At 33.2% G+C, this 60,515-nt stretch overlaps 6 protein-coding genes and 1 non-coding gene across 12 annotated transcripts in view; 3 read left to right on the top strand and 4 right to left on the bottom strand.

The window, feature by feature from the left end:
• Nucleotides 1–1,125: 1,125 nt before the first annotated feature.
• TRNAT-UGU (transfer RNA threonine (anticodon UGU)) lies at nt 1,126–1,197 on the bottom strand. Its single transcript has one exon. It is a non-coding gene; the product is annotated as a tRNA-Thr (tRNA).
• Nucleotides 1,198–2,604: 1,407 nt separating this feature from the next.
• Nucleotides 2,605–16,520, bottom strand: GCN2 (protein kinase family protein). 3 transcript variants are annotated; one of them, XR_015907051.1, is made up of 29 exons: nt 16,200–16,520; nt 15,999–16,067; nt 15,606–15,665; nt 15,341–15,446; nt 14,520–14,624; nt 13,792–14,181; nt 13,526–13,654; nt 13,363–13,446; nt 13,170–13,256; nt 12,972–13,080; nt 11,914–12,025; nt 11,578–11,632; nt 11,150–11,325; nt 10,179–10,363; nt 8,637–8,785; nt 8,267–8,516; nt 7,197–7,476; nt 6,988–7,081; nt 6,529–6,609; nt 6,211–6,267; nt 5,761–5,892; nt 5,600–5,683; nt 5,373–5,481; nt 5,147–5,266; nt 4,529–4,636; nt 3,954–4,039; nt 3,720–3,822; nt 3,512–3,634; nt 2,605–3,138 (listed from the first exon to the last, which is right to left on the bottom strand). XR_015907051.1 is itself a non-coding variant. In XM_016331645.3 (29 exons), exons 1-29 carry the CDS (start codon nt 16,337–16,339, stop codon nt 3,028–3,030), a joined length of 3,711 nt encoding a protein of 1,236 aa, XP_016187131.1. In that variant the 5' UTR covers nt 16,340–16,520; the 3' UTR covers nt 2,605–3,027. The 3 variants fall into 3 exon arrangements, 2 of the variants coding, with proteins under 2 accessions (XP_016187131.1, XP_020973578.1); XM_016331645.3 differs by having other exon boundaries at nt 5,147–5,283; XM_021117919.2 differs by lacking the exons at nt 15,341–15,446; nt 15,606–15,665; nt 15,999–16,067; nt 16,200–16,520 and adding an exon at nt 15,080–15,239 and having other exon boundaries at nt 5,147–5,283.
• Nucleotides 16,521–22,873: 6,353 nt separating this feature from the next.
• On the top strand, nt 22,874–23,970 carry GUN4 (protein GENOMES UNCOUPLED 4). Its single transcript, XM_021117917.2, has one exon. It carries the CDS (start codon nt 23,034–23,036, stop codon nt 23,835–23,837), a length of 804 nt encoding a protein of 267 aa, XP_020973576.2. The 5' UTR covers nt 22,874–23,033; the 3' UTR covers nt 23,838–23,970.
• A 557-nt stretch (nt 23,971–24,527) lies between these two features.
• LOC107628989 (glycosyltransferase family protein) lies at nt 24,528–28,133 on the bottom strand. Its single transcript, XM_016331647.2, has 11 exons — nt 27,884–28,133; nt 27,503–27,578; nt 27,327–27,399; nt 27,196–27,247; nt 26,912–26,973; nt 26,467–26,530; nt 26,038–26,098; nt 25,864–25,950; nt 25,448–25,541; nt 25,086–25,195; nt 24,528–24,939 (listed from the first exon to the last, which is right to left on the bottom strand). The coding sequence occupies exons 1-10, from the start codon at nt 28,101–28,103 to the stop codon at nt 25,103–25,105; spliced, it is 882 nt and encodes a 293-aa protein (XP_016187133.1). The 5' UTR covers nt 28,104–28,133; the 3' UTR covers nt 24,528–24,939; nt 25,086–25,102.
• Nucleotides 28,134–41,010: 12,877 nt separating this feature from the next.
• LOC107628990 (protein SEMI-ROLLED LEAF 2) lies at nt 41,011–48,900 on the top strand. The gene is made up of 20 exons (XM_088508314.1): nt 41,011–41,365; nt 41,631–41,823; nt 42,186–42,260; nt 42,492–42,607; nt 42,848–42,962; nt 43,223–43,351; nt 43,711–43,758; nt 44,012–44,109; nt 44,202–44,398; nt 44,519–44,811; nt 44,882–45,031; nt 45,120–45,443; nt 45,676–45,825; nt 45,940–46,015; nt 46,567–46,694; nt 46,836–47,030; nt 47,382–47,522; nt 47,606–47,734; nt 47,836–48,042; nt 48,498–48,900. Exons 2-20 carry the CDS (start codon nt 41,686–41,688, stop codon nt 48,642–48,644), a joined length of 2,856 nt encoding a protein of 951 aa, XP_088364440.1. The 5' UTR covers nt 41,011–41,365; nt 41,631–41,685; the 3' UTR covers nt 48,645–48,900.
• Nucleotides 48,901–51,631: 2,731 nt separating this feature from the next.
• On the top strand, nt 51,632–58,727 carry LOC107628991 (cell division cycle protein 48-related / CDC48-like protein). 4 transcript variants are annotated; one of them, XM_088508899.1, is made up of 11 exons: nt 51,632–51,889; nt 52,802–53,032; nt 53,873–53,977; nt 54,062–55,915; nt 56,003–56,191; nt 56,333–56,475; nt 56,916–57,161; nt 57,266–57,452; nt 57,609–57,674; nt 57,821–58,070; nt 58,245–58,727. In XM_088508899.1, exons 2-11 carry the CDS (start codon nt 52,814–52,816, stop codon nt 58,619–58,621), a joined length of 3,636 nt encoding a protein of 1,211 aa, XP_088365025.1. In that variant the 5' UTR covers nt 51,632–51,889; nt 52,802–52,813; the 3' UTR covers nt 58,622–58,727. The 4 variants fall into 4 exon arrangements, with proteins under 4 accessions (XP_088365025.1, XP_088365023.1, XP_088365027.1 ...); XM_088508897.1 differs by having other exon boundaries at nt 51,671–51,889; nt 52,728–53,032; XM_088508898.1 differs by having other exon boundaries at nt 51,700–51,889; nt 52,806–53,032.
• Nucleotides 58,728–59,774: 1,047 nt separating this feature from the next.
• LOC107628992 (uncharacterized) overlaps nt 59,775–60,515 on the bottom strand; it is a 5,635-nt gene continuing 4,894 nt past the window's right edge. The window contains exons 11-12 of the mRNA XM_016331652.3: nt 60,385–60,451; nt 59,775–60,222 (exon numbers count right to left, since the gene is read on the bottom strand). Of these exons, the coding sequence (XP_016187138.1) occupies nt 60,077–60,222; nt 60,385–60,451 (213 nt within the window). The 3' untranslated portion in view covers nt 59,775–60,076. The remainder of the gene's footprint in view (nt 60,223–60,384; nt 60,452–60,515) is intronic.

Raw genomic sequence — 60,515 nt, 5'->3', positions numbered from 1 at the left:
TTTATATTATTTATAATATTTATGTAGTATCCATATCATAATTTATTTTAAAAAAATATAATATTAATTAAATTTTATTTACTGTTTTGAATTTTAATTTTTTATTTTTAAATTTGGATTAGATTGCTGAGTTCAATTAGGTTAATAAAGAAATTGTTATATATTTGACAAAATATGGTTGAATTTAAATAACAATTACAGAACAATCAATAAAAAAATTATTGATGAATTGTAAAAATCAATAGCAAATTAAATAGTTAAAACATTAAATAAATTGATAAAAATATTTTTTAATGGCAAATTTATTATTTAAATTATATTATTTTACAAGTGTGAAAGGCTTAAAGCACTTGTCATGCACAAAAACATTTGAATTTACATTAATGTTATTTATAATTTTTGTTAAAAAAATATATGCATAAAAAAATAAAACCAATTAAGTGTGTTATATATCTTATTAATTTGTTTAAAAAAACTAATAAAAAATAGAAGAATTAGTATTTTTTTTCACACGGTACATCTCTTTGTCATGACAAAGTTTCACAAAATTTATATTTTAAATATTTGATGTATTTATATTTATATACTCATATGTATGACAAAGTAGATTAAATTAAATAATCTATATTTTATAACTGGAATCTGTATGTGTATGTATGTATATATATGTCATATTTTATTATTGACCAAAATTCAAACCAAATAAAAAATAAAGTCAAATTACTTTTGTCATATCTCAATGATATTATAGTTGTTCTTTTAAAAGGAAAAAAAAATTTAATAAAACAAATTAATATAAAAAATATTGATATAATTTTTTTAATAACAAATTTTTTATTAAAATAGGTTACTTTACTATATTTAAAATATAATATTTAAAAGAACATTTAGAAAATATTGATATAATTATTTCAATAACAAATTTTTTATTAAAATAGGTTACTTTACTATATTTAAAAGAACATTTAGAATTTATTATTTTGCATTAATAATATTATTAAAAATATATTATTATTTTTTCCTTACAATAACATTTTATTTGGTTCATCAAATAAATAAATATGATATTCATTTATTTATATATAGCTTGTATATCTTTTTTTCATAATATATAATTAAGAAAAATGCCATCACGCAGGATCGAACTACGGACCTTCAGTTTACAAGACTGACGCTCTACCACTGAGCTATAAGGGCTTGTTGATATTCAAATCTTTATTTATTATGTGTATAGAAAATCTAAAAGATTTTTGATGCAGAAATAAGTTTGCTAGAACTTCAGACTCCTCAACTATTATATGAACAGATCCAGTATTCTTTTGTGAAAAAGCATTAAAGAGCTCGCTAGACAATGTTATTGGATGGAAGTTAATTCATCAGTAACCACTAACTAGTAGGGAGATAAATGGTTCATTTTTCAAGAATTTTTCAGTTGAACTTGAAGTTTTACGTATGTCATTTAAGTAAACCAACTTGTCTTTTTCCTTCAGGTGTTTTTCCGGAATGAATTTTACATAGCTTTATGTCATGACCAACTAAAGAAGACACAATAATAATTATAAACAATGTGAACAATAGAGTAAAAAAGAAAATAAAATTAAAATTATAAATCAGATTATTAATTAATTATTTTTAATTTTAAATTATAAAATTTAAAAAATAAGAATTAACAATTAAACCAAATCATAATTGATATTAGCGAAGCATCTCTTCGTCCTGCTTGCGCTCCGTAGTAAGTAGCAACCTCAAATCGCGCCGCAGCCCCGTGCATCCTCCTTCCCGTTGCCCTGCCACTGGCCGTGCAGACCCCACCGCAGCCCCACCTTCATCGTTGCAGCTCACGACCACCGTCGACAACAACGACCACCTCCACGCCAACTCATTGTTCAAAGCCATGCATAATCTCTACTCCGTTCTCTTGCCTCCCACGACCAACTCATTGTTCAAAGCCATGCATAATCTCCACTCCGTTCTCTTGCCTCCCACGACCTCGACTGCTTCTTCCTTCCCTCTTTCCACCATTTCCGCCATCAACCTCAACGCCGCAAAGCATGAATTTTTATATACGCATGTGGATGTTTATTTTTCATACAAATGAGATATTTATTCTTAATACAAATGGAATGTTTATTCTTCTTGTAAATGGGATGCTTATACTCAATACAGCACTCAAGATTGGTGACGACAGGCAATAGCGGCACTAGGGAGGGGGTTTGGATTAGAAGGGAGTATAACCAGGATTAAAAGAAATTTTTTTTAACTTGAATTGAGGTGTTTTTTTTTTTAATCCTAAGTAGACTTTAGCCAATTATTCACATTGTTCAGATTTCTCATTGTTTACCCAGCAGAATTGAAAAAAAGATTTATGTACTAGAAACTGTGACTTTCATTATCTCTTCAATCTTCACCTTTGTCAATTTACCATCCAATCCATGACTATAAATCAATCTTCTCACTATCTAATCCAAGTTCTTTGTGTTTTCTTTTTCAAAATTATATACACTAGTCGTTGAGCTTTAATTCTAGGAATCTCACTATAATGTAATTTTTATAGCTCGCTCATCCAAATGGGTTAAAAATTAAGACGACAAAACAAAAGAAAAGAGGAGAAGCTATAATGATTAGACGTTTAATACTTGCGTCATGTTCCAAGATAAACACACAGGAAATAGCTCCTTAATGGCTACACTATCCAGCTCTATGAATTAAAACCATCCATATACTATTTACACATTTACAAAATCACAACTATGCACAGAAAAGCCTAAAACAAAACTTTCTTAGGCCAAATTTTTTTTTTTTAAAAATAGAAGAAAAAAAGAAAGTAAAAGAAGAAAGATGACAATCAGATAAACCTGCAAAACCGGTATATGTACGAATTCCTCAACATTTGTGTGAAAAAAAAGAAGGCATCCGCTGATAATCTTGTCAGAGTCTACTGTGTTATGTTGGAACTTGGAAAGGCCATCGAATCTATCATCTATTTATGTATGAAGGAGATGTTGTTGAGCTTCTAAAAACGTCATATTAAAACCAAATGGAAGGGTTTCTGAATTGTGTTGCCATAGCATCTGACAGAAACTTGACTAGATTTTCTCTCTCAACATTTTTCTCCCTCTTATATTCAAGGTGTCGAACCTGGAGGCAATTGAAATCCCTTAATAACAGTATCGTATAATCACATTTCAGTAAGATTCTCAAGTTCATGAGCAATAAACTTGGGACAAGATTGCTTTCCTTATCCCAAGATTGTTCCTCATGAACCCTAGCGACTACAAATAAACAATCCAATCATTGCTAAACTTATAATTGCTTAAAGAAAATTTTGGAACAGAGATTCTAAGAAAAAACCACAAGTGATAACCAGCTGAACTAACAAGTAACACCTAGAAAATGCTTGGATTTTATATTTGCGCGGATTTATTTGCGGGAATGTGATATAAATGTAGATCCTTATCTGGGTGAGTTTATACCAAAACTCGGAATGGGATTGGAGAACATTACAAATTACCTTAACAGAACCTGTCTGTGAGACACCTGCATCGGTTATGATGACGAGACATTTGATATCATGCTCATTAGCATACTCATACTGCTCTGTAAGACTTGGATCGGGGATGGGAACAAATCCAGCCTGAAAACATGAAGAGCAAGTGAGCAGAGGCTTGAGTTATAACACTAAATTATATGGATATCAAAATCATTTAAAAAATCTCAACCTTAAAATTCTCTTCCCATAATTCAGCAACTAGTTCCATCCGCTCCATCAAAAGACCACCTCCTCCTCTTGAACAGACAAGAACACTGGTGCTGGCTTCATTTCTGAAACAGTCGAGAAGATTTGCAAAAACAAAATGCCTAACTGAGAAGACAATAACTTAGTGCTGGAGGCAAGGACTGTATCAAAAGTTAAAATAATAATTAAAAAAAAAAAGTATGAGTAGGACACCAACCTAAGGGGCTTAAAATCCACCGGACAATTCTGAATTATTGTCTCTAATGCAAGGCTACTCCCTACACCACTGGGGGGATTTCCTTTCTGACCAACAAAGACGACAAGCAATTAGTAACAGTATACAATCTAGTACCTCAGAGAAAAAGAAGCATTATGTTTGTCTAGGACAGCAATAAGGAGGAAACAAAAACCACTGTAACAGGTATATATATACAATTGAAACATGTAAGATAATCAATGTGGACAGTTAATCATTACTCACGGAAAAGATTAGCATCACAGCGAACCTGACTTATCAAGATTAAGGTAAGAGAGAGCAATAGAAAAAAGATTTGTGTGTATTCAAATTGTATAGAATGATACAATATAAAAGAGTATTTATAGGTGCTAAGAGAATCGAAATAATAAAAACATAATATCCTATAATAAATATTCAAATATGCTAAATAATTCTAATAAAAGTTAATTGATCTTAATATGTTCTAACATATATAAAGTCAGAGACAAAGAAGTATGCAGATACATTCCATGAAAATGGTAATAAGAAGAAATAAATGTGTATGCATAACCTACATAGTTGTGACTGCATAACTGCTGAAGCAAATAGTCATAACGACCACCAACAGCTAGCAAGGCACCATCAGAGAGTGATCCAGGATTGTTCTCCTTCCTTAAGTACACCTGCCAGGAATAAGTTAACTTCATGAGAATGAACAACATACACTTCTAGCTTGTATCAATGTATGTGTGTTTGATATGCAATTCCAAGAAATCATCACCCTGACACTTTTTATCACAAAAACTCATGCACGAAATTTCCAGTAAGCACCAAGCAGGGGCACATATATAGTTGGTGACCGAAAAAATATGTTTAGTAAACTGGTATACTCTAGTTCAATCAATCTTATTTCACATAAAGCAATGAATAGATAATCTCTTTAAACCTTTTAATCAGCAGCCAAACAAGTTTAACTCAATAACTTGTTATTAGTGTCAGAATTAATTCTCTTGTATGTTGAAGTGAAGCTTTATAGAATTGTTCATTCCAAAAGTATTGGGAAAACTAGACAGAACAGAATGGAAGAGTAAAAGATGAATAAACAGAGAAAGAAAGACAATGAAAGGCTTTGTAGGATTTAAATAAACCCAATGTGAGATTAATATGTCTATAAAAAAACAACTCTAGGTTACCTGAAAAAATAAATCTCTATGATAACTTTCAGTTGGTGGCATCAATGCATCAATATAGACGTTTTGGTCAATCTTCCAAATTCTCAAGAGACTGAAGAGTTCAGACAATTCATCAAGTGCCTTGCATGTGCGTTTATCTGCATTAGTTTATTATTTTCTAATAACCACGACGTTCCTTCTATTATGCGTAGACATATATTCTGATACAACTGTAAGAATAGTATACCAGATCGAAGAGCTCCTCTTAATCTAGGAAGTGCCTGATTTGCAGAATCACAGAACCTTAAACCAACTGTCTGCAGTCTGTTTACAGTAGCTTCTGCTAATTTTAGTTCCTGTAAAAGCATTTGATGATACTAATAAATCTATCTGATGAATCTTTTCCTTATGCACTACTATGACCACAACAATAACTATTACAGACAAACAACATTTCTAAATAAATTTTCTCACCTGCAAAAGCTGCCGCCTTATGACTCCCCATTTTGATTTCCTTTTTGAAGATTGTGGGCGCAAAGAACCCATCATGGAAAGAATCTTCAGAAAATTAAAACTGTCATACTAGATATTATGCACTTAATAATGCCAATGTCATGATTGTGCAACCAACATACCTCTGCAACTTTAAGCCTGTGTTCTACTTTGACTCCAACCCACGACCAAATTGCATCCAGTAACTCACCATGGTTTAGATGAATGTCACATGAATCTGCATGGAAAAAGCAAGTGACTATGTCCCTTGTCACCTGTAATAAAATTGGTAAAACTGGCAAATTAAATACCGATTAATTATCACCTTCATAAGACACAATTCCAAAAGATTTAAGAGACACAGAATGAAATAAATCATAGGTTGAGTAGTGAAGATTTTATCCCTCCATATTGCATTTTAAGAACAATACTTTTACTTATGTACCATGCTAATAAAGTCAATGACTTGTCCTTCTATTGCCAGAACCAGTCCGTGTCATGTATAACTCTAACTACCAGCTGTTATAAAGCCAGATCCCAGATAACTATTCATAGCAAAATTCAGAACTTAATGCTAAGGTAGAAAACATCACCTTTATGACCTCTGCCTCTGTCAATGCTGAGGTACCACCAATAATGTCAAAATCTCCCTGCGAGAAATGATTTCATAATGAAGGGTCTTAAGATGCATTGAAATGATAGAGTAGACTTTCAAGAAAAGCATTGCAGAAGCTCCAAACAGATTATTCAATGAATACAGGGTAAAAATTCTCAAGACCATTTACATTTTTCTCCCACCAAATACCAGCTATGGATAATTTTATTTATCATTCATATTGTTCTTTGTTCCTTCGGATCAATTCAAAGACAAGAAAGAATAAAAGCACTGGAAAAATTCACTAGAATAGTACCTGAAGGTAGCGATTTGGTGACGAATGTCCAACTGCTCTTCTGTATACACTTGATATCTCGTATCTTTTGAATGAAGATTTCTACACACAATGTAGAATTATGTATCAAATTTTATCCTCATGGCTTGCTGCACTGACAAAGTCATACCATCTACTAAGAATAGTTCAGAATATCTTTTTTCATCAAAGAGAATTGAAGGATCATGCGGTAGTGTTTTTTTTTTTTTTCAAATGTTCTATTTGAAGAGCATCATTTATACATTCCAAGGCACAAAGAAGTTAAAGACTATACATCCATATGTATAAAATATTAAAATCATAACTAAACCTAGAATTCTGTTTTTCAATGAAACCATTATTATAATAACCATTTTATATACAATTGATGTCAAATATTAACATGATGAATATAATTGAAGAATAAAGAAATAAATAAAATCAAGCTGATATATGCAATACCTGATTTGATATGATCCAATTCACAAAAGGCAAGCGCAGCTCATGGCAAAGTTCGAGCATGTCTCCTCCATGGGTCAGAAGTTTAACTGCATTTCTACTCCAAAAAACAAAACAAAACCAGAAATCTTTCGTCTAGTTTGTCAAGGTCATGAAGCATTATGTCAAAAATATGTAAACAAAAGCAAAGAATTTGAGTTTCAAATACTGACCTGTTAAACTGTGGACAATCATCCAACAATCGCATTGTTAATACTTCTAGATGCTTTGCACAATGCTGTCTGAAAATTTCCCTGCTCACATCTACAACATAATCTCGAACCTCAGTTTCAAGATCTGTGTACTGAATAGATGAAGAACTATCTCCAACTGTCCCCAAGCTTCCAGCTTGATGAATATGTTTTGAAGTTAACATCTCTTGGTCAAAGATGGCATTTACAACTTTGTCATATATGCTTGTATCCTCTGATTTCTTCATTGTTCGGAGGATATCTGAAAAAGACAATTATCACTTATCCAAGATACCCATGGCATTTAGATTCTCATTACTACCGCTAGTCATCAAGGCTGATTGTTCCTGAATTTATACTCCTTGTCAGTCTGACAAAAAAGTTTTATCTTCACAAAACATATAGTATACCCATCAAGACAGTGAATACCTTGCTGAGATATCTTTAAAAACAATAGTCACTAGACTAGGAAGACTTCATACATATTTTTGTATCTAGCACTTCCTCATGCGAAAGCCTATTGTTTTCCCCAAGGCTCTGACAGGATGTTATAGTCTAGCTTTTCTAAAAGTTCAAGCCATTAGATGAAGAGTCATGAATAGTTTTATATCTAACATATTACATATCATACACTAGTGCTGATGAAAACATGTAAATATGTTATACTGTGACAACAATATTTTACAAACAAGTTCTCACCAAATTGGAATTCAACACCTTCCAATAATTATGATTATAATCAAAAATTGCTAGATGCATGTGATTTTTAAGTTATTAACTTCCCTAAGAAAAGTTTTGAACCACTTGTGGACTTCTGAAACACATTAAGTTCATGAGTTACACAATGTGGGGGAAAAATTACAGTTCACATGTGTTTCATGAGTTGTGATTAATCAATTTTTCAGTGGTTCTTCTGATAGCCATATTTGTGCAAATAATTAACCTCAGATAAGTTGATAAGATAATGCTTCCTTTAAATGGATAATACAAGTACTATGTAGGTGCAATTCAACAACACAATATCAGAATGCAAAAAGGTCTTAATCACTTACCATCCAACAATTCAGATTCCATTCTCGGGGGAAAGGCATTATGTAGAAGCTCTGTGGCAGAAGGCCGATCAGAAGGACCTGGAGACATCAACTTTCGTACTATGGATTCCTGTTCTGGAAACTGAGCAACCCATGCCGGAGGAAGTTCTCCCTTCTGTTTCAGATCAGACAACACAATATGTCTCTCCATGGCTGTCCCAAATGGGTGCCAAAGCTCAAAGAAAACAACACCTAAGCTGTACATATCCGCCTGCAGCACAAGTAAACCCGAGAATTACATAAAATGGTTTCAAACAGATTATATGCAACAGATGTTATGAAAAAGTATAAAATAAATGGTCGGAATCATATAATGGTGAATCTTGTACACCTTCTCATCAATCTTAGGCCATCCTTGTTCAATTTCAGGAGCCGTATAGAAATAAGTCCCCACTTGTCCAGTGCCATCTGTAGAAACTCCAGGTGGATCAACAGGAAGGCTAAGATCATGATCAAGCTTGTCCAACTTCAAGAACTTGGCTGGGAAAGATTAGAGATTAAAATAATTAGTTTTATCAAAAATAAGTTAAAAAATTAAATTAGCAATATAAAATTTGATACTGCATCCACAAATAACCATTTCCTTGGTAATATGAAAAGAACAAGCACTAACATCACTCAATCAGAATGCTTATATTATACTCCCTCCTCAAATTAACTGTAAAACCTATTTTTGGGTTCACTGAAAAATTGATATATTTGGACAAACTTTTATCTAAATACATGAAGTTTTCAATTAATAAAAAAAGTGAAATAGAAATTTAATTTGAAAAAGAGGTAGTAATTTTACTAATATCATCAGTATCTGGCTTAAACTCTAACAAGGAAACCACACTAAGATCTTAATGTTACTGAGCAGGCACATGGAACAAGCAAAATGCACATCCATTTGCAGGCATCCCAAACAAGATAAAAATAACTAAATATTTTATACTCATGCTCACAGTGAAGATCAAGAAAGTGAGAGAGTGGAAACAATTCTGTTAAGGTAAAACAGGAAAGTAGAGGGAATATTAACATAGCAAAAAACAAAACAGAGGAGACAAAAACCATTTGAATACGCAAAAACAATAAAGCCTGCCAATTTGCTCAAAGGACAATAATTGAGAACCAAGTTTGACAAACCCCCTTTACTACACAAATGGAAGCCTACTTTTTGTCTCTTTAAGGGGAAATAACTACCATCAAAGTATCAAACTATTATCAGTGAAGTTGAGCTAATGGGCATCCTTAACCCTTTTTACCATTGACCTCAAATGAAAATATAAATGCAATACACTGATGGACAAACTTTGAACAAGCAAAACAAATCACAAATACAACCAGAACACTTGGCAGCCAATAGATTGATAAGCTTTATCACATCCTCTGATAAATAGTTAAATACAACAGAACCTTTCATATCTAGTAAGCTATCTACTGAGTCAACAAGCTAGACGGGGTTGAATTATTATACAAAGAGAAAGTGTGAATAAAATGAAAGGGTAAAGTATTATTTGGTTCCCAACATTTGGGCCAAATTCTAATTCAGTCTCTAAAGTTTCGAAAGTCCTATCTTAGTCCTAAAAAGTTTCAAACAGGTTCAATGTTGTGCCACAGTTAAATTTGACATGAACAATTAGCATATTTAAAAGCCAACGTTCGATTTCAGTATGTAAGTAAAATCGACCTACGAATGATCACTAATGTAAAAGTTTCCGTTAATTATTCGAGTCAAATTTAATGGTGGGACAACATTGAATCTGTTTGAAACTTTTTGGGGTTAAAATAGGAGGTTTGAAACGTTAGAGATAAAATTAGGATTAGGCTCAAACGTTGGGAACCAAAATAGTACTTTACCCAAAATGAAAAGTTAATGGAATCAGGATCTTACCAAGACCAAAATCACCAATTTTAATATCATTGCGAGCATCAAAGAATATGTTATTTGGTGTCAAATCCCGATGAATTATTCCTTGTCCATGTATATGTGCCAAACCTTCCACTATTTGACGAAACAAATGCCATGCCAGCTCTTTGTCGAAATGATTATATGATTCAAACACCTGGTGAAGAGTCCTTTAAATCCGAGAACCCAACCCCCAAACAAGAAAAAAACAGATGAATGACATATGGCGAATATAAATATGGGACAATTGGCTGTGTTTGTGCACATGTGCCTGCATGCATATACAGTATCCAAGGAGTTTCATCCACAATATTGATTGTTGATAGTAGTTTTCGAATTCAAATAAATGAATAATTACAGAACAATATCAAAAGAAAATAAATAAAGAAAATTATGTGGATAAAGTTATCCAGAGAGGAATCCATTAATCTAAACAGAGTCAGGCAAGGCCAGAATTCAACTAATATTTTATTCATTTTCCTTGTTGAAAGATTGGATTGCTATACTTCATAGATAGCTTTTTTCTTCTGATTGCCTTTTTGCTCTTACAAAGAGGATCTCTTATCCTCCGTTTTTCTTACATTATCACTCTCATCCTTAATGATACTGCTATTCTTCTTTTACATATATATAAAACCAAATCATATTTACCATGTTCATGGTAGCTATACATTCTATATGCCTGATCACAAGTAAATGCACCAAGTCTTGAAGACAAGAAGATAATTATAGAGAATTTGGAAGATAAGGTATCTGCAAAAATATAAATTGGGAAAAAAAAAATAAACAGCAAAGAAGAAGGAGAGAGAGAGAGAGAGAAGCTAAAGCTAGACATTTTCAAATTATCTCTATTTAAAAGACATACACTACAATAGTAAAGTCCATGTTATTAAGCATTGTCCCATAAGTAAGTCTGCAGTCTGATCATAAAGAATACAAATAACTGAAAATCTTACCTGGGACAGTACTCCATTTGTATATAAAGGTACGTTGATTCAAGCTGATTTTCATGCACAAGGGCATTATTGGAGCTTGCAGCTTTATAGGTATAGCTGAAAGAAGGGCTCAGTGTAGTCCTTGAACTCCAAGCCGCATCATTTTCAGAGTTTGCGATTCCGGTTTCAAACCATGCCTGGGAGTTTTGCATTGATCAGAATCATCATATGAGGACATAAATCTTATTTATTTATTTATTTATTTATTTATTTATTTTGCATATCTACTCATGTACTCTTCGAGAAACTCTGTCCCTCTTCAATGCAAACAAAGAAGAACAAGGCATCCAGGATGGTCAATACAATAGAATACACAGTTAATGCAGAAGCAAAATGAGAAAGTTTCAGTAACCAAAAAATGGTGCATAGAAAAATAAGATGGCTTATACCTGATAATACCTAACAACATGTTGATGCTGCAAACGAGAAAGTGTGGCTACTTCTCTGGTTTTCTCGCATTACATTGATGGATAAACAAGTAAGAAGTGGTAAAAATAAAATAAAGTAAAAAGAGAGTATACAAGGAAACAGAAAGAAATGATAAGGACCACAACAAGAACAATAAAGCCTTATAACTCCATACTGAAATCAATTTGCTCCAACAAAAAAATAAATCGAGAACAAAGTGAATGGTTTCTTATTTATTCACCAAACTATAGACATTAATTACATAATTGCACACTAAAAAGTGATAGTTCGTTTCGCAAAGGTAACAACAAAATTACCTTAATATTCTTTCAGGCATGGTTTTGTCCTTAAGGCGAATCTTCTTTACAGCATACTGCCTTCCATCAAGCTTATTTTTGCACAGCACAACATGGCCAAAACCACCATGTCCTGTTTCAAATGCCAAGTAAAAACTCTTACACTCACTGAAATACTTCATCAAATACTTCTCAATACTGATGTATTATTTCAAAAGAAACAGCTAAACCGTAACTAACTGAAATTTTGTTTACATTAAAATTAAAACAGGGAGAGGAGGGGGGGGGAGTAAATATATAAAAAAGAAGAAAAAAAAAGTGCTACTTACACATTACTAAGAAAGTTGCAACCCAAATTTCAAATCACCCAAAAAAAAAAAGGAAAGAACAGCAAACAGGAATTAAGCAGGTAATGAAGAAATATAGAATCTGGCCTTCAACAATTTCCTAGTGTCTTCAGAGAAAGAAGGTCACGCAAAGTTGGATGAAGGTTCCATCATATTTGAAAGCATAATTTCCAAAACAAACAAAATAAACAGGTGTTTGCCATTCCTTACATAAAGGAGCACAAATCCATATTACTAATAAACCTCCAGAGGTGGGATTATCAATAGGCAGAGCAAAGATTGACCTGAGGTTTCTCTTCTATATCACTAGCTAAATGGAAGTTCATGGTGAGATCCAGTTCCATGGGCTTTCTATGAGGATTTTAGCACAACAAGGAATGAATGATTAGCAAACAAACAGCAAATGAGAATTAGTGACAAAAACAACCTGCCTAATACCTATTCTGTTAAAAAAATTGATGGCATCAAAATGTAACAGAGTGGAAAGATCACATCCAATACAAATTCTATATAGCAAAAAAGATAAAATTAGGAATGCTTCCAATATTTTCCAATTACCAAAATATCAATAACACAAAGGAGAAGAAATCAAAATCATCAACTAAAAATGAAATTATAGTACTTCAATATCATCATGGTATACACCTTAAAGAAAGACATTATAGAATTACAGAATCATATATCATATATATTCATATAAAATGCAAAAAGAAACTCATGAAACTCCTTTACCAAGAGGCCGTAGCTCCTCAAAATCATTCAGATATCGAGAACTATGGGGAATCGTATTTGAACCACCAAGATCAGAAGGTTTCCAAAACTGAGATATTCTGGTTGAAGCCTGGACAAAAACAAGCAAATAAATGGATAATTAACAAGTTTAGTGGTGAGAAAGAGATGATCTAATCCACCCAGAAAGAGATTACTAACCACATGTTTCTGAAAAACATTATCAAATGTTTTGTTAAAAAGGGAGGGAGGTTTAGATGCCATATCACGAGCCCAATCAGAAAATATCTGGGAAGGTAACACGAAAAATTAGGATCCCTTTGAAACGGACATCAGTTGAAAATTAAAATTAGTCTTTTCTATTTCGGTGAAGTGGCAATCTATATTTTGATACCCCAAAATTGTATAGCTCTTCTGCTACTTGTGGCAAAGAGTCAACCAGTGTTCCTTTAGAAGCACATAGACGAAGCAGGTGAACCTACTCAAAAGGAGTGAAGCTTAATCATTGCTTAGCAATTGTCTCGTGATTAAATGATAATGATAAACTTGACCTTTACCATTATAAGATCCTTTTCAACTGTTTGGGATGTTTGATGTTGAGAAGTGGCGGAAGAAAAAGATTCTGAAGACACACTTTCATACATCTGTTCGTCATCTTGTGGTGCATACTCAGCAAAGACAAAATCCTGAATATGCATCAATAGAAGATAAGCGGGTTAACATAATTAAATATCTTAAACAGATATAAGACAATAAAATACACAAAAAGCAAACAAACAATACATAGATACTTAAAAGAAGCAAAATATATCATTTATATTACCTCTTTCTCACCTTCAATGTCATTCCCCACAAGATCGTCCACCAGATTTCCACTTGAACTAGTCGAGGATGTATTCTTATTGCCATCTTCACTAACTTCTCCAACTGTATCTAATTTAGCAGGGAGCTCTTGCTTTATTAATGGTTTTTCCTTACTGTCAGATTTCTTTTCGCGGGCCTCAGAATCATATTTTGAGGTGTCTAACTTAGAGGGAGGAAGAGAAGAACTTTTTCCGGCAGTTTCATCCATTCCAATTTCCCAATTCCAAGACTCTTCATAACCACTGAAAAGGTCTATGAAACCATAAACAAAAGATATATTTTTGTTTGACGGTGCCATATCCTTGAGAAACAATTCTTCATTGCTTTCCTTAGTCGAGTGCAAAGGCTTCTACAGAAGGAGAACAAAAATATACGAACATCAGCTTAAGAAGCATAATAACTTGCCCTTTGAAATAGATTATTAAAAACTACATGAAAGCATCAGCGAAATACCATCAACGATAAAAGATAATCAAGCATTTAGCAGTAATGAAGTAATGCTCCAATAAATATTCAAATAAAGGAAAATCATCATCAACAACAACAGCAGCATTGCCAATCTTATTGTTCTAATATCTAACAATGTTCTTTTTATGACAATTTTTTTTATGCATTACAAGAAATGAATGAATAAAGATACTGAATAGTTATTATAGAGTAATACAAAATACAGAATGAAAAGCTCACAGATTCAGTTGGTTTAGCAATTGGCTCAATTCCAGACAGAAATTCTTGAGCAGCCTCAACCAAATTAAAGATCATTACTCGGCCCTCCCTAGCATTTAAAGTAGCCTGAAAAGGACAGTAACAAAATACAAAGCAAAACATAAATACATTTACTTCATCCAATGTAAACAACTTAGAGGCTCCAAGGGATGAATAGTAGTTCTCACAAAAATTATAATATCTTTATAAAGAGAGTGAGAAATGGACTCAACATAAAAAAGAAGCCATAAATATAACACAGAATTGTATCCAATTAGACTAAGAAAGCAAATGACAAGATGCCTGAAACATGTCTAGTAAACTCCTGGGTACCAAGAAAGATCAGTAATTACATTCAAAGAATTAAAAGAAAGAGGAACACATGGAGAATTCAAAATAAGATCACATAGAAATATGCTTGGTTTAGTAACTTGTTCTTGCCATTCAGGTCTCAACTACCTCAATATTGAATCCTACCTCAATTTTCTTTAGATAATGTACAAATCATGTTTTTCAGAATCTTTTAATTCAATAATACATACTTGATACTTCTTCCACCTTGTGGCTCCCTTTCTACCAACTTGGGCATCATAACACATGCTTGCTCTCAATTGCTCTCAGCATTGACACCAAGAAACCAAAAACATCAAAGCATTCTATTGCTAACCAATATTTCATCCTAGCCATAAATATTAACACAACACTACCTACAACACAATAAATGCACCAACGGTTAACAATTCAACAACAACATTGAAGTGTACGAGTAGAGACATATACTGAGGTATAAATTTGGATCATACCTGATCATGGAGGAGTGACAATAGTTTATCAGTGTCACTCTCTAATAAGCCATTCTCAGGAGTAATCTGCAGCTTGGGACACTTGAAGGGATACCCAGGTAAGCATCTATAAAGAGAAAGACACAGAAGGGCCAATTCAATATCAATTCACAATTAAAAAAATTAAAAAATAAACAAAAGCTATCTTAAATCCTGTTGAATGTCAAACCATTAACATCTACATATGAATTGACAACAAAGGTGCAAAAGAGTCAGAGTTTGATACCTGACGTGAAGAAGAGCAGAAACATCCAAGTCCTCATAACCCATGTCCTTAGAGTAAGGCCTAGTCAATTCCAAGCACAAACCAAACAACACATTCAATAACTTACTTCACGTTCAAAACAGCTTAAAAATATTAAAATGCAATATTTCAATGAACACACGCTGCTAGTTACGAAACACGGCCCTCATCATCCAAATTCATAACCAAAGAAACGACATAAATTAGAATTTAACTTTCATGCATGCACCGAGTGTAAAAGAGTTTACAATCGTATATTGACATATCAACATATCAGCTAAAAATTAAACTAGTTAAAAAATCTAAACGCATGAATCTGATTAGATTAGATGACGGCGTGTTTACACTGTCAGCGTCAAAATTAAACTCTATTACCTGAGCTTAATAAGTATTTGAGGAGGTGAGCCAGGAAGAACCTTGCAATCTTCTTGGAAAATCGCACATCTAAAACAAAACAACAAACACCAATGCACCATAATAATAAGAATAGTCATATAGAAACGTAAAACAAAAACCGCAATAATCAACAACGAATGCAGAAATTCCAAAATGAAGAGTTAGCATATGATTCATTACAGAGCAGTGATCTCTTCGGAGAGTTCAATATCATCGTTGGCGGATTGAGAAGTGTGATCTTTGGAAGGGGCTCTTCCCTTGCTCCTGCCGCCACCGCCGCCTCCGCCGCCGCGCTTCTTCTTCTTCGAGCTGTGTCCCATTCAATTCATTCAACTCACTCTGATTCTCTTTGAAGTTTGAAATTGATGCAGCAACTATAAGAATTAAGAAACACTCAGCGGAGCTAAACGCACCGTTTTAGAAAATCTAGCTAACCTCAGCTAAAAAATCAAATGAAAATGAAGTAAACTGAAAAGGATGCAAATGGCAGCACGTAATGAGACAAAAAGCACTATTTAATGTGGGCAATTTTATTTTGCGTTAATTTATTAATTAATTATTTAATGTAATTTTACTTAAAAATGTATTGAAAATTTATTTATCTATGTATTTATAATATATTAAAATAGAATTTAAAATAAGTAAGTTGGGTTGGTCTAATATTAAATACACCAACCTTTAAATAAAATTTTGATTTGTGATGGATTAATCTTTTGTCTGTCAAAAAAAATTTTAAGATAATCTTCTAATTGATTGACATAATTTATTTACTATTTATGTAATTGAATTAATTTTTAATATTTTTTTTTTGATTGAATTACTTTTGAATTCTTTTGGAAAAAAATAAATGTAATTCAAACAATAAAAAGTAGTTGTTATCATTCTCATAATTTATCAATTGTAATATTAATTTTCAAAGACAATTAACAACAACATAATTGTCTATTGTGTATCCAATGATTATAACCAATTACAAACAAATAATATAGATTTTAAATGCAATTAAAACTAAGAGATTTATTACATATATAAGTCTTTTTGGTATATAAATTTATACAAATTGGCTGAAATCCAACAAAAACGACTTTTAGTTTAGATTGCGAATAAATAAACTACTCTTGAACAACACAAACGGTTCTTTTCCCTCAATCAAAACTGCAATACTCAAAATTTAAATAAAGATCAAAATCTCTCAAAAATATCTGAAAATCGTCGTGAAAAGTGAAGGAAGTTGCGAAGATAAATTCGAAAAGAATTATGATAAACAAAATAAGAAGATGAAGAAGAAGTAGCAGAAGATGAGGAGGAATGAGATGAAGAATTTTGAATTATGCAGAACTTATCAGCGCACATACACCAAAAATTCTTAAACAATACACTCAAATATCTTCATGTTACATCCAAATTTGGACTAAATCCCCATAGTGGTCCCCCAGATTCAGCTCGTGCACCAATTTAGCTCTTGAGATTCCAATTGCACTATTATAGTTCTCGAGATTATGCTCCGGGCTACATATTGGCCCTTCACTCGAATTCCGGTGTGAGTCAGCAATCGGCTTGCTGGTGTGGCACAACCATTGCCACCTAGGATCTACAAAACAACATCGTTTCATGGTTGAAACGTTTTGAAACTAAAATGTCGTCGTTTTGCTCCTAGTAGAATGAAATAGTTGCTTGGGTGAAGGGTTGGTCATTCGTTACATCTTCTTCACAGTTTCTCAATGACATCAATGCTTAGTCTCCTCCTCCATAGCTAGAGACAATGGCGATAGATTAGGACAGTGCTACTTGGTGGCTGATTTCTTCCAGTCGTTGCGCTAAAGTTGGAGAAAGTTTCGTGAAAAGCTATTGAAGCAAATGGTAGGAAACCGTTTAAGCTATCTTGAAGGTCAGTTTTCTTTTTTCCAAATTTTTTTTTTGGTACATTTTTCATTCTTCCGATGAGAGGCTGTTTAAGTTACTCTTTTCGTTTATATTTAGATTTTGTTGGAAATGATAGGTTGTTAGAATTTTTGTTGTTGATATGTTCGAACTGCTACTGGATGCTCTGTTGCTTTTGAATAGAACAAGGGCTATCTCTGATTGTGCAGTGTGTGTTTGTTATTTATTCTTTTTGGGTTGCATGCATTTTAAATTTTTTTTCTTCTTTTGTTATGTTGCAGATGGACGCCGAAGTGTTAGATATAATATTTCATCATGGGAGAAATGTTGAAAAGGGTAAAGATAGAAGATGGACAAATTATCCTGACAATAAGCACCATTTGGGTGAAGTTGATGTTGATAGGTTGGATGTATTCTACCTGAGAAACTACTTCAAAGAGTTAGGATATGAGAAAATGAAGAAAGTTTGGTGGCATGTGCCACAAAGGAGCCTGGAAGTGGGGTTGAGGCGTTTAAACTCTGATAATGAGTTGAGGGAGATGTGTTTTTATGGTGAAAAAAACAATGGTATTATTGATGTGTACATTGAACATGAAATTTCAGAACCTGAGATACTACAAGGGCAGGATGTTATTGTGCACCTAGATGACCAATGTCCTAAACTCTTTCCCTAAAATTACTACCGAGAAGCCACCTCCGTTGAGTTTGAGCATAAAGCTAAAAAAATAATACCAAGGAAGATCAATTTTAATTTGAAATTGAAGCCTAAGTCTAAGACAGTATCCAAATGCACACCCACACAAAACAAAGTGACCAAGATCAGGAGATACTGTTAGAAATTTTCCACCCCAAGACTTTAGAAAAAGATTTTTCAAAAACAAAGGTAGATGGAGGTGACGATGTAGTGTTGTCCTCTAATTCAAACTCTCATGACAGCTACGAAAGTATTGAGGACGAGGCGTACAAGCCCGTATCGCTGGAAGATAGTTCAGGTAAATTAGGCATTGGAGACAAAATTTCTTCATCCAAGAAGAAAGTAAGAAAATACAATGTGAGAAAGAAGGTTCATGAGGAGAGTGGAAAGGAAAAAGGGAAGGATAAGATTTGTGTTGATGATGATACATTTGTGGAGGACGTTTCCGATGAAGGAGTTGATATTGGATTTGTTGGGGGTGTCAGGGCTAATATACAAATTAATGTGACAACCACAAAAAATTTAAATTACAAAGAAGTTACCTTCATTCACATTATAATTGGGACAATCAAAGAAGGGCTTGTTAGGATGTGTCTCCATCGCTAACCACATAAGCACAGGGCGGCAACCACAGTCGCATCACTCCGGAACCTGCCCATGCCTCCTTCGTGTTGTGCTTCTTGTCCAGTTCTCCATTGATGATGACCGGTTTGATCTTCCAGCAACGTGGCTCCCAATTCCTATCATGGAGGACCACTATTGATGTAGACAAGAGATAAAGAACGAGACGTCAATGGAAAGAACCAGAATGAGAGGAAGCAGAAGAAGCTTTAGGGTTTATAAAAGGGATAGGGACTAAATTGAAAAATTGCAAAACAATATCCATGTCATCTATCTGTTATGTAGATCTTAGGTGGCAGTGGTTGTGCCACATCAGCAAGCCAGTTGCTGACTCATGCCGGAATTCGAGTGAAGGGCCAGTATGTAGTCTGGAGCACAATCTCGAGGAGCATAACAGTGCAATTGAAATCTTAGGGGCTAAATTGGTGCACGAGCCAAATCTGGAGGACCACTATGGAGATTTAGTTCCCAAATTTGCTGCAAATACAGAGAAATGTTTCCTCTAATGCTGCATTTTTTCTTCTTCTTTTTTTATTTCGTATTTCTTTCTTTCTTTTAGTTGAATGAATGTAAGTTCATCCTCTTCCAAATAATTTTGTACTATTATGTGTTTCTTCTTCTTCTTTGTTTGATTTTTTTTGTTTTTATTCTCGTTAAGAGAGTAAAACAAGAAGAAACTTGAGAAGATAAAACAAGAAAAAAAAAGATGAATAAGAAAAAAAAGAAAATGATGATGATGATGAAAAAGAAGAAGCAGCAGAAAAAGATAAGGAGGAGGGAGAAGAGTTTTGGAATTATGCAGAGCTTATCGACACACATACACCAAAAATTCTTAAACAATATACTTAAATATCTTTGTGTTACACCTAAATATCTTGGTGTTACACCCGAATTTGCTGCAAATACAGAAAAATGTTTATTCTAATGGTGCATTTTTTTCTTCTTCTTTTCTTTCTTTCTTTTAGTTAAATGAATGTAAGTTCATTCTATTCCAAGTAGTTTTGTACCATTATGTGTTTCTTCTTCTTCTTTGTTTTATTTTTTTTGCTTTTATTCTTGTTAAGAGAGTAAAACAAGAAGAAACTTGAGAAGATAAAATAAGAAAAAAAAAGATGAACAAGAAAAAAAGATGATGATAATGATGATGATGATGATGATGATGATGAAAAAGAAGAAGAAAAAGCAGCAAAAGATGAGGAGGAGGGAAAAAAATAGTTTTGAATAATGCAGAACTTATCAGAACACATACACTGAAAATTCTTAAACAATACACTCAAATATCTTCGTGTTACATTGAAATTTGCTGAAAATATAGAAAAATATATTCTTTAATGCAGAACTTTTACATTACATTCAATTCAAACCATCAACGATGAACAACAATTTTCACAAACAAAAACAACATTATTCACCTACAGAATCATAAATTACTAACGAAAACATTAACTAGAATCGAACCACACCTCAGCCACTTGATTGGATTCAAAACAATAATCAATTTCGTTCTGATTCAATTGACAATCTGAACTTAAATTATTCATTATCTTCAACAACGAGATAACTGTTCAAAATTAATTTTAGAGCTTGATTTCAGAAACGTAGAGAACGAACGAAGAGAAACGCAGAGAATGCAGAGATGGAAGAGAACGTAGATAAAAAACATTGAGAAAATTTGAAAATAAAAATGAAATCCTTTTGTAAAAGGCAGTTATATATACCAGTTAGATTAAGAAGCGCATGAGATGAATTAGGATAAAATGACTTGTATAAAAAAATAACTTATATGTAGAGAATAATTATAAAATCAACATAATTGTCTATTATGTAATATTGTAATGAATGACTATAACGGTTATAAATAATATAACACATACTTTTTATCTAAAGTGGCATAGTCTTGGTACGTGCAAGACGACATTTAAATTTTAAACTCTGATACTTTTTTTTTTGTTATCCAATATATTTTTGAATCCGGCAGACTAAGGACTAATCTGCCGCGGATTTGAACTTTATTTAAGGGTCTGTTGTTGGCCAATAGATTGCTTCATGCATAAGGTAGAATTCAAACCCCCGGCACTTTTTTAAGCAAACGAGTGAGTTGACTGCTCGACTAACACAAGTTGGTTAACCCCGACACTTTTTAAATTGACTAAATGAATATCAATCCAAATTTTTTTCTGTTTAAATTTTTTACATGGACTATCCACATTTTTTTTACTGCCAGTCTGCCACTACATTAATTTTTAATTTTTAAAAAGTTCATGTCTTATAAGCCCAATACCGTGCAAGCAATGCTGAACCGCATGCATTAATTCCAGAAAAACAATGGTCTCGGCCCACTTATATTGGGTATGTCATGTTTTCTCGTTAGAAAGAGAATTGGAGATATCCATGAAACATTTAGACGAAAAAATATAAAAGTCAACTGCTCAGGTACCTTCTGAAAACTAGGAGGAAATTACCCTCTTTCATGAACTATTTTTTATTTTATTTGAATATATTTAAATTAAATTATAGATAATTAACTTATTACATTGTTTCTATTTTATAGAATATAAAACTTGAAAAATATATACATAATTTATAATATATTTAATGCATGTTCTAATATTTCATATGTTAAAAGTGATCAAAATAGACTTATTATGTAATAATACACGAGAAGAATAATTCATTCCATAATTTTCAGAAATATCGGAACAATTGCCCAAAAAATGAAAAAATGTGACCCCGTAAACTACTAGTTTATCTCAATTTTTTCGCGCCTACTAGTTCATCTCAATTAATATATAGAAAATATGTATACCTTTTAATTTATTATCATGCTAGAAAGATAATAATGTAAAATTATTTTATTTAATTTAACATCAATAATTTTATATATATAACATCTAAAATTATATATTTGTTACATCTAATATTATGTATTCATTTCAGAGATAATTAATGAATATAAAATAAGACAATTTTTAACTAAGTTCAGCTGATTTTTATTGTTTCTCAAACATTTTCGTTATTTTTTGGTTTTTTTAATCGTTTAGAATATGCTTAGAAGTTAGAAGAGCATACATAAAATCCAAGAAGAAACTTTGCCACCACATAAAACCATTAAAAGACTACAAAATACAAATTGTTGTGTGTCCTTTGTTCAGGGATATGTAAATTGTACAATCAATATCTTCCTATAAGAACGGCAGTTTTTGTGCATAAAATCAGATAAAAATGATAACTCTATGGTGTAGGTTCTAGAAGTGATAAAAAATGGGAGGCAATGTTTTTCTTCATATTTTAAGAGGGCTGCTGAACATTTAAAAAAAATATATCTTATTTACATCCTGTCACTAATGTATATCTAATGATGTCCAAGAATAATGTTAAATTTATAATCTATATATATATAAAGTCATCTACCTTGGTTACTAAAATTGTAAAACTGCAGCCAAGAAAATTCCAGAAATGTTACACCTTACACAGCATACTAGCACATTTAATTTTCGTTACTAAGAAAAATAACAAGTCAATTTCATGGGGGTAAAGAAATTAATTGTGCTGAGAAAGAGAGAGAAAGAGAAAGAGGTAGTGTTATCTTAGCCATACCCAAACCAACCAATCACAAACTAGTATTGTATTCCTTTTGAGATGAGCCTATTCAGTGTTCAACTCTCTCCCCACATATTCCTTATCTTTCACCACACAAATAACAACATTAACACCACATTGTCTCATATCATATCAAACCTTCAAGACTCAAAATCTTAGAAGAAAAACAAAATATAGTGTCATTACATTCATTCATTTTGATTCAAAGAAAACAAAAAATGGCCACAAACTCTCTTCACTGTTCAATTCAACAACACCATAACCATCATTTCCATATCAAATTCCAACCTCCAACTACTATTTCTGCTTCACAACTCTTCCTTAAACCCTCTAACATTACCAACAACATCACTCTTTCACATTCTTCTTCTGGTTCTTCTTCATTTTCATGTGTTACATTCTCACTCTCACAAGCTACTTCCACCACCCCATCATCAACCTCACAAGAATCAGTTTCCTTTGAAGTCTTAAAGCAGCATCTCACAGCAGAAGAGTATCAAAAAGCTGATGAAGAAACAAGGAGGCTCCTCATAGTTCTAGCTGGTGAAGCTGCTCAGAAACGTGGATATGTCTTCTTCTCTGAGGTTCAGTTCATATCAGAATCTGACCTCAAAACCATTGATGAACTCTGGAGGGTCCACAGTGACAACAAGTTTGGATACAGTGTTCAGAAGAAGATATTTGAGAAATCCAATGAAGACTTCACCAAGTTCTTCATCAAAGTTGGTTGGATGAAGAAGCTTGACACTGAAATGGAACAGTATAACTATAGATCTTTCCCTACTGAGTTCACTTGGGAGCTCAATGGTGACACCCCAGAAGGCCATTTGCCTCTCACAAATGCTCTCAGAGGGACACAGCTGCTATACAACATCTTTAACCATCCAGCATTTGATGAAGAACAAGAACAAGAACAAGAAGAGGGTGATGATGTTGTTGCTGCTGTTGAGGACAAGGGGTTGAAGGAAAAGGATGATAGTTCATTGGCTAAGAGGGTCTTCAAACCAAATTATAGCTTCTGAGTTCTACCAAAAAAAAAAAAAAAAATTACTACTACCACAGACAAGTTTAGTGAACAGATAATGTAATTTGGGTTTTGAATTTTGAATTTACCTATATATATAATATGGTAATCACAAATTAATTATTATGAAAGTGGTAGCTTCTGTTTGTTTTTTTTTTTTTTCTCAATTTGCAAATGTAATTTTACATCATCTTTAAGGCTTAAGTGCATTTGTCAAAACCCATAGAGTGAAAAGGTAAAAATGTTATGTAAATCAATCAGTGTGCATATGAAATTATGAAAAGGACAAAATAACAGTGAAGCCTACCTTTGTTGTTTTTCTTGTTTGCTTATTCAGTTGCAACTTGCAGAAGAAATCTATTGCATAACAAAAAATGACTGCTACAACTTGTGTATTGTATATAACTATATTGCTCAATTTCATTTTTGGATTTTTTCACCAATGTAACTTTATTGCTCCAACTTCAGCCATTGAAGACACAGATGTAGTCGGTGCATAATGTGTTTCTTTTTTTGGCTTATTACACTGGAAATTTGAAGATACAATAACCCAAGAAATTGTTTGAAAGAAAATTAATAGATCTATTACACGAGCAATTGAAATATATAAACTATTTCAAAATTAAACTTTTATGTTAAGATATCAGGTTGATTCATACGCACTTCAATGTAAAACTCTTCCACACACTTTAAGCAAATGTTATTATATAGACAAAAGTAATTAACTTCTACATCAACAATATAAAAAAGAAATCAATTGTATGTACGAAACAACAATATAGATGCCAGTGCATAGAAATATATCTAGGTATTTCCTCATGTCTTTCTATTTCCATCCATTCTCTCTAGCTTTCAAATATGACCTAAGCAAGCTTAACTCTTAACAAATTTTAGAAAGAAACAGCAATGAGGGGGGAAAAAGAAAATTTACAACATAGAATGATATTAGCATTTCCAAAGGTTGATGATTTACAAGAGTTGCCTCCACTGATACCATCTCTACTAGTGCTACAAAATCTAGTACAGCAGTGTAACAGAAAGCAAAGTTTGTATTGTAACACAACTAGATGCTTTCCACCTTCTACAATAGTCACAGAACTCTGCATCACAAAGGAAAATGTTCTGCAATTGCTTTAGTTCCACATAATTCTTTTTTTGTTCCTTCATTAACTGATAAAGAAAGCTATTTCTAATTCTTGGCATTGTGTTGAGCAAATCCAACATTGTTAAGGGGACCAATACTTACCAGGCAGGAAAAAACCCCTAAGCACAGGGGCACAATCTTCTTGTATGCTGATGTGAACCATCACAAGAAAGCATAGACTGTGTCTGAGTGTATAAACATGATCCTGGATTCTGAAAACAACCAAAAACAAAGAAAGATTATTATCATTTATCCTTCATATAAGTTTCATCTGTCTAGCAGAAATTCAAACTATTTAAATATTTAAGTCACACACAGATCCCAGATACTTTAATTTCCGTTGACTATCAACAAATGATTTCGATGGGAAAAGTACAATATTAGTAAACCACTGTTCATCAGTTTCTGGAATGTAACATATTTCTTGTGTTAGTAAAACAACACAAAACATAGCCAATTATTACCATATGCTTGGGGGCATCATCAACAACTTCAGCAGGTTGATCTGTTCCTACACTTGAAAAGCAAGCTCCTTTGCAGCTCATATATTTCTGAATACTGCTCAAACAATTAAAGAACACTTGATAAGAACAGTACATTAAAAGAAAAGAAACAAATATCTGTAGTCATATATGATCTTCCTTTCTTTCTCAATAATGCTTTTTGAGTCAAGAAATTATACATCTATGGCATGCATGTTAGAATTAACCATCAATTCTAGATTATTTATCTAAAGGGGAAACGAAAAAAGGGGCTCTAGATGAATATAATTACTCCTTGGGTAGATCATAACCACGAGTTAATCAAATTATACGTTTCATGCCCAATGTTTATAAACTAAACAAAATAAGAGCACCAAAAACTCCAATGCACCACTTACATATCACAATGATTAAGAACCAAAAGTTTATTTGGTACGCATAATTTCCCTCTTAACTTGCAAACTGAATTACATGATTCACCTTGCCTGTCAAAATGGCCAGAAGTTAAACTGCAAAGATAAAGCAAGGAACAGCAAGACTTAATGAAAAGAAACAATTTCAGTATAATTCACCTGCCAACAACAACATTGATGCCATTCAGTCTTGCTTCAAGGAGTGTACTATTTGTCCCCGCTTCAATGGACAAAAAACAAACAGGTTTTAATGAAATAGCCATAAACAACAGAATCAGAACATAATTGTAAATAAGACATACATACAAACCCTTCCATAACAAGGATATGCTAGTAATATATATATAAAGATCTTTTAGACTGCAAAGTACAACGTGTTTTGAAATAGATTATGGATGCTAGTCTACTGCCAACAACTGCTAAGTATATTTAACAATTTCTGTCTAGACAAAATCCATATCTGCAACAAAATTGATGTCTGATGGGATTTCAGAACCCACACCTTCGTAGTTAAAAAAATTAGAATTTAGAGACTTAACTCAGTCACTGGGCACTGACTAATACAATTAGTTCCCTCATCACACTTACCAGAAGAATTAGATGGGAGAGAAAAGCAGTGGTGGAAATCACTAACATAAGCGTTTTCATGAACCTGAAACATTATAACTCATTGTAAATATTAAACAGCTACAAAAATATAAAGAAGTTAAAAGAAAAATATGTTCATTTATCCTTATTAGAGACATATTATACAGTAAGCAAAAGAGTCCGTGGTGGTATGTATGATTCATAGTTCATAAACCTTCAAAAAAAAAAAATAACAACCACGAGAGCTCCTATTAGATAGGAGACATGGGAAGAAAGGGCAGGACCTTTTAAAAGCATGTTGTAAGTGCAATTGTGTAAAGGAATTAGTTCCGTAATTAAGGGATTTGCTAATATCAAGTGTAAAAGGTGTAAGAATAAATGGCTGAGTTGAGGGGATACAACTTCAAGAACAAGAAGAAAGCAGGAAGGCATAAAGAATGCTCACCACACTCTCAGAACTATGACGGCATCTCCCAGCACAGTAGTCAAAAACACTTGTATAAGTCCCTAACAAAATATAAAAGGATGCATGTGTTGGAATTAATTAATCTTACACAGGAGACCTGTGGTACATAAGAACCAATCACCAGCCATACGACCTAATAAAAATTGGGATAGGGAAAAAAATTGCATTTCTTAATTCCTATGTCTATCAAGGCATTCCTTAATTACAAATAAATCCATGGCCAAGGCAAATATCCATGCAAAGTAACGAGGCAGAAACTTTACTTGCAGTAGCTGGTTTCGCAACCTTCACCTTCAGAATTTGTTCCTTACTTGTCTGTTCAATTAAACCCATAAACGCTTACTTAGATCCTTCTTCAACTGGATAAATATCATGCAAGAGATTTTACATTTACCTGCACAGGGTTTAGGCAGCACGAAACACAATATTCGTAAGAGTTGCAACACTGTGAAAGAACATTGCATCCTCTGCGTACCAAACATAAATTCACAGCATGAGATGGCTGAGTCAATGTCTTATGGAATCAAAACAAAGCAGTTTCCATGTAAACAAAACGAAGGGAGAACTCACTGACAAGAGAATTTCTCCCCAGTTTCGGGGCAGCACCGAGTCTGCGGATCCACGGACATAGCATTGCACACATAACCTACCAAATTCAAAATCCATTTATAGAAAAGCAACAGCAGTAAGTTCATAAATTCTTAGGTGCTCTTGGAGTAAGAACAGAAAACCTGCTATAATTTACACCACAATAGCTGAGTTGCTGAACTATATGAATGAACCATAGAACAATTTTCATTTTCTTAGCTCACTTAAGAATCTAATCTAATCCAATCCAAGTTCATGAGAGATACAAAATTAAAGCATATAAGCAAAGGTATCTGACAAAAAGAATTAAGAAATGAAATGAAATGAATATAGTAATTGGAACCCTAGAAAAGAATGAGAGACCGTTATCATCTGTGAGAAAGTATCTTCCTTGAACGGTGGTGTTGCAGGGACGATGGGAAGGTTCAAACCCAATGTCTTTTCTGATAGCGGTGATTGTTGTGGGTGAAAAGTAGAAAATGTGTATCAGAAGCAGCATCAGAGTGTTCGTTTTCCCCATCGTGTGCAATGCTTCCATTGATTCCCACCTTCCATTGCACCTTCTTGCTTTTCTCATTCCCATGTCGATCTGGCAAAATGCGAAGAAATATAAAATTTTATTTATTTGGTATTTGTTATAGGCCTACTAAGATTTGTTTAACAAAAAGGAAAAGGACAAATTAATGGGTTAATTTTTTTGGATATTGGATAAAAATGGGTGTAATCCTTTGGCTGATTTTTTTAGATATGATTTGGGGGTGTGAGTTATGCTGGGATATGATGATTAAGGGTGATTTACACTGTTATGACGGTGTTGCTTTTTTGGAATTTTGGGGGAAGAAATCGGGGGCACCGATTTGAAGCTGCGAGGAATCGGTCCCACCGATTTGTGGGAGGGAGAGGTTGATGGATGTGAAATCGGTGCCACCGATTTGTGCAAGGTAGAGGCTAATGGGTATTAAATCGGTGCCACCGATTTGAGGGTGCTGGAAGACATGAGCAAAGAGTGCAGTAATCGGTCTCGCAGAGAATTTTATTTTAGTCGGGGCGCACCAATCGAACCCACCGATTTGGGGTGCAGCGGTCGGTCCCTCCGATTTGCCGTTTGTCCATACAAAAAGCGGACGGTGGTATCACAGAAGCCCCATTTCTTCCTCGTCAGCTAATGTTCATCCTCTTCTCCTCTCTTCTCTTATCTGATTCTTCTCCCTTATTTCTGTAAAAAAAATTCCTGTGAGGTTGAGAATAGTTAGTGTTATGGATGATAGAGTTGTATTAAAGATTTATTATTACGGACATATCTTATTACAAACATATGAGGGAGTTCAATTTGTGTGTGAAAATCCGGTTGATGTTGTTATTCCGTTTACGTTGTCATTTGAGGAGTTAAAAGGTGTGATTTGTGAGAAGATAGATTCTCGAAGATATAGAGAATATCGTGTATTTTGTACAGGTATCCTTTACCTGTGTTTGGTGGGTTTGTTCAATTTCAGACCAAGTATGTGATGGACGAAGCGAGTATGCAGGAAATATTTTCAGTGTACATGGAAAATCGCAACCGAATGTCGTGCATCGAGTTATATATTGAGTTTGAGCAATCTGAAGCGGACCGTAACATTGAATTGGAAGATTATAATAGTGAAAGCGAAGATGAATTTGAAAGTAACTATGAGATCGTCGGTCCAGGTGAGGACGAAGAAGAAGCTGGCGGCGCCATGAACGCAGATGTGGCGGAAGTTGCAAATGCACTAGCAAACCCGCATCCGTTTCAGGAGCCTTCTTTCATGCGGTCATTGGATTTGGAGGCTATGCACGCACCGGAGTTTCCGCAATATATGAATCCAGGTGCGTAAACCTAGGTGGCTATGTGAATCTCTGAAGTAGCAGATCGATAAGTCAGATGAGTAATGTATGTGATATGTGACCAGGCATTTGTGACCATAGCGTTTGATTTTTTTATTAATTAATAGTTCTCTGTTGTGAATGATATTTAGTTGTTGTTTATGTAGATGGAATAGCGAGAAATAAGACTATAACGATCTTACATAGTAAAGTGTGTTTATTAATTGAGTTGTAATAAAAGATTTGTTACTGAGTACATAATGAAGCATTTATTACTTTTGCTGTATGCAGCCCCTCCTGTTGTGGCGGATGGTGAGTTCACAGTGGGGATGGAATTCAGTTCAAGGGAGGCAGTAATCAAGGCAATTAAAGATTACACCATCCGGATAGGTGTGGACTATTGGGTATATGAGTCGGAATCGACGACATTCTATGCAAAATGTACAGAATATGGGATGGTTGTGACTGGTTGATCAGGGTAACTAAAATGCAGAAGAAGTACTGTTGAGAGATAAGGAGGTACAATGGAAGTCATACTTGTACCAGGTCTACTATTTTTCAAGACCATTCGAAGCTGGATTCCAAGACAGTTGCAGAAGCAATAAAGCCGTTGGTAGAGGTTGACCCGTCTATAAAGGTGAAATCAGTAATTGCTGATATCCAGTCAAAGTTTAACTACACCGTCAGCTATCGCAAGGCTTGGTTAGCAAAGCAGCAAGCGGTCGAATCAATTTTCGAAAGTTGGGAAGTATCGTATGAATCCATTTGTTAACTTATCTTACCATAAACAGAATACAATTTATATGAATTCTTTCAATGCATACTTTAATCAAAATTACCTATTTGCAATTGGAAACACTCGGGGGTTGCCGGGAATCGACGCTAGAAATGGTAGCCGGATCCAAGCCCAACTGACCAACAGTGTTAGTGGACCGTCCATCTCCTTGCAGTCGACACGAGTTGCCCTACACAATGATCTATACAAGTGTGCCAAGCATGCTGAACCCCAACTAAACTGTATGATCCCACCGAAGTTGCGGAGCAAAGGTAAAAATTTCCAGTATACCGCTGCACCCGACTTATCTGCAAACAGAATTTTCCCAAATAACAACATTATGTGACACTTTACATACATCTGCATGTGCACATCATCATTCAACACTATACGATCTCTCACACTCCTAAACCACGTTAATTTTATAAAGCTCCCTCTACAGTCATTCTTGCTGGTTGCAATTCCAAATTGGTGCAAGCACTCGGCTTCCAATGCCTCAAAGCTACTCATGGTCGGACCTGTAACCGGAAGACCATTTGTTGGCAGACCGAGAATTACCGCCACATCCTCCAAGGTCACGGTACACTCACCAACCGGAAAATGAAAAGTATGAGTCTCGGGCCGCCATCTCTCAATCAGAGCATTAATCATTGCTGACTGGCCTTTAATAACTCCAACTTGGGATACATAATAAAATCCACTCTCGCGTAACTGTGCCTCAACAATTTGGTTATATGGATCCGGCGGGTGTAAATGATCGCACATCAACATCCTTGAAGCCTACAATATCACATTTTCCAGTATGAGAACAAGTATAATATAACTATATTATTCAAAAACACAATTATGCTTAACATGTCCATTATAACTAATTCCTAGCATAATTGCAATTCAAACATACACATTAAATCTGTTATACAAAAATCCTTCAATCATATGCATTACTTTATAACATAAATTAATTAACCTTACACAGTAAATCAGCCTCTATTATTATTATTATTATTATTATTATTATTATTATTATTATTATTATTGTTATTATTATTATAATTCATATAAAAAAACAGCATACTAATTTATTATTATTATTATTATTATTATTATTATTATTTATATAAACTAAACAACATACTAATTTCTTATTATTATTATTATTCAAACAGCATAGATACTAATTTTATTATTATTATCATTGTTGTTATTATTATTACTATTATTCATACAAAAACCAGCGTACTAATTTTTTTTACTATTATTATTATTATTATTATTATTATTATTATTATCCAAACAGTCTACATACTAATTTTTCTATTATTATTATTATTATTATTATTATTATTATAAACTAAACAACATACTAATTTCTTATTATTATTATTATTATTATTATTCAAACAGCATAGGTACTAATTTTATTATTATTATTGTTGTTATTATTATTATTATTATTCATACAAAAACCAGCGTACTAATTTATTATTATTATTATTATTATTATTATTATTATTATTATTATCCAAACAGCCTATATACTAATTTTATTATTATTATTATTCAAACAACATACATACTAATTTTATTATTATTATTATTATTGTTATTATTATTATTATTCATATATACCAGGTTTACTAATTTATTATTATTATTATTATTATTATTATTATTAGTAGTAGTAGGTAACACAGTACAAAATCTAATTTTAGTTATTATTAATATATTGTGTAATTTTGACTGAATTAAAATTCAATTGTTAATAATCATAAATAAAATAATTAATAAAATTTTTATTACTAATCATAATAATTAATTAAATTCAATTACTAATACTGATAATAACAACAACAATATATTAATATCTTCCTATTCTAATCTAATATATACAGATCTCATTTTTTTTCCTTTATTCATTATTTTTTACAAACATTTATTTTTTCTTTTCTTTTTAAATAATATACATAAAAAAAAATCCAGTTCAGTTCATGAGCACCGGTTCACACATGAGGATCTCCATACATATATACATACAAAGTTTATTCCTATTTTTATTTCTATTTCTAACCACCTAATAATAAAATTATACATACATGTTTAATTTCTAATTTCTACCTAGTGCCATTATAATATATACTGTTAATAAAATCTAAAATTATCACTATTATTATCATTAAATAACATTATTAAAAAATAAAAACTTACATAATTTGGATCTCCAAGATAATTAACAATGTGAAGCTCCGGTTGATTTACTTTCTTGGTTTTTCTTTTTTTGGCATTTTTCTTCAATTTTTTCAAGGAGGTAATGGTGGTCCAACAATGATGAAATGGTGGGGTTGAGTGGGGTTGAGAGTAAGCAGAAAGGGAAAGTTGTTGTTGAGAGTGAAAAAGAGAGAGTGTGAGAGGATGAAAGAGATAGGGGTATCCGGTTTTGAGAGGGTAAAAATGCATAGGGAGTCACGGGCCAGCTGCATGCGCGACGCGTGGCAAGGGGGTCACCAATCGGTGCCACCGATTTGCGCACCTGCCCCTCCCTGAAATCGGTCCCACCGATTTCCGTCTCCCCCGTCGGTGCCACCGATTTCTTCTACAACGCCGTCACATCTCCGTCAAACACCCCAAAACCCCATAACGCTGCTAAACACCACCTTCTCTCCCATATCAAAATTAAAAAACTCGTAATCCTTTAATATTGGAAGTTAAGGTGTTTTACAAAATTTTGGGGGCTATAGAATTCGCAGAGTGCGAATTGCCAAATCAATTTATTTTTAATTTATAAAGACAATACACAGACTGCGTATTGTATTATTTTAATATTAAATTACAATACGCAGATTACGTATTGTATTATTTTAATATTAAATTACAATACGCAGTCTGCGTATTGTAAATACACAGTTTGCGTATTGTCATTACAATACGTGTTCTGCGTATTGTGTTTGTCCAGAACAGCGCCCCGATAACACTGTAAAACTCTATTTTTTATCATTAACGTAAAACTCATTTTCCTCTTCCATATTAAAATAAAAAATCCAAATTAATGTCTGTGCCACTCGATCCTCTCAATTTTTTAATTTTTTTAACATTTGAAAGAATAAGATGTGATCTTTTATCTTTAATTTTATAAGTAAGACTAAAAATAAATATGAGAGAGAACAATAAAAAATTAAATTAAACAATTGACACCATCCAACTTTTTTTTCACTAGAAAAAATTTGCTCCCATGCCACTCCATAAACATCTAAATTTTCGAAAATTTAAAAATATATTTAAGTTTTGACTTTTTTACAAATTGGAGTCACGTCCACGAACATTTAAGTAACGTTTAGTTGATATCCATATCTCATTACACATTCTACTCTTTAGTTTGGTGAGACATATATTTTTAAAAGACACAAATAGACACGGAGATATTAAATTTGTATACCTCCAATTTAGTGAAATACCGAAACATAATTTGTGAGACACTAATTTTTTACTCTTTTACCCTTATTTAATTTTTAAATTTTATCTTCTTATCTCTCCAAATCTTTCTTTTTCTTCTATCTCTTTTAGATGCTATAACCAAATTGACCTTCTTGTTTTTTTTAAGAAAAAATTGTACATTTAATTTTTTATTTATTTGAATTTTGATTAATCTTTGATAAATTTTTGTCTTTGGTTTTTTTATTTTTTTATAAAAAAATTCTATTTTAATATTTGAATGATAATTTAAGATGATATTAGAAGAAATAAAAAATACTGAAAGAAATAAAATTCAATGGTAATGACATGTAGTGTTTGGAGTGATGGATGTGAAGCGGTTGTGGTTGAATGAGCAGTAATTTAATCTTTTTCAAATATTTGTGTGTCTGGTTCATTATTTTTGTCCAACACAATATATAAACATAAATATTATATATATATATTTATATATATATTTTTTTTAATGTCTGTATCTTTGTGTCTATATCTCATTCTATACATAAACCAAACGAAGCCTTAAGTCTTGAAGATTTAAAAATATATTTAAATCCTTGACTTTTTCAAAATTTGCACACATTGATTTATGGGTCTAATTTGTCTTATTTTAAAAACTCTCTCACGTGTGTATCTGTATTAATCAAGTCAGTACAACAGGAATCACGTTTGATTTTATCGTTAGATCTAACAGATCTAAGTGAATATGAGGAATCAATATATCCAAATTTAAAAAAATTAGGAACTTAAATATATTTTTAAATCTTCAAAAATTTAAATGTCTGTAAATCAAAAAGTCAAAAATTTATTTGTTCTTTTTTCTACAAAAAATATTATTGAATTAGGTAATTAAACTAAATTAACTAAAATAATATGTATTTACCTCTCTAGTGACCCAAATGTGTGACTATCAAAATCAAACTGACCAACTGAAAATGAGCATTCAAATACTACGAACTTATTATTTTGGTGCAATACTTTTTTTTTTATCAAAGATAGAAAAGTTCGAATCCTGCGACTTTTTAGATGAATACGAAGAGACTATGCCATTTGAATTATAATTTATTGACTATTTTAGTGCAATACTATAAGTATAAGATTATTATTAAAAAATAGACGAAATACTCTTTTTACATTAAAAACTATGTCATGAACTCATGATTGGACCATTTGGGCCATAATGGTCTTCTGTAGGTAAAATTGATACTGCTGCTCTTGCCGACCTGCGAGGCCCACTTTGATTATAAGTTTTTGATATTCGGTCCTTCTTGGTCCTTAGTAGCAGGTGTAAGGTTGAGTTTGTCTTTAGGAATAAGACAAAACACTAAGAGTAAGATTTGTATTTTATTTGATAATAAATTAGAATAAATTATAAAAATTTAATTTATTTTTATTTTTTTATTTAAAAAAATTGAAACGAAAAATATAATAATAAAAATATAATTATAAAAAATTAATAAGAATAATAAAAGAAAAAAGAAAAAATAAGTTGTATTCTTTATTAGTGTTTCTGTGTCTTTTCTGTCAGGATGAATACAAAATACACTAATTCAGTATTTCTGGAGTCTAGACACAATGTCTTTATCCATATTTTCTCTGTCAAACACGATTTTGTGTGTCTGTGTTCCTATTTTAGTGTTCTATCTTTGTAAACAAACTTAGCCAAGTGAGCATATCTTTAACCAAGTTAGGTTAGTAGTGGTTAGCACTTAGCTCACAAGTGTTGAGGGTTCGAATCCAGTCTTGTGCATACAACACATTAAAACTTCGATCCATGACGAATTAGTATTTGATATGCCGGGTTGAGAGATATCTTTAGACAGAAAAGAAAAAAAATTGAGCGTATCCTATAAAGTACGGACACTTCGTTGAGTTGTCGTGTCTGCGTATCGGACACATTTTGGATATGACACTCAATGACACTCGTCTGACACGCGTGTCTGCCGTGTTCAACCGTGTCTTAATAAAAAAAAAAAATTTTCGGACACGTCTGGACACACCTAAATACCATAAAGTATCAGCGTGTCCAGTCTTATTTTTAATATATATTCTTAAAATAATTTTAGATATAGTATATATTTTTAATTATTAAAAAAAAATTTAAATACTTGATATAATTAAAATAAGACATTAAAAATAATTTAAAAATTTAATTTATATTTTAATATCAATAAAATATCAAATTATCATTACAATTTATCTAAAAAATACTTTATATTTTATATGTATGCGTGTCCCCATATCATGTAAGATTTTAAAATTCGCGTGTCGACGTGTCCCGTGTCATGTCGTGTCCCGTATTCATGTCAGTGTCCAATGCATCGAGCGTATCTGTGGTACATTATGATTAATGACAAAAAAATAAAAAATAAATATGCATTTCTCTTAAAAAAATTTAATTTAAATTAAATATTATGAGTTCAAATATTTTACAAATGAGTTCAAACCATTTTCTCAAACCATCTTAAAACTACATATATAATCTTTTTCCATCATTATTATCTGCCAACCAAATTATGCTTATAAATACATATCTCCCAAACTAACTTCAACATTGGTGATATCTCATTCTTTCTCGACCAAACATTATTAAGCTTAAGCTTTTCCTCAACAAAGTTATATATCACTGTCAACATAGACATGGACTTGTCTCAAATTTATGACAATCTTTTCCCATTAATTAGTATCCAACAGCCTACCTAGAACAAACTACTATGGAACCCTTAAATTTTTCGACGTGCTAGAAAATTATAAAAAATAATTTAGCACCGAGGTTTTATAATTACTCAATCTGATGAAACCTATTTCCTTCTCATCAAATAATATTGCATTAAAAATCTCAAAATAAAATAAAATAAAAATTGCTCTTCTCTCATCAAGACTTCTTGGATAGCATCAAAGAATTTGAAAGACTACCCAATGATTTGAGTTGAAATTAAGAGGTATAAAAATGTCAAACAAATGTGGATAAGATCATTTTCTGCCATCATATATTCAATTTAGATTAGTAGAAATTCAATCGTATTTAAAAACAAGACGCTTTCAAAAAGTGACATTATTATTAGTATGTAGGAGATTATTATATTCTACTGTGAAGCCAGTCATAATATAGAAAAGACTAGGTATGATTTTTTTTTTTTTTTAAACTCTTTTCAAGTGTATATTTTGTTGATTTTCTTTTACGTATTGAACTACGTTGAACTCCACTAATAGTGGTATTATTATTTAAAAAAAAAAAAAAAAAAACTTCTTTTACTCCTCTATTGAGAAAGACTGAAAGAGTTAATTACTTAAGAGTAGCGGTGTTATCGGTTCGGTTTGGTTTCTACAGATACACAACCGTTTGGTTTATTACTTTTACAACAATCGAACCGAACTGAACCGAACCAACAGCGGTTTGATTCAGTCAGTTTTTTGGTTTTTAATTTCTAATGAGCAAAATATGAATCACAATAATTAGAGGTTTAAAATAGTCAATAAACTGAAATAATAAGAGTAAAACATTGAAATGGTTAGGGGTTGAAAATTTTTGTTGTTAGGTTAAAAGTTTAAATGGTTAAAACATTGAAATGGATGTATATCTTCGGTTCGGTTTGGTTCGGTTCGATTTCTATCAACTAATTGAAAACCGAACCGAACCGATCAGTTTTATCAGGAAACCCAAAAAAAAAAATCAATTTTTTCGGTTTTTTAATCGGTTATAATTTTCGGTTCGATTTATAGTAATTTTCGGTCCGATTCGATAACTTACACCCCTACTTATTAAGAGTATTTTTGGCACTTTGCTTGTATTGCTTTGGCCAAAAAGCTTAATTCATATCCAAGCTAGAGAATAAAGCTAAGCTAGGCATGGACAACGAACACATAAAAGTATGTTATATTATTTTGGGATGCATGCATAACTTTGCCAACACACAATCAATACCTCAATTTTCTTTTACTTGGTAATGTCACTTTTTTCAAGTGATTTAACATGCACATGATTAACGAGTTAGTGATAGTAAAAGGGAAAAGATCGAATTAATGAAAAGCATAAATTGACAATATTATGAGCGGTGTCTTCAACCACTTTAGTTAGGGGAAAAAATGTGCAGTAGTAGATTACCAAACATATGTATAAATTAAAGCATACTAAACAATCTAGGCCATGTAATATGTTTTTGTAGATAACCAAACAAGTGAAATAACCCTCTATTGTAATTTCTTTAACAATTATATTACTAATATTTAGATCATTTTACATAGACATAAACATATACATAAATTTTTTTTTTTTCTAAAATATCTTTGGACAAATCTAAGAACTAATCCGTTGATATTCAATACAGATTGCTAAATATACAAGGGAGAATTCAAACTCCTAACACTTATTTAAACAAACGAGTGAACTGACCACCTGACCAACCTAATTTATTTTATAGAAATTATATAATTATAATTATTTTTACTACTTTTTTCTAATTTTCTCAGTGTTATTTTTTCAATTACATTCAAATATGTCAAGGTGTATATATATACGGCTATATATAGAGAGTAGGGGTGTATCTAGTCCGATCCAGTTCGGATTCGAACACTTTCAGGATTAATTTGATGTAATTTTACTAGGTTTACGATCGGGTAAGATCTCAAAAATAGATTCGGTCATTATTTAGGACCGGGTTTAGGTTAGGGTCAAGGCGAATCTGGCTTCATCCAACCCATGTGCACCTTAAGGAGATTAAAAAAGGTATATATGTTTTAAATTAATTATAATATTATGTTATATTAATTATAAGTTTATTGTTTTATTTTTAATCATACTTGTAGAATTAAAAAATAGATAAAGGAAGTATGAAATTATATTTTATGGACAATTCAAGTTTAAATATGGATATCATTAACATCTCGATAACAAGTATATTTTTTTCTTCTTTATAATTAAGTGCATCATAACTTTTTGACATAAAGTTTATCAAGACTCAGACTTCACCGATTTCGACCTGATTTCAGTGTGACCCAAAAGTAGTAAGATTTCTCTGGATCTAAAATTGTATAAGAGTCTAAAAAATAGACTCGATTATTATTTAGAGTTGGGCCATAATCCATGTGAATCCGGCTTCACCCAACTCATGTATACCAGTAATAAAGAGCAATAAACAATATTTAAAAAAAAAGCAATAAATTAGGAAAAGTACCAAAACAAGGAAGATTAAACAAGAGACAATTAGCATATGCTCTTGATTTGATTAAAACGAGGGATATAACAAACAAGACCAAGTATTTGGAGCAACATCCACACCAATTTGCCAATTGCCTCTCATATTGCTTAATTAAGGATATGCTTTTGTTTTATTGGTTTGTCGTTTTCTTGTTCATCATTTCCACCAATTATGGCCGTCTAAATAGGTAAAAAACAAAGATCATGCAATAATATATTAATTTCCCTAATCATAAACTTACACAAAATCATGCAAGTTTAGAGCGTTAAGTTTGGAAGGAAAAAGGTGGTCAAAAAAGAGAGAGAAAGAAAGAAAGGAAAGCAAACATTTTCCTTTACATAATCCAATCAAGCTTCGTACCGTTGGAGCTTTTTGTAGTGGCGCTATTATTACCGTCCCAATAGATGAAAGAAAGAAAAAGAAAAACGGAAGTAATAATAAAAATTATTTCAGAACTAAAAAGCAATTTAACTTATAATGCATTACTTATTTACAACTAAAAACTAAAAAAATTCCATTCATACTACTATCAATTATATTGAAGAAAAAAAAATTGAAATCCAATTTATTATATTTTGTACAAACATAACTCTGTTATTATTATTATTATTATTATTATTATTATTATTATTATTATTATTATTATTATTATTTAGTTTTTTTCTTTTAAATTTGTCCATATCAAATAAACACTCTCACTAATTCTTTCAATTCAATGAAACGAAAAATAATTCTTCAGAAAAAGTTTCTCTTTCCCAAAAAATTTATAGTGCTTAGAGTTTGGATTTTTATTTTTAATATTTTATATTTTTACTATTTTATTCACAAAATATAAAAAAATACTGAAAATAAAAATAAAAAATTCAAACCAAACGCAAAAAGGACAGCCATTTTTGTTGTTAATATTTGGGTGATATTATATTTTTTATACTTTTATCAAATTTTTACATACAAATTTTTTTTTGAGTGGTACACATATAAATTAATATATTTTGTAAACAAATTGAATAAATAAAATCTAAAAATATTATTTTGACCCATATATATAATCCATGCTTGTTAGTTGTTAATTCCCACGTTGGCTATGAGCATATATACCTAATCATTAACGCGGAAACGATGACCCGGTGGAATCAATCAATCAACTATGTTTATCAAGTAGCAACGTAAACTTTCAATCTTTCAGATTAATCTTTACAATATTTACTGTTAATTTTTTTTTATTCTTGTGATGATATCTTCAGATCTAAAATTAATATGTTACAGAATAAAATTTTATTAAACAAGATTAAAATTTCTATGATTTGCTTAAGCAGAAACCACTCAACTAAATCAAATTAATTTATTTTAAGAGATAACTGATTTTTTAGAGATAATTCAATTTAGTCTTTTAATTTGTATATAGGTCTCAATTTAGTTCCTAAAATTTTAATTGTCTCTATTTTTTGGTTTGCAGCAGGGTATCCATCAGGCCGGAAGCCCAATGACTAATCCCTCGGGTACTGCAGAGGCACACAAAGTGGGCGACCCTCCCAAACAAGCAAGCTCCATTCCCATCCTCCCGTGAGTATCGAACCCGGAAGAGATGGTTAAGGGACACAGACCCTCATCTATCTGTGCCAACTTGCGTTGGTTCAATTGTCTCTATTTAATTCTCAAATTTTGCAAATGTGATTCACGTTAATTCCAAGACTAATTTTCGACGCATAAACATTAACAGAACGTTGATATGGACAACCAAATACCACGTCGGTAAAACAACATAATTTTTGTTTTAGCACTCCAATAGTCCAAAAACACATCATAAGTGGTATTTATTACAAGTTTTTCTTCTAAAACAAGTGATTCGGTATCATTTTGGACCATTTAAGCGCTAAAACTATAACGACGTCATTTTACAAGTTACAACATGACATTTGGTTGTTCATGTTAGTATTTTATTAATGTTTTTGTGCCGAAAATTGTTCTAAAAGATTAATGTGAGTTATATTTGTAAAATTTGGAGACTAAAAAAAAATAATTAAAATTTTAGAGACTAAATTAAAATATGTATACAAACTTAAAGACAAAATTGAGTATTAACTAGATTTTTTTGGCAGGTTTTCTTAGCACATGATTAATTATAGTATCACAATGATGGTTTAATTTAACAGTGGTAACTGCTAAGCGGTAACAGAGAAACGTTTTTGTTGCCGCAGAAATAAGAGAAGGACATAACACAAAACTATTGCCTAATATTTTCGTAACGGCATTTAATTGTGGCACACACTCTCTGCGCTGAACACACCACACAGCCTGTCGAAGACGAACGAACACTTCAACCTTCTCTTTCACTTCTTCCGACCCCATTCCCATTACTCCCAACTACATTCAATTACGTACTCCTTCTCTTTCCATTTTTCACTTTCCCTCCTTCTTCTAATCTCTTCCAATTTTGATTCTGAATACCTGACTCTATTACGCGCTTATCAAATTAGTTTCCGAGTTTGATTATATAGTCCAGATCGTGATCCGACGGAGAATCTTGATTCTGCAACGAAGATAAATCTCTTTTGTTTCGATTTTTAGGTGAGTGAGTCAATGTAGCTTAGCTTAGCTTCCGATTTTCATCCATTGTTTTGGTTTCATTTGTTTATGTCGGAATACAGCTGGATTTTGACTTGGTTTTTTAATTCTTAGTGTAATTTGTGCAAAATTGTAATTGTTGTAACGGTGATGAACAGATATTTCAGTGATTTTTTAAAATTCTTTTAAGTTCTGATTATTTGTATGTACTATGTAGTAGTGAAAGTTAAATTATGGAGGAAAATTTTGATGTGAAAATGTTTTTCAGGTGAGAAAATTGGGTGTGTGTGAAGTGTGAAGTCTGATTCCAATTTCATAGCAAAATGGGGGTTATGTCTAGGCGGGTTGTGCCTGCTTGTGGTAATCTATGTTGTGTTGTTTGTCCTGCTATGAGGGCGAGCTCAAGGCAACCTGTGAAACGATACAAGAAGTTGCTAGCGGATATTTTCCCGCGGAATCAGGTGACATTTTCGGCTCATGTTAATGTTTTTATGCCATTTTCACTTCAGGTACTATGCTTTTTGGTTTGTTAGTTTGGAATGAGCATAGTTTTAGATTGCTTTGCGGTTGCGGTTACATTGTGATTACTCCTATAGTTGAAAAATATGTTTACAATTTCTGTCATGATGTGGTTGCCTTGATTGCCACATCTATTTCAGGTCATTGTTTAAAACCATGGTTATGAGAAGTTTGTTTCATATTCTAGAGAATTTTATTAGAATAGATGTTTGTGTTTCGAATGTTTTGTAGCTACTCTCAACCCTTTGTCTCTTATATGCACTTCCCATGATCTGATGTGCATGATCGTTACTGTGTTTGGCAGGAGGCTGAGCTTAATGATAGAAAAATTGGAAAGCTATGCGAGTATGCTTCTAAGAATCCATTAAGAATTCCTAAGGTAATATTATTCTTTGTCACTGCCATGTTCAATTGTATAATGTAATCATGACGAATTATGGCAGTTTAGCTAGCTATTCTCTTTAGTCTTTAATAGTTGTTTGTCTTGATATTTAATATGCTAATGTGGTGGAACGATATCTTAGATCATTGACCAAGTCTGAAGTTATTATTTTGGGGGTCAGAATATTGTACTTGCTTCAATCTAAGTTTCTCTGTTATATCTTTGCAGATAACTGAGAATTTGGAGCAAAGATGTTATAAGGATTTGCGTAATGAAATGTTTGGTTCAGTTAAAGTTGTCTTGTGCATATACAGGAAATTCTTATCGTCATGTAAGGAGCAGATGTAAGTTCAGTGGCACATATATAGTAATTAAACTAATTGTCATTATTCTGATAAATTCCCTCCTAATGAGTGGTTTTACTTTTTTAGTTTGCCAAATGTTTTGAACCAGTCTCAGACAGCCAATTTTTGCTGTACTATAAAGCTTTGGTTCATTTGATTTTGATTGTTGGATTGCCACTTCATTCTATTTCAAATAATCAGAATATGTAATAGTATGCAAGTGATACTCCTATTTTGCAGGCCACTATATGCCAGTAGTTTATTAGCGATAATTCGAACTCTTCTGGAACAGTCTCGAACAGATGAAATCAGGATATTAGGCTGCAACACTCTTGTTGATTTTATAGAATGCCAGGTATTTGGTTATTAAACCTTTCTTAGGGTTAACATCACTGTATGATTGGTTCCGTGGATACCGTGCAGCGATCTGCAATCCCTTTGAAAAGTATCTGTGTGGAAGTTAATTTTGGTGGTAAAAGTGGTACCCCTTAGCTCAAAAAGAAAAACCAGAGTTCTTTCTATAGATATTGCATGTTTTAGCCCTATGTATATATATTTGCTTTCTTTTCTAAACGGAACAATTTTTGTATCTCTGACTTTTTGAGTTAAAAATAGACAGATGGTACGTACGTGTTCAACTTAGAGGGTTTTATACTTAAACTATGCCAATTGGCTCAAGAAGTGGGCGAAGATGAACGAGCTCTGCATCTACGTTCAGCAGGACTACAAGCTCTATCCTATATGGTACTGCTCCTTGCTTTGGTTCTTCCTTTGCTTCTGGAAATTGCTTAATTCTTGTTCCGTTCCCATAGTTCGATATATTTAGGACTGTTCTTCATAAAATACACACAAGAAAATTTATTAAAGATATAGTAGCACACAAAAGAAACACACCCCTTAACTATTTTTTATGCACACAACTCTTTGTGGAGGAGTAGGACATATTTGGGGTGAACTTATGGTTATAAGAGGGAGCCATTTAAATCATTTGAGTTAGTTATTCATGCCTGAATACCATTTGGTACCCTTTTGGTAGTTCCCTAAGGTCATTTGTACCATCCCATGTTCATACATTTTTCTCTTCCCTATGTTTCCATGTCTAGGTGCGTTTCATGGGTGAGCACTCACATCTTTCCATGGATTTCGATGATGTGAGTATATTTTCCATACTTTGACTCTTGGCTATTGCTCAATGATACAAACAGTTATATACGAGAAAGGAATGTTGTCTTCAACATTGTGATTCAGTTTGTCATTTATTTATTTTCTAAACTTCCAACCAAAACTTGCCTATTGAATTTCAAGATTACCTTGGACTCGCTGCAACAGCTTTTGTTTTTTCCTCCCTTCAATCAGATGACTTCCTGTCTTGTTTCTTGTTTGGGTGGTTGGCTTATATAATAGATTATATCAGTGACTTTGGAGAATTACATGAATCATCAATCTAACTCCAACAATGTCAAGGAAGATAACCTGAATTCAGTGTTCCTGGACTCAATGCTGTATGTTTATTTTACTCTTCTTTCTCCATCCTTGATCATGGTTCCAGCATTCATGAATCCAAACATCCGTTGTGCGCTCACTTCTTTTACAGGGACACTGCAAGAGATCCTACGTATTGGTCAAAGGTTTGCTTGTATAATATGGTCAAAGTGGCGAGGGAGGCTACAACTTTGCGGCGTTTCCTTGAACCTGTCTTTCATAACTTTGATATCGAAAACCAATGGCCATCTGAAAATGGCACTGCATCTTCTGTTTTGATGTATTTACAATCGCTATTAGAAGAATCAGGTAGCCTACAACATTTAGTGATATAAATATAATTTCCAAAGGAATGACCCCTCCCCCCCCCCCCCCTTTTTTTTTTCTTTCGCTGCCTTTCCATGTATTGATTCACTTTCTACACACCAGGAGACAACTCCCATCTTCTCTTGTCCATTTTGGTTAAACACTTGGATCATAAGAATGTTGCCAAGCAGCCTATCGTTAAGACGAATATTGTTAACACCATAACACAGCTTGCACAGAATATGAAGCAACACGCTTCTGTGGCAACAATCGGCGCAATATCTGACCTCGTTAAACATTTAAGGAGGTGCCTACAAAATTCAGCTGAAGCTTCCTGCATTGGAAATGATGGGTATAAGTTGAATGCTGAACTCCAATCGGCCCTAGAAATGTGTATATTACAACTTTCTAAAAAGGTATGCACAGCTTTTTGTTTTATCTTTCAAAACTCATGCTACTTCTACTATAACGCTTCGAGCACTACAGGTTGGGGATGTAGGACCTATTCTTGATTTGTTAGCTGTGGTGTTAGAGAATATCTCAAATAATACCATTATAGCAAGGACAACTATCTCTGCTGTTTATCAAACTGCAAAATTAATCACATCCATTCCTAATGTATCATATCACAAGAAGGCAAGTATTTTTAGTTTGACTGGAAATAAGCTTTTTCACATGCTTATCTCATGTAAGAATAAAAACTTTTGTTTACTTACTATTCCAGGCCTTCCCTGATGCCTTGTTTCATCAATTGCTTCTAGCGATGGCTCACCCTGACCATGAAACACGAATTGGGGCACATAGCGTCTTCTCTATAGTACTTATGCCATCCGTGTTTTCTTCCCAACTAGACCAGAAAAAGAAGATAGTTCACATTCACAAGGTTTCAAGGGAAGGTTTCTCCATTCAGAATGACGGCTTTTCGGGAGAAGAACACGTGAATGGAAAACCTGCGGAAGGAAATACGGTAGCAGGTTTCAGTGGGAAATTTGTAGTTCATCCGCATTGTGATTACAGCTTTTCTAGTGCTCTAACCAATGGAAAAGATGTATGCATTTCTTACTTAACATTTTTAATTCTACTAGTAGACATTAAACCCACCCGTCTTTTGAATCACATAGTTACACTAGTAGACACAAATATTGATTTCAGATATATAAGTATGTGATTCAGTTAGTTTGATTTGTCTTTTCTTCTTTATCCTATCACAGCTATTTTCTCTATCCTGCAATTCCTAATAAAAGATTGTATGTCTTAGACTCTTACTCTTTATTTTTCAGGAGCTTAGTTCTTTCCGATTAAGCAGCCACCAAGTGAGTCTCTTGCTTTCTTTAATCTGGGTTCAGGCAACATCTGCGGAAAATGGCCCTGCAAATTTTGAGGCAATGGCTCACACTTATAGCATTGTTTTATTGTTCACTCGTTCTAAGGTGAGATTGGTACAAAGCAAATGCATTTTTTTAAATTTGTAATCCGCAGTACTTTGTCAAATCTTAAATAATTAATTTTTCCAAAGTCATAATGATGTGCATGTCTTTCCACAGACATCTGGTCACATGGCTCTAGTAAGATGTTTCCAACTGGCATTCTCGCTCAGAAGCATCTCTTTGGATACTGAAGGTTAGTTGAATGTATGATTTTTTTCCCCTTGTCATATTGATGTGCTGCCTTTGTCCAATTCTTTACTATATCCTCTTGATTTGGAGTAATCCTTAGGTTGCCGATGTTAATGAGTAAGCCTCAGACTTCTATCTGATTTCCTGTTCTAGAACACAGAAGTCATATTATAAGCAACACATTTCATATTCCTTAGCAATTGAAAATTCTTGTTTAAGATCCATTTAATTTTATTTGAATTTGATTTTTTCTGTTTATAAAGAATACTATTGATTATCGGTTTGCATAAAAAGGTATTCTAGCATGTATGGTACTAAGTACTCACCTTTCATAATTACAAGAGCCTGTTGGATTTGCTGATCTTTGTTTTACTTACAAAAGCAAGTGCAAATTTACTTATCTGATTTCCAGAATTTGATCACTTGGTATTTTTTGTGCTGTTCATGTTTATCATTTCATCTTATCAAATTTTTATTGTGGTTGAAACTCCATTGAGATTAGTGATATTTCTGTTGCAAATTTTCTGACATGCTGATTCGTAATTCCTGTTAAAGGAGGTTTACAACCATCTCGCAGGAGGTCTCTTTTTACCTTGGCATCATACATGCTTATATTTTCTGCAAGGGCTGGAAGCTTCCCTGAACTAATTCCAAAAGTTAAAGCATCCCTGACAGAATCTACAGTTAGTTTCTTCTCCTAATCTCTTATCTTGATCCGTATTGGATGTCCTTGTTATATAGCTTCATTTTGAAATATGAGTGCTATAATATCCAAATGTTTTCAACAATGATAAGGTAAACTGATTAAAGTAATCAATGCACAGGTAGATCCTTTTCTTGAATTGGTCGATGATGTCAGGCTGCAAGCTATGTATATAGAACCCGGGAAGGTAGTTTATGGATCTCTGGAAGATGACATTGCGGCTGTGAAGTCGCTATCAGCATTGCAATTGGATGACAAACAGTTGAAAGAGACCGTAAAATCATACTTTCTGACCAAATATTCAAAATTACCAGAGGTAAATATGAATTCATTTTCTTTTGCTTAAATTCAAAGTGGCACTTGTCACTTAGACAAATTAAGTTGTGCCCTACTGTATTTCAGTTTTACATTGTTAAACACATCAACTTCTCAAAAATCACATTAAAGTTGGTTAAATGGTAGATTTTATGCTCAACCAAGTTTTAGATTGTTGAGTTAGTGTCTACTAAACCATTTTTTTTTCTTTTGGGAAAAGATACTTGCAAATATTATAAGGTGTGTGATTGTGTGAAGAACCTGGAACGTTAAAACATAAGTTGCCTTGGAGTTGATTGCCAAGTCAGTAGGAGGTAAATGTAAATAACATGACTTTTTCCATGTTTTCCAGGATGAGTTATCAAGCATAAAGGAGCAACTTCTACAGGGGTTTTCCCCTGATGATGCATATCCATTGGGACCACCGTTGTTTATGGAGACACCACGGCCATGCTCTCCACTTGCTCAGATCGAATTTCCAGATTTTAATGAGGTAAAATCGTTCAAATAGTGTCTGCATTTATGTGGTCGTTTAATATTTTCAATTATTAGTTTTATAATGATTTTGTTCTCTAGATTGTGGCTCCAGTAACTCTGGCCGAAGAAGAGACTGGCCCTGAACGAGGTGGAAGTCAGTCGGATCGCATGTCATCGTTATCTATCCATAACCCTGACATCCTAAGTGTTAATCAACTTTTAGAATCGGTAAAAGTTTATATGCACTTTTATATTTAGGGCTAGTTGATTGGCTATTGATTGTTTATTCTACTGTTAAAGATATGCTAAGAGAATTATCGTATGGGCAGGTTTTGGAAACTGCACGGCAAGTGGCAAGTGTCCCCATCTCTTCAGCTCCAGTACCTTATGACCAAATGAAGAACCAGTGTGAGGCACTTGTTACAGGGAAACAACAGAAGATGTCAGTTCTTCAAAGTTTCAAACACCAGCAAGAGACTAGAGCGCTTGTTCTTTCAAGTGATTATGAAACAAAAGTTCCCCCTCTGTCAACTAAGGTTAGGATGTTTTTACCATAATACAATGCGAAAGAACAAAGTTTTCTTCAGGATCTATTGCTGAATGTTCTCATTAGTGTTTTGGTAGCTTTAGACTATGTGCTTCATTATCAGGATTCACACCCAATGAGAAAACTTTCTATCTATTTAGATGATGCCCTTAACTTAGTATTATTTAAAGTTTCAACCAATGCAATTAATTAAGAGATGATTTATACAAAGTTAATTGAGGTATATGTAGAGGACATGAATATTCTATAGACATTATTCACAACAGGATAATATGGTGTCATGTGATGGATGTAACCGTATCTACTTGGTGGGAAGGTTTTGTTTTTATTGTTGTATAGGTGCAGTAGCCAGTAGGCAAGGCATGTAGTTCATTTATTTGTTTATCGCTGTAATGTGTTGTGTTTTTAATATCAAAATAATTATTTTGTGGCATTGTTGTGTAGACACTGGAGTATTCTGATGTTGATCTGAAGTTAGTGAGTCTGGAGCAATTTCAACCGCGGTATCAAGTTCGCCCTTGTTCATATGATTCTCTGAGGCTACCACCATCTAGCCCATATGACAAGTTCTTGAAAGCTGCTGGATGTTAATAATGGAAGTAGGTTGGAGATAGATTTTGTATGTGTAAACTATATTATATAGAGGTGAGCAACATTCTTTGTTTGTTTTGTTGCTTTTCTCTTCCCTAATCAGTTGTCAAATTTTCATGCAATTTGTTGATGGTAAACTAAGGTGTTTCTTGATTGTATAGTTTAGATGCTTTCTTTGTTTAATCTTCCATGTATCATTTTGTCAGGAATTTTACATATTATTTGTCAATATATAAATTGGTTCATTTTGTATTAATATGTTATAAAATTTGGATTACTCAAGCAAGGCCTATATTATTTGTACTATAGATTTTCTCCTCAATTAAAAACCAAACTTTTGGTTCGAACCTGTGTTATAAATTTAGGTTCGAGTAAAGAATATTTTTTGTCTTTAAAATTTGTTAAAAATTTTAAAAATATCTTTAAGATTTATTTTATTTTAATTTTGTTTAAAAAATTTTCGATTTGTATCAAAGATATTCCTGTTGATTAATTTTTCAAAAAAATTAGGATTAATTCAATAATAATTTCACAAGAACAATCTTTAAAACAAGCAAATTAGATATAATTGTCGTGTATTATTGTTGAATTGATCTTGAAATTTTTGAAAATTTAGCTGTTAAGGGTATATTTGATGCAAATAAAAATTTTTTGAGATAAAATTAAAATAAAATAAAATTTATGATTTTTTATAAATTTTTTATCAAACTTTAGAGACAAAAAATATACTTTTCTATTTAAGTTTTGTCTCTCAAATTTTATTCTAAATTCTATATGCTGTTCCAAAAAAAATGTTTATAATTTAGATTCCTATGGTGGGCTAATTTTTTTTGTTATGGAAGTAGAAGTGGTGATATACCTTAATATTGTAATTTTTGGTGTTTTTCAAAATTGTAGAAAGTACACAAATCGGAGGGTCTGATTTCTGGACTTTTCAAATTTTTTAATTTTTTCTAACACAAATTCGGACGGTCCAATTTGTGTAACTCTCAGAAATTGAACGGCCCGATTTCTATACCTTTACAAATCGGACGGTCCGATTTGTGTACCTTTATAAATTGGACGGTCCGATTTTTGTACCTCTAATAAATCAGACGGTCCGATTTATTCTTCTCTAAAACGATTCCACATTTAAGTATAATACTCCAACAATCCACATTTTAAAAAAACACTACTACCACTCCAATATTAAAAATAAAAAGTTCCCTATAGTGATGTTAGCTAGACCATTTTAATTTTTGCTACATAGGACATAGCTAAATATGAGATACGATGAAAGTCGATTGATATAATATTATGATATCAACATAAAAGATATTGTCCTTAACTAGATGATTTTTTTTTGGTGACTCCTTAACTAGATGATTTAACGAATTAATTATTACGTTCAACAAAAGATATTCTTTAGGAAAAAAAAATTCTCTCAATACTATTTTGGTCATTTTCCATTTTAAAAATGATCGTTTTAAACAACTCATCGTTAAATATTCTTTATTAAAAAAGAAGTATTACACATCCTAATATTTAAACAAATTTTAACTTTTAATTTATTATATTTTATATCAATTAAGGATGATAATCGAGCAGATAAGAGCAAATTTTTGCCATGTCCGATCCTATTCTATCGTACAATAATTCGCATAGAAGTTGCCTCATTTTTATTGGCAGATAGTAAAAATTTGAGTTCTAATCCGTCCCGCTCTTATAATTATTAAAATTAATAAATAAAATTAAAATTTTAAATTTATATAACTATCATCACATATATAATATAAATTAAAGTAAAAATTTAAAAATAATACAATATTATTAATTATTTATTTATTTTATATATACTAGGACGGATATTATTTAAATCCGACCTGCACCCCAAAACACTGCCCCACGATGGAATAGATAATTACCCGCCTCGATTAAGTAGGAGTGAATTGAGTATTTCTAGGTTCAAGTAGTGTTGCTATCTCTAATATCAATTATTCAAATTTAAAATAATAATATGCTAATCACTCAACAAGTTAACTATTTTTTTTGTTAAAATTATAAGAGCTTGTTTGAAAATTTATGAATTAAAATTCATTTGAGAACTAAATTTTTTTTCTTACTTTGGAATAAATAAAAAGGAATGATTTCAATTCTTCGGAGAATTCAAATTTTTACTTTTTCTTCATTTGCAAATCAGACAAAAAAAAGTCTTATTTTGAAATCAATTTTCACACTAAACAAGCTCAATATGTTAAATATAAAAAATATTCCTATTTATAATTGATTATTCTAATTTTTTCTAACACCTATTTATTTTTTTTTCTTTTTATTAAGGACAAAATTATAAAAAAAAATTTAACTCATGTGAGAGTTATTCCAAATTAAAGAATTAAATTCTTTTCTATTAATATGTTAAAGTTATTTCAAATTATAAAATTAAATTTTAAATAAAAACAAATTCTATTCTTAAAAAAAATAATTTTTTTTCTCACATTCAAGTAGTTTTCAAACAAACTCAAAAAAAATAAAAGCTCAAAACCTGTTAATTTATTCATTACGTCTAATAGGAAGTTGTTTTCTAAAATGTGTCGTATTTCCTACTTTTTTTTTGAAATGCATTTGCTACAATTTTTTTTGGTTGGTCTCTTTTTTGGTTGCCACGCCCCACAGTATCCCTCAATCCGACAAGCCAAGGACAAATTCGTTATGGATCGAAACTTTATTTAAAAGTCTGCCACTGGTCAATGAGTTATATGCACAAAGTGGGATTCGAACTCCAACACTTGCTTAATAGGACGAGTGAGCTGATCAGTTGACCAACCTAAGTTAATTTTTGTTTGGTTGGTCTCTAATATGACACAAATTCATATTCATTATCTACTCACACACTCACAGGCTTTTTTTTATAAGAAGGGGCCCAATTTTTCAACAGAACCTTTGATAAGGCCATAAGGGTCATACTGGGCCGAGTCGTTACGGGTCAAAACGGGGCGTTTCCCTGATTCGGGTCGTGGAACGAAGCGAGTGAGGACCGAGGAGTAACATGAAACAAATTGAAAATTTTGTTATTTGTATGCTGCAGAGTGTGATTCACGAAATATTTGGAACAACAAAAACACAAAAAAAACGAGGTTTTGGCACCCTGAAGAAGAACTACCCCCTGAGAGGCTGAGAGAGTAGTGTGTATGTATTTGATGAGTTTTGTTCTCTCTCACTTGTTTCCGTGAAAACCCTAGCTACCATCGCTGATTCTCCGCGATCAGGTGCATATCCACCTCATCCACCTGGATTCTCTCTTCTTAATCTGTTTTCATGTTCAGCATTCCTCTTTTGCCCTCGGAAACTTCCTCATCACTCTCGTTTTTGACGCTTTTTTTTTTGTCGATGCTAGACTTGACTGATTATTATATTATTATTATTATTATTATTATTATTATTTTTTGCGATGGACTTTGTGTGTTTTTTTCTTTTTCTTTGCCTGTTTGTTCGTGTTGCAACTTATTGTGTTATAGTTTCTTATGGTTTAAAGGAATTGTTATCTTGTTATTGTAAATGTGATAGTTTTAGACTTTTAGGTTAGTTTTAGCTTTTAGGTTTTCATGTATGAACCTGTGAGTCACTTTGCTGCTTCAGTTTGTATGAGTGTTGAGTGTTCCCAGGGATAATTTGAGGATGGTGTTCATGCTTTTGTGGTGTTGTGGCTATCCTTGATGATGAAATAAAAGATATTTTATTTATCAAGTTTTTAGCACCTAAATTTGTCTTGGACATGCATTGGGATTCTCTGATAATCTTCATACATAGAACATGAATATAATGGCTTTTTCTTTTGGAGGATGTGGTGTATTAACTATTAAGAATTCTTAATATTCAAGATGTTGAAGAAGACTTTTTGGTGTTACCTTTTCTTTAAGTGGGTAGTTCAAGTGTGTAAAGGTTTTCTTGTGATTGGTGTTTCTTGCTTAGTTAAGCATGATATTGTTGTGGAATATATAATACCCTTCCTAGGTAGTTGGTTAAGTTTTATTTCTTTTAGCATAACTCTCTTTTTTGGCTGTATTTATGAAAGTTTTAAGGACTGTGATCTATTGGTTTCTGCAGGTGTATTGTAGCTGACTGAGATATAGCTATTATTTAACTTTTTTATTTTTATTTTTGTTTTTATTTTATATAAGTTAGTGTGCTTCATGTATCCGAAACAGTCTGGCCAAGATGGCTCTGTTTCTGGTCCTGTGCGAACTAGTGATAGGATCAGGACAAGACCAAACATTTATGGCCGACCATTCATGTATTACAACACAAATCTTAGGCGGCGCAAGAAAAGCAAGAATAAGTCTAGGACAGCAGCTTCGATTGCCAAGATGCTGCGTCCAGGGAGCCGGAAGGCACAGGATTCAAATGCCAATGTTAGTATCTGCATTTCAAATAAGTTCAAGGAGCATAATTGCTATTGCAAGGACTATTTTATTGTTTAATTTGTTTGTATTCTGTATATATATCACATTAACTGTCAGACATAACATGACATGGTTGTCATGACAACTTTTTCCCTCTAATTCAATTTATGGATTATATAAATAATTGAATATGATGATGTTGTTCATGATATTTGCTATTTTTCAATTTAAGTTTTTTTTCTTCCGTAACACGCAGCATGCTGGTTGAGCTGATCATGAAATAACATAACGATGCTTCTGTTTCTGATCTGTTCCTGTGTTTGTACTGGCTTTCAAATCTCAATTTTGCATTGGTATCCATTTTCTCGTTTTAATACCTTGATAGATTCCATATTTCATAGAACATCCCTAATATTCAAATCCTCAATATAGGAACTGATAGACATGCTTGATTATTAGGTAGCTTTGATTCTTTCAGTTGTTCACTTGTTCTCTTTGGTTGGCTGCTGGCTGTGATTTTGGATGGTTCTGGTACTTATACATGTAATACCTTCTTCTGTTTCCTCTTCTTTGTCTTCTTTGTCATCATTGTGACTCTTTCTTCAACAAGGGTTTAGTTCTCTCTAACTCCAATGGCAATAACCATATTATATGGTAAATGGCATAGAGGATCTTTCTATAGCTTTTTATGCCTTAGTAACAGTAGCTCTTTTTTTTTTTCCTTCCTCTTCTACATTGCATAGAATCATGAATTTGCTGGCTGATCATACAACAATAATCATTCCTTTCAGCTATTTTATGTTGGAAATTTTACATCCCTGGTTGTGTTAACTGTGCTTCTATTCACAGTCTGGCTCTAGTAACCTTCGACGTTCAACTAGAAAGAGAAGGCTTAATGTAAATCTTGAAGGCTTTGCAACAGACAGCTCTGGAGCTGAGGATGAAGACTTAATGGTGAGATTTTATGCTCTCAAATCTCGGTAATAAACTTGAATTCTTTGTAATTTAAGCTGAAGAAGGCATGTTATCATGTTTCAGAGGCCTACATATCGACCACAATTGAGAAATCGGATCAACAATAGCATCAGCCAGGAAGAGTTGATGTCTAAGCACAAAAGAGCAGTGTCTACTAAATCAGCACCTAGACGTGAAGGTCTACGGCCTCGTCGTTCTAAGGCTGTGGCAAGAGAACAAGTAATTTCAGAATCAGATGATGGGCAAGACTTTTCAGAAGGCAAGGCAGAACAGGGTGAAACAGAAAATGGAAATGGTGAGGAAAATGATGCAGATGATGGTCAGAATGATATTGAAGGAGATGCTGAGGTGGAAGACGAAGGTGAGGATGATGAAGATGGTGATGATGAAGAGGGTGAAGAAGAAGAAGAAGAGGAAGAGGAAGAAGAAGAAGAGGAAGAAGAGCAGGATGGAAGAAGGCGCTATGATCTTAGAAATCGTTCTGATGTCCGTAGGTTTTCTATGGAAGAGGGGAAGACCCAACCAAGATCTCCTCGTAGAGTGTTACATCAAGGTATGGGAAATAAGGTTAGCAGGGATGTTAGGAAGGGTGGATCACGAGTTCATAAACGGCATCGCCTTGCAAGGGCTGAAGACTCTGATGACTCCCTCCTTGTGGATGAGCTGGACCAAGGGCCTGCCATTCCGTGGGGTCGAGGTGGCAACAGATCTGGCCCCCCCTGGCTCTTTGGGGGCTTAGATACGCATGGAACAACAGCATGGGGCTTAAACCTTGCTGCATCGGGTTGGGCCCATCAGAGTGATGCTTTGGCTACCTTGACAACTGGGATTCAAACTGCTGGACCAAGCTCTAAGGGAGGGGCAGATATCCAGCCCTTACAGGTTGATGATACTGTTAGTTTTGAGGATATAGGTGGGCTCTCTGAATACATTGATGCTCTTAAAGAAATGGTTTTCTTTCCATTATTGTATCCAGATTTCTTTGCTAGTTACCATATTACTCCTCCTAGAGGGGTGTTGCTATGTGGTCCCCCGGGAACTGGGAAAACATTAATTGCAAGAGCATTGGCTTGTGCTGCTTCAAAAGCCGGCCAGAAGGTTAGCTTTTACATGCGCAAAGGAGCGGATGTGCTAAGCAAGTGGGTTGGTGAGGCTGAGAGACAATTGAAGCTACTCTTTGAAGAAGCACAAAGGAATCAACCTTCTATTATCTTCTTTGATGAAATAGATGGACTTGCACCTGTGAGGTCTAGCAAGCAAGAACAAATTCACAATTCCATTGTGTCCACTTTGCTTGCTTTGATGGATGGTCTTGATTCTCGTGGACAAGTTGTTTTAATTGGAGCTACCAATAGGATTGACGCTATTGATGGAGCTTTACGGCGCCCTGGTAGATTTGATCGTGAATTTAATTTTCCTTTGCCTGGTTGTGAGGCACGTGCCGAAATATTAGATATTCATACTCGCAAGTGGAAGCATCCACCTTCAAAGGATCTGAAAAGGGAACTTGCAGCTAGTTGTGTAGGTTACTGTGGTGCTGATCTAAAGGCTCTATGTACTGAAGCTGCCATTCGTGCTTTCCGTGAAAAATACCCACAGGTTTATACAAGTGATGACAAATTTCTTATAGATGTGGATTCGGTCAAGGTAGAAAAGTATCATTTTGTTGATGCAATGTCTACAATTACCCCTGCTGCTCACAGGGGAGCTATAGTGCACTCTAGGCCATTATCTCTTGTAGTTCAACCGTGTCTTCAGAGACATCTAGAAAGGGTCATGAGTATTATATCTGATATTTTCCCCCCAGTTTCTGTTGCATCAGAACTGACCAAATTTTCAATGCTTTCCTATGGATCTGCAATTCCACTTGTTTATCGACCTAGACTCCTACTTTGTGGTGGTGAAGGTACTGGGCTGGTGAGTATCTTGGAGCCTTAAAAACTATTGTAAGCTTGTCATTAGAACAACTGAAGACTGAATATACTTACTGCTCTAGTTTAACAGGATCATCTTGGGCCTGCGGTTTTACATGAACTGGAAAAATTTCCCGTACATTCATTAGGACTTCCATCTCTGCTATCAGATCCTAGTGCTAAGACACCAGAGGAGGCATTGGTACACATATTTGGCGAAGCTAGAAGAACCACACCATCAATTCTCTATTTACCACAATTTGATGTTTGGTGGGAAACTGTAAGTGCATATTTTAATTATTTGTATGTTAAATGGAAATGATCTCCCTGCCCAAAATTTATATTTTGTACGCATGTGTTCATTTATGTTGAGGGACTGCTTCAATGCTACCTGAGTTTGATTGGTTTCGCAATCCTGCAGGCTCATGAACAACTCAGAGCTGTTCTCCTGACTTTGCTAGACGAATTGCCATCTGACATGCCTATCCTTCTACTGGGAACATCATCAGTTGTGCTTGCTGAAGTTGAAGATGTACCACATTCAGTTTTCCCTCATCGTTCAGTGTATGTTTGATCTAATTCACAACAAAACACTGATTTGAGTTCCAAGGCAGTGTTTCTTATTCTATTCAAGCACTCTGGATGCTTGCAATTGTTTTCTTCTAAATGGGTGGTTTTGGAGGCGTGAAAAGTAACAAGCTAAACATGTTTCTCTTTTATGAAAAGGAAAAAACTTAAATATTTATGGGATTATTTCTTTTTTAATGAGGAGGTGAAAAGTCTCTAATTCAATTGCTACTGCTTCCTTAGTAGTTCATTCCCATTATCTTCACCAAAATTTTGATGGTTGTTTATTTCCATAAGTATCTGCATGATTGAAGGTTCAGGCTGAGGCTTAAAATATCTAAGAACAGTAGTTACGTATTCAAGTCTGTAATGTAGTCTTCTTGCGCAGCTTTGTCTCTGATTATCTGCTCATCGCATTTTTTTCTCCCTTTGAACAGCTATGAAGTGAACATGCCATCTACTGAGGATAGGACCCTGTTTTTCAATCGATTAATTGAAGCTGCTATGTCAGTCTTGTTAGAAAGAATGAGTGAGAAATCCCATAATAAAGGACGCCTTCCTGAACTTCCCAAGGCACCAAAGTTGGCCACTGGTCCTAAGGTATCTGAGCTAAAAGCAAAGGTAGAAGCTGAGCAACATGCACTTCGCAGATTGCGAATGTGCCTAAGAGATGTTTGCAATCGGTATGTCAACCTATGCTATTTGTGTTGGCTTCACTTGGCAAAGTCATATCTTAAGTTAAATTCATGCAGCTTTTACCTTAATATTGTTTTTGTATCACTTGTAGGATATTGTATGACAAACGATTTAATGCCTTCCATTATCCAGTCTCTGATGAAGACGCACCTAATTATCGGTCAATCATACAGAACCCAATGGATATGGCTACTGTGCTGCATCATGTTGATAATGGTCATTATATCACATGTGCAGCATTCCTGCAGGATATTGATCTTATTGTTTCCAATGCAAAGGCATGTATACCATGACTTATTGTTGTTTTTGGTTATTACTATTATTATTGGTTGGATTCAACTCCAATCCGAAAACTTGTGAAGAATGCTTCAAACAAATGTGTTCAATATTTGAACCATTTCCCAAGTTTGATCCTTATTCTGTTCCCAACTCAGGCTTACAATGGAGAGGACTACAATGGTGCTAGAATTGTCAGTAGAGCCTGCGAGCTGCGTGATGCGGTACCTTGACTTTTTGTGTCCAGTATTATGTCGGAGTTTCTTTTCTGTTTATTGTTGCTTGGAAAATGCTTCTCATCTTGCTCCCCCCCACCCCTCTCCCCTCTCCCCTTCTCTCTCTCTCTCTCTTCTTTCTTTTTCCTCTTCAGGTGCAAGGGATGATCTCACAGATGGATCCAGCACTGGTTGCATACTGTGACAAGATTGCTAGCCAAGGAGGTCCAGCCCAGTTGCCTGATGAATTAGGGGTATCCACTTTCCCTGCAACTCCTGTTGTTCAGCTGAGTGCTGCTACTAGAACAAGTGCTCGACTTCGTCATGTCCAACCGGAGGTTAATGTTGATCAGAGTTATGAAGCACTGAAGCGGACAAAGAAGACAGTTGATATTGCACATCCAGGTATGCCTTTGCTGCTTGGATATAAGCAAAATGGTGGTGATGCAAATGGTTTCTGCAATTGTCATTTGCACCTTAATATAGAGAAGCAATGCAATCATTAATTTCATTTCCACTTTTTCCCTTTTGCATTCCCTATTCAAATGCTGACTAATTTTTTTGCATGTCTGTGTTTAGTGGCGGAGGAGAAGTCTCCAGAAGATCCTTTACCGTCTAAGCCTCCCCCGGAGCATCAGACAAATGACATGGATTCTGAAATGGTAGAACCTGTGACAATCGATGGAAATTCACATGGAACTTCTACGAGTAGCCAAGATGATGGTGGCAGAAGTCTTGAGGATGTCACAATGGTGGATGGTGAATTTTCAGGAAAAGTGGAGTCTTTAAAGGAACAATTTGTTAAGCGCAGTGAAAATTGCAGCGTTCCACAACTTGAAAGGCTTTACACAAGGATTATGAAGGGTGTGTTTGAAAGCAGAGATAAAGGTGATGATGTTAAGGCTTCGGTTTTGAAGTTTTTGTCGAAATTTGTAGAGGATGATGCAAATTTCTGACAGATGGGTTTTCCTTTCCCCATCAGTGAAAAAGAAAGGAAAGATTTTACTGTAAAGTCGGGATTTTTCTTTTCAATTAATTTAAATGTTATTTGATTGAGTACAAGAGCTCGTTTCCTCTTACTTTCCGTAATATAGAATGCTTCATGCTTAAATATAAGTCTGATAGCTATAGATTGTAATTATAGGGTTTTAGGACTATGATAGGATTAAAGGTAGCATTCTGCCATTCTCCATTAGAAGCAAAGTTGAATCATCCACCTACCCCTGCTACAACCAGAGGAAAAAGCATTTCGTCTGCCTAGGTTTATTTAATGCCCCTTCCATTTTAAGCTTAAACCGGATCCTTTTAAGTATTATGACATCAAACTGACATATGGGCAAATAGTATTGACACTATTGCCCATGTCAGCAATGTCACACGTTATTTATTGACCATCATTACATCATTGCATGTTAAACCTTGATGTGACATGTTTACTAATAATTTACGTCATTAGGCCACATTGAGAAAACAGGTTAGGAGCTAATGTAGGTCACTTAGCCAATCTCAAATGTATTTTGTGCAATTACAATCTCAAGAATGATTTTAGTACACAAAACTAGTTTTAAAAACCACTTTGGGGCCTTGGTCAATTTTGCAAGATGATTTATTCAAAAATTTATCTCGTAGGGGAATATAATAGACTAGTTGTTGATGTATTCGTTCCCGTATAATTAGTTTACTAGAACAATGATTCTTTCTCTAAAATTCATTTCTCTTAAGTAAATGATTACACTTAAAGATTTTATGCGTAGAAAAACGTGAATATTAAATATATAATCGAAATTTATATTCTTTTTGTGGAAAAATATATCAGAAAATCTAATAAATGATTTTTTTGTTTATTTATTTTTATTTTAACTTTCAAACATCATATCTTTGTTTAGAAAATGATAATTCTACCGTCAAATTAGTTTTAACAAATCATTCCAGAAGCTTTCTGAATACACAATTGATTTAAGGGCCACTGTTAAGTTACTAGTTAATATTTACTAAGTGAAAACAATACTTCACGAGATATTCGTTGAATGCAACTAAAAATAAATAAAAATAAAGAGTAATATTGCTGATCTCCATAAATAAATAAAACAGATGAAAAAAAGCTTGATAGATCAGCAATAAGATGGTAACTAATTTAAATTTTGCCAGGAATAGTATTAATGCATCATCAAAATAAAGTAGCTGTGGTTGTAAGAAGATTATTCTTTATGTAATTCTCTCTATCTAGTCCTCTCATGTGAGTTTAGTTTAGCATGCCACCATGCATTCAAGATCAGACATTAACCAAAATATATGAGATTAGTTATTCAAATGGATGTCTCCATTCCTATAATGTATCATATATAGAACTGCAAAAAGATACCAAAAAACATGGAGGAACTTGGAAGCATGCCATTCCAAAGCTTCCACCATTACTTGATGGATTCTGCCATACTCTTAATTTTAACTATCATCCTTGCAGCAGCACAATCTCTTGCTTCACGAGGACTGAGACACAATTCACTGCTACATGTAAACTGAAAATCAACCCCTTTAACGCATACAGCTTGGAATCCACCTTTCAAAAAAGTGAACAAAATGTTACCAAGTAATATGAGATGAACAACAAGTGACATCATCTATGGATCGATGAAGCTGTCGTACGTTTCATTTATCATTCATGAGATTATGCGAAAAAATCAGGCCCTAATAGATTCTAATCTAGTTCAGATATTATTACCTTCTATCGGTGTCACACGATAAGTTGGTACGACCCAATTGTTAGCATGGCATATAGCATCCAGTTCCTGCATGATATAATGAGTTTTAACTTTTAAGTGCATTTTTACGATAAAGATAAAGAGGGATCAC

Source organism: Arachis ipaensis, chromosome B3 (assembly GCF_059453495.1).
Source record: "Arachis ipaensis isolate K30076 ecotype BB chromosome B3, ASM5945349v1, whole genome shotgun sequence".
Classification (NCBI taxonomy): Eukaryota; Viridiplantae; Streptophyta; class Magnoliopsida; order Fabales; family Fabaceae; genus Arachis; species Arachis ipaensis.
This window is presented reverse-complemented; position numbering and strand designations above follow the sequence as displayed.

What these genes read in the sequence shown, in the direction of transcription:
- LOC107628990 (XM_088508314.1), top strand. Translation starts at nt 41,686, where the DNA reads ATGGGGGTTATGTCTAGGCGGGTTGTGCCTGCTTGTGGTAATCTATGT. An exon ending in TACAAGCTCTATCCTATATG is followed by an intron (nt 43,352 to 43,710) that starts GTACTGCTCCTT and finishes TTCCATGTCTAG; the next exon opens with GTGCGTTTCATGGGTGAGCA. An exon ending in ATGTATCATATCACAAGAAG is followed by an intron (nt 45,032 to 45,119) that starts GCAAGTATTTTT and finishes TTACTATTCCAG; the next exon opens with GCCTTCCCTGATGCCTTGTT.
- GCN2 (XM_016331645.3), bottom strand. Translation starts at nt 16,339, where the DNA reads ATGGGACACAGCTCGAAGAAGAAGAAGCGCGGCGGCGGAGGCGGCGGT. An exon ending in ATGCCTGAAAGAATATTAAG is followed by an intron (nt 11,633 to 11,913) that starts GTAATTTTGTTG and finishes CGAGAAAACCAG; the next exon opens with AGAAGTAGCCACACTTTCTC. An exon ending in TAAGGCGGCAGCTTTTGCAG is followed by an intron (nt 5,482 to 5,599) that starts GTGAGAAAATTT and finishes ATGCTTTTACAG; the next exon opens with GAACTAAAATTAGCAGAAGC.
- LOC107628991 (XM_088508899.1), top strand. Translation starts at nt 52,814, where the DNA reads ATGTATCCGAAACAGTCTGGCCAAGATGGCTCTGTTTCTGGTCCTGTG. An exon ending in CACAGGATTCAAATGCCAAT is followed by an intron (nt 53,033 to 53,872) that starts GTTAGTATCTGC and finishes TTCTATTCACAG; the next exon opens with TCTGGCTCTAGTAACCTTCG. An exon ending in CTAAGAGATGTTTGCAATCG is followed by an intron (nt 57,162 to 57,265) that starts GTATGTCAACCT and finishes TATCACTTGTAG; the next exon opens with GATATTGTATGACAAACGAT.
- GUN4 (XM_021117917.2), top strand. Translation starts at nt 23,034, where the DNA reads ATGGCCACAAACTCTCTTCACTGTTCAATTCAACAACACCATAACCAT.
- LOC107628989 (XM_016331647.2), bottom strand. Translation starts at nt 28,103, where the DNA reads ATGGGAATGAGAAAAGCAAGAAGGTGCAATGGAAGGTGGGAATCAATG. An exon ending in GGGGAGAAATTCTCTTGTCA is followed by an intron (nt 27,400 to 27,502) that starts GTGAGTTCTCCC and finishes TTTGGTACGCAG; the next exon opens with AGGATGCAATGTTCTTTCAC. An exon ending in TCTCCCATCTAATTCTTCTG is followed by an intron (nt 26,099 to 26,466) that starts GTAAGTGTGATG and finishes TGTCCATTGAAG; the next exon opens with CGGGGACAAATAGTACACTC.